We start from the raw sequence: 61,128 nt of genomic DNA, 5'->3' as shown, positions 1-61,128 counted from the left end.
CCCCCCCCATCCACACACACACACACACAAAGGAAAAAAATATATAATATACATATATATATATATATATGTAAATAAATAAATAAATAAATAATTAAATAAATAAATAAATAAATAAATAAATAAATAAATAAATAAATAAATATATATATATATATATATATATATATATATATATATATATATATATATATATATATTGATAGCTTTAAAGTAAATAGCAAACATGTTTATCTATAGTCGATTATTAATATAGCTGGATGTAGCTCTATTTTCTATTTAGTTAGTAGGTTTATATCATGGTGTCCTCCCTTCCACCCCCCCCCCCCCCCTCCACCCACTCACCCTCCCCAGCCCCTTGTCAGGACCGTCAGTCTGTACAAAAAATACTTTATAACTCTAATTAATCAATCATTGAACACGCAAAAAGCATATTTCTTCTACACACTTTTCAATATTTTCTTTCTTGGTCACCCACCCCCCCCTAAATGGTGTCACCCTGTGCGCTCCGCACCTCCTCCCCCGCCTTGTGACGCCTCTGCCTAATACAAACATCTGATAATCTTTGCCTAGCACGACGACAGGGTAGACAACTAGAAAGAAAAGAAATGTGCAAACAATTTGGTACATTTCTATTTTTATCAGACAGTTTACCTGCGTCGTCTGCAAGTTAATCCTATAATTCCCGGTCCTAATTTTTGTATCAAGCTTTTATTAAAGAAAACAAGTTTGTTTCATTTTCTTTTCTCGGTGTATTTTATATTTATTCTATTGTTCTTTTGTTCGTTCGTTCATTCGTGAGACGAGAAAAACCTAACTTGTAACTATTGACCCAATTCGAGTGCGGCGATTCTGTTGAAGCTTGCTAGACATGTTCGTCTGGTCGGTGATAAGAATAATAAAACAATTTTTAAAAGTCAAATTTTCACAATACAGACGTGTTAAACGTTTTCGAATGTACATGAATTATAATTTCTTTGATTGCCTTTACATTTTATTTGGATTATCAGTAAAATATAGAGAAACTTTTTTTGGTCCGATATTTCAGGCGCTAATAATGTATCTATTGAACTAAAAAGCAAATTTTCTCTGCCGATATAATATATATATACAGGGGCGTGGCGATAGGGGTGGGGGCGGGGGTGCGGACCACTGGTTAGATTTAGTCACTGGTGATGGGTGCAACCACTGGTTAGATTTAGTCACTGGTGATGGTGCAACCACTGGTTAGATTTAGTCACTGGTGATGGGTGCAACCACTGGTTAGATTTAGTCACTGGTGATGGGTGCAACCACTGGTTAGATTTAGTCACTGGTGATGGGTGCAACCACTGGTTAGATTTAGTCACTGGTGATGGGTGCAACCACTGGTTAGATTTAGTCACTGGTGATGGGTGCAACCACTGGTTAGATTTAGTCACTGGTGATGGGTGCAACCACTGGTTAGATTTAGTCACTGGTGATGGGTGCAACCACTGGTTAGATTTAGTCAGTGGTGATGGGTGCAACCACTGGTTAGATTTAGTCACTGGTGATGGGTGCAACCACTGGTTGGATTCAAGTAGTAACCCTACCTCCTATGCAGCACACACAATAAGTGGAGCCCAGGTGCTAAGATAGCCACTGGGGATCTCGGGCGCTAAATCACATAAATGCCGTGGGGCGCCGCCACTCCAATATGTAAACAAATGTTTGGCCTATGACAGAAACCTTTGCGGGGCTATACTCAACAGCTTGCCAACTTTTCATGGCAATCAGATGAATGATGCAGTAATGCATAAAAGACAGAAACATTTTTTTCACAAGTACAACTCTAAGTGGCCAGCTCACGCGTCGGATAACCTTCTGATTTAGGGGCTGACAAGTGGATTTAACATTGGCGGAGATTTCGATAGGTGAACATTCGCTGGCCACATATTGTGAGGGAATGTGTGGACATTTGGTGGTCTTACATTGTGAGGGACATGCATTCGCTTGCCACACATTGTGAGGGAGTGTGTGAACATTCGGTGGTCTCACATTGTGAGGGAGTGTGAACATTCGGTGGTCTCACATTGTGAGGGAGTGTGAACATTCGGTGGTCTCACATTGTGAGGGAGTGTGAACATTTGGTGGTCTCACATTGTGAGGGAGTGTGAACATTCGGTGGTCTCACATTGTGAGGGAGTGTGAACATTCGGTGGTCTCACATTGTGAGGGAGTGTGAACATTTGGTGGTCTCACATTGTGTGGGAGTGTGAACATTCGGTGGTCTCACATTGTGAGGGAGTATGAACATTCGGTGGTCTCACATTGTGAGGGAGTATGAACATTCGGTGGTCTCACATTGTGAGGGAGTATGAACATTTGGTGGTCTCACATTGTGAGGGAGTGTGAACATTCGGTGGTCTCACATTGTGAGGGAGTGTGTGGACATTGTGGTCTCACATTGTGAGGGACAAGCATTCGGTGGTACACAGTCAACATCACCACATAACATTGTCACCTCAACACTATAAAAAATATCACAATACCGCAACATAACATCATCGCACTTAGTCATCACAACATATTCACAATACTTTTGTACTTCACACTAGAACGACATGAGAACTAAACAAGACAATGTTAACACCCTAACGACATGAGAACTAAACAAGACAATGTTAACACCCTAACGACATGAGAACTAAATAAGACAATGTTAACACCCTAACGACATGAGAACTAAATAAGACAATGTTAACACACTAACGACATGAGAACTAAACAACCCAACGTTAACACCCTAACGACATGAGAACTAAACAAGACAATGTTAACACCCTAACGACATGAGAACTAAACAAGACAATGTTAACACCCTAACGACATGAGAACTAAACAACCCAATGTTAACACCCTAACGACATGAGAACTAAACAACCCAATGTTAACACCCTAACGACATGAGAACTAAACAACCCAATGTTAACACCCTAACGACGTGAGAACTAAATAAGACAATGTTAACACCCTAACGACATCAGAACTAAACAACCCAACGTTAACACCCTAACGACATGAGAACTAAACAAGACAATGTTAACACCCTAACGACGTGAGAACTAAATAAGACAATGTTAACACCCTAACGACATGAGAACTAAACAACCCAACGTTAACACCCTAACGACATGAGAACTAAACAAGACAATGTTAACACCCTAACGACATGAGAACTAAACAAGACAATGTTAACACCCTAACGACATGAGAACTAAACAACCCAATGTTAACACCCTAACGACATGAGAACTAAACAAGACAATGATAACACCCTAACGACATGAGAACTAAATAAGACAATGTTAACACCCTAACGACGTGAGAACTAAATAAGACAATGTTAACACCCTAACGACATGAGAACTAAATAAGACAATGTTAACACCCTAACGACATGAGAACTAAATAAGACAATGTTAACACCCTAACGACATGAGAACTAAATAAGACAATGTTAACACCCTAACGACATGAGAACTAAATAAGACAATGTTAACACCCTAACGACATGAGAACTAAACAAGACAATGTTAACACCTTAACGACATGAGAACTAAACAAGACAATGTTAACACCCTAACGACATGAGAACTAAACAAGACAATGTTAACACCCTAACATCTCAAATGTATGACCGTAGGCCTATTGTGTCATGTTGACATATCATATGATACACTAGAAAGGATGACATTAGACTGTAAAGTTGAGTCCATGACACAATGACATTTGCTCTATGTAAGGCTTACAAGCAACTTATACAAAATAAATTATCGACTACCGATCATAGTTCACCTGCATAGGTCGTTAACAAAAAAACCCTGAACAATTGATCATCAATGTGTAGTTAATGTTCCGTGTCAGTGAACATTTGTGTTTTATGGCTCACCATGACGTCACGCATTGGTGTGTCGAACTTGTGTGTCGAAATCGGGGGTGGGGGGGGGGGGTGGGGGGGGGGGTGAGATCTTCTTGGCTTATCGCAAAGCAAAAAACTTATTGGTAAACCTATTGACGTAACGGTCAATATCGGCTTATTTTTTCTAACCTAAACCAACATATTACCTGCTGTATGTCTGTGTACACTAGAACAGTCTATCTAAGACTTATAGCAGACTGAACATGAAGCCTACTTTCTAATATTTATAACAGACTAAATATGAAGCCTACTTTTTCAGTAAAAACAGCTCACATCAACATTTAAAATCATAGTAAATACGTTTTTTAATTATTTACATTCAGTTCACATCAAGACTTGTAAAAATATATGAATTATTATTTTAGTTAATAAATGAACATAATCACACACATCAAATCTACTTCCCCTACACTAGTAGAGACAAAGGCATACGACGAGTTCCTACTTGAAGATGGTCCTGACACTCAGACAGGCGACATCAAACAGCAGCAATGACAACCTTACCTCCCCTACACAACCTTACCTCCCCTACACAACCTTACCTCCCCTATATAATCTTACCTCCCCCTACACAACCTTACCTCCCCTACACAACCTTACCTCCCCTACACAAACTTACCTCCCCTACACAACCTTACCTCCCCTACACAACCTTACCTCCCCTACACAACCTTACCTCCCCTACACAACCTTACCTCCCCTACACAACCCTACCTCACCTACACAATCTTACCTCCCCTACACAACCTTACCTCCCCTACACAACCTTACCTCCCTTACACAACCTTACCTCCCGTACAAAACCTTACCTCCCCTACACAACATTACCTTCCCTACACAACCTTACCTCCCCTACACAACCTTCTCCCCTACACACCCCATGACAACCCTACACCCCCACCCCATGACAACCCTACACCCCCACCCAATGACAACCCTACACCCCCACCCCATGACAACCCTACACCCCCACCCCATAACAACCCTACACCCCCACCCCATAACAACCCTACACCCACCCTATGACAACCCTACACCCCCACCCCATGACAACCCTACACCCCCACCCCATAACAACCCTACACCCCCACCCCATAACAACCCTACACCCCCACCCCATAACAAACCTACACCCCCACCCCATAACAACCCTACACCCCCACCCCATAACAACCCTACACCCCCACCCCATAACAACCCTACACCCCCACCCCATGACAACCCTACACCCACCCCATAACAACCCTACACCCCCACCCCATAACAACCCTACACCCCCACCCCATAACAACCCTACACCCCCACCCCATAACAACCCTACACCCACCCAATGACAACCCTACACCCCACCCCATAACAACCCTACACCCCCACCCCATAACAACCCTACACTCCCACCCATGACAACCCTACACCCCCACCCCATAACAATCCTACACTCCCACCCTATGACAACCCTACACCCCCACCCCATAACAACCCTACACCCCCACCCCATAACAACCCTACACCCCCACCTCATGACAACCCTACACCCCCACCCCATAACAACCCTACACCCCCACCCCATGACAACCCTACACCCCCACCCCATGACAACCCTACACCCCCACCCCATGACAACCCTACACCCCCACCCCATGACAACCCTACACCCCCATCCCATGACAACCCTACACCCCCACCCCATGACAACCCTACACCCCCACCCCATAACAACCCTACACCCCCACCCCATAACATCTCTACACGCCCACCCCATGACAACCCTACACCCCCACCCCATGACAACCCTACACCCCCACCCCATGACAACCCTACACCCCCACCCCATGACAACCCTACACCCCCATCCCATGACAACCCTACACCCCCACCCCATGACAACCCTACACCCCCACCCCATAACAACCCTACACCCCCACCCCATAACATCTCTACACGCCCACCCCATGACAACCCTACACCCCCACCCCATGACAACCCCCTCCCCCTAGTCTGGCTGTTCTACTGCTGCAAGCGGCAACTCAGGTGGTTACGTCATCGTGTGACGTCATGACTACATTTTGAAGGATTTCAACGCATATTTTCGTAAAAAATTGCTTTTTATTCCATTCTTACACAAGTTTTGTTTTTTCATGCCAGCCTCAAAGTGAATCTTGACAACTGAACACGTGTGTTGGTGTTGGCAGCCGTGTGTGCACGTGGTGTGTAGTGTGTTGATACTAGGACTGTGATACAACGACAAGTCCAGATAGATTAATGAACATATTTTTAATGACTAAATAATGAACTAAAGTCGATTATTGAACATATCTATACATCAGAGGGTTGGAATAACATCAACAGTGCCATTGGAAGAACAGAATCTAACAGAATATGATGCGTGTACACAATTTATTCCATAACTCTGCCCTCTCTTCACAGATACCTAAATCTCATTACGGTAATCACGTGATGAGGCCGGTGCTTGCAAGTTTGGATGTAAACAAAGATCGGGGTTTTCATGACTTGACGGGTTCGGGTTCGGGTTGGTTCATCTTCTGGATCTAAAGCACAAGAATGGCGGATGTGTCACAAAGTGAACTTGAGTAAAAAAAAAAAAAAAAAAAAAAAAACTAGTCAGGTAAGGCTTCAGTATGTAAATCATAAAGTGTCATTTATACAAAAACTTAAGACATATATTGTCTACTTCATAAAGTGTATAAAATCAAACAAAGTATGTATAATCAATAAGTCAACATAATTATACGGGAAGTATGGTAATTATGGTAGGCGACACTTTTTGTTGGCATATTTGAGTTGACGTTGGTCGAATCACAGGTGGAATTTTTTTGTAGACCTTTGTTGAATTTCTGTTGATATTTTATTTGCTGACCTTTGTTGAATCTCTGTTGATATGTTATTTGCTGACATTGCTGAATCTCTGTTGATATTTTATTTGTTGATCTTTGTTGAATTTCTGTTGATATTTTATTTGTTGACCGTGGTTGAATTTCTGTTGATTTAGTGCATGTTGTCAAATCTCAGTTGATTTTTATTTGTTGACATTAAATCTCGGTTGATATTTCGTGTGTTGAGATGACATCTCATATAATTTGTGACAGTTGTTGACAGTTTAGTTAATAGATGAAACGGTTGGATAGCAAACACAATTTTTGTCATATCGACTTAGTACACTGCTTGATTAGATTTCTTTGATTAAAGAAAGTTTAGCATAGATGGAAACCAGCTAGAACTTCAAGCACAAGACGTTAGCACAAGACGTTAGCACAAGACGTTAGCACAAGACGTTAGCACAAGACGTTAGCACAAGACGTTAGCACAAGACGTTAGCACAAGACGTTAGCACAAGACGTTAGCACAAGACGTTAAGACTTTAGCACAAGACTTTAGCACAAGACGTTAGCACAAGACGTTAGCACAAGACGTTAGCACAAGACGTTAAGACTTTAGCACAAGACGTTAGCACAAGACGTTAGCACAAGACGTTAGCACAAGACGTTAGCACAAGACGTTAGCACAAGACGTTAGCACAAGACGTTAGCACAAGACGTTAGCACAAGACGTTAGCACAAGACGTTAGCACAAGACGTTAAGACTTTAGCACAAGACGTTAGCACAAGACGTTAAGACGTTAGCACAAGACGTTAAGACTTTAGCACAAGACGTTAGCACAAGACGTTGGCAAAAGACGTTAGCACAAGACGTTAGCACAAGACGTTAAGACTTTAGCACAAGATGTTAGCACAAGACGTTAGCACAAGACTTTAGCACAAGACGTTAAGACGTTAGCACAAGACGTTAGCACAAGACGTTAGCACAAGACGTTAGCACAAGACGTTATCACAAGACGTTAGCACAAGACGTTAGCATAAGAAGCTTCTGAACTTCCCGAGCGGTCAAGTCATCCCATTCAGTCATCTGACTGTCAGTTCTGTTAAACAGTCATCTAATCGGCACGTCTCTATAACAGTCATCTGACCGTTGATATAAAAAAGTCATATCAAATAACAAGAGTAGAAAACCGCTGACATAATGTAGGAGGCGATGAGTTCAACAACAATAGGATACAAGACTCATCTACGTCACGGTGGTCAAAGCTAACGGCGTGGGAAAATACTGGCTGATGAACTAACTACCCGGGGAACTAAGCGGGGAACTAACGCAACTAATACCAGAAAAATTACCTGGAAATCAACCTGCTGAGCTACCTGCACAACTACCTTTAAAACTACCTGGTGAACTACCTGGTGGACTACCTGGTGAACTAACTGGTGAACTACCTGGTGAACTACCTATCTACCTGGTGAACTACCTGATGAACTACCTGGTGAACTACCTGGTGAACTACCTGGTGAACTACCTGGTGAACTACCTGGTGAACTACCTGGTGAACTACATGGTGAACTACCTGGTGAACTACCTGGTGAACTACCTGGTGAACTACCTATCTACCTGGTGAACTACCTGGTGAACTACCTGGTGAACTACCTGGTGAACTACATGGTGAACTACCTGGTGAACTACCTGGTGAACTACCTGGTGAACTACCTATCTACCTGGTGAACTACCTGGTGAACTACCTGGTGAACTACCTGATGAACTACCTATCTACCTGGTGAGCTACCTGGTGAACTACCTATCTACCTGGTGAACTACCTGGTGAACTACCAGGTGAACTACCTGGTGAACTGCGTGGTGAACTAACTGGTGAACTAACTTGTGAACTAACTTGTGAACTACCTGTCTAATTACCTCGTGAGCTACCTGATCAACTACCTGGTGAACTACATGGTGAACTACCTGTACAACTACCTTTACAACTACCTTTACAACTACCTTTACAACTACCTGGCGAGCTACCTGTCTAACTACCTGTCTAACTACCTAGCTACCTGTCTAACTATCTGTCTAACTACCTGTCTAACTACCTAGCTACCTGTCTAACTACCTGTCTAACTACTTGTCTAACTACCTTGTTAGGTCCCAGCTACTGCGCTGGCATGGGGTTCCCCGCTGCTGGTGCCTGTTTCTCCACCATACAACTACCTGTACAACTACCTGTACAACTACCTGTCTAACTACCTGCCTAACAACTTGTCTAACTACCTAACTACCTGCCTAACTACCTGTCTAACTACCTTGTTAGGTCCCAGCTACTGCGCTGGCATGGGGTTCCCCTCTGCTGGTGCCTGTTTCTCCACCATACAACTACCTGTACAACTACCTGTACAACTACCTGTCTAACTACCTTGTTAGGTCCCAGCTACTGCGCTGGCATGGGGTTCCCCGCTGCTGGTGCTTGTTTCTCCACCATACAACTACCTGTCTAACTACCTGTCTAACTACCTGTCTAACTACATAACTACCTGTCTAACTACCTTGTTAGGTCCCAGCTACTGCGCTGGCATGGGGTTCCCCGCTGCTGGTGCTTGTTTCTCCACCATACAACTACCTGTCTAACTACCTGTCTAACTACCTAGCTACCTGTCTAACTACCTGTCTAACTACCTTGTTAGGTCCCAGCTACTGCGCTGGCATGGGGTTCCCCGCTGCTGGTGCTTGTTTCTCCACCGTTGGCTTGTCTCCTCCCTTATCACGCGAGTGGTGACGATGGTGTGGGTGATGGTGATGGTGATGGTGATGATGGTGATGGCTGTGGTGATTGTTTTTTCCTTCATTCGCTAAATCACCTAGAAATAAACAATTCATTTTTACTGTATTAACATTTCAACTGTTTATTCTTTCACTGCCAGCCACCTTCGCTCCAACTGGCAACCAAGCCAAGAAAATCTGGCCAGGCGTCAATAGTTGCCAGAGCTTGAGACGTTGGTCACGTGACCGTCCAGCTGTCTCCTACATTACTCGCATCTAGCTCTGCTGCAGATACTGCACTGTCCGCTGTAGGCAACAGAACTGAACTCAGCACAGTTAAACACTGAGCTATAGGGAGTTAAATACTAGGCTAAACGCAGCTTCATACTAAGCTAAAGAGAGTTAAATACAAGACTAAACACAGCTAAACACTGAGCTAAGGAGAGTTAAATACTAGGTTAAACACAGCTAAACACTGAGCTAAAGAGACTTCAATACAAGGCACATCCCTTAACACTGAGTTAAAATTTCATCATAACGCATCAAGTGTCTGAGGTATGAACTGAGCTAAATAGAGCTCACCAGTGACCTGAGCTCTGAGCTAAACAGAGATCTGTGTGGTGGTGTGGTGTGGCTGGAATAGAAACAGCTAAAGTACCTAACTTGCCCTCCAGTGGGCTAGCTGGCTGGCTGGAATAGAAATAGCTAAAGTACCTAACTTGCCCTCCAGCTGGCTAGCTGGCTGGCTGGAATAGAAACAGCTAAAGTACCTAACTTTCCCTCCAGATAGCTGGCTGGCTAGAATAGAAACAGATAAAGTACCTAACTTGCCCTCCAGTGGGCTAGCTGGCTGGCTGGAATAGAAATAGCTAAAGTACCTAACTTGCCCTCCAGCTGGCTAGCTGGCTGGCTGGAATAGAAACAGCTAAAGTACCTAACTTGCCCTCCCTCTGGCTGGCTGGCTGGAATAGAAACAGCTAAAGTACCTAACTTGCCCTCCCTCTGGCTGGCTGGCTGGCTGGAATAGAAACAGCTAAAGTACCTAACTTGCCCTCCCTCTGGCTGGCTGGCTGGAATAAAAACAGCTCAAGTACCTAACGTGCCCTCCAGATAGCTGGCTGGCTGGAATAGAAACAGCTAAAGTACCTAACTTGGCCTCCAGCAGGCTGGCTAGCTGGCTGGCTGGCTGGAATAGAAACAGCTAAAGTACCTAACTTGCCCTCCAGCTGGCTAGCTGGCTGGCTGGCTGGAATAGAAACAGCTAAAGTACCTAACTTGCCCTCCAGCAGGCTGGCTAGCTGGAATAGAAAGAGCTAAAGTACCTAACTTGCCCTCTGGCTGGCTGGCTAGCTGGAATAGAAAGAGCTAAAGTACCTAACTTGCCCTCTGGCTGGCTGGCTGGAATAGAAACAGCTAAAGTACCTAACTTGCCCTCCAGATAGCTGGCTGGCTAGCTGGAATAGAAACAGCTAAAGTACCTAACTTGCCCTCCAGTTGGCTAGCTGGCTGGCTGGCTGGAATAGAAACAGCTAAAGTACCTAACTTGCCCTCCAGCAGGCTGGCTAGCTGGAATAGAAACAGCTAAAGTACCTAACTTGCCCTCCAGCAGGCTGGCAGGCTGGAATAGAAAGAGCTAAAGTACCTAACTTGCCCTCCAGCTGGCTAGCTGGCTGGCTGGCTGGAATAGAAACAGCTAAAGTACCTAACTTGCCCTCCCTCTGGCTGGCTGGCTGGAATAGAAACAGCTAAAGTACCTAACTTGCCCTCCCTCTGGCTGGCTGGCTGGCTGGAATAGAAACAGCTAAAGTACCTAACTTGCCCTCCCTCTGGCTGGCTGGCTGGAATAGAAAGAGCTAAAGTACCTAACTTGCCCTCTGGCTGGCTGGCTGGCTGGAATAGAAACAGCTAAAGTACCTAACTTGGCCTCCAGTGGGCTAGCTGGCTGGCTGGAATAGAAACAGCTAAAGTACCTAACTTGCCCTCCAGCTGGCTAGCTGGCTGGCTGGCTGGAATAGAAACAGCTAAAGTACCTAACTTGCCCTCCAGCAGGCTGGCTAGCTGGAATAGAAAGAGCTAAAGTACCTAACTTGCCCTCTGGCTGGCTGGCTAGCTGGAATAGAAAGAGCTAAAGTACCTAACTTGCCCTCTGGCTGGCTGGCAGGCTGGAATAGAAAGAGCTAAAGTACCTAACTTGCCCTCCAGATAGCTGGCTGGCTAGCTGGAATAGAAAGAGCTAAAGTACCTAACTTGCCCTCCAGCTGGCTGGAATAGAAACAGCTAAAGTACCTAACTTGCCCTCCAGCAGGCTGGCTGGCTGGCTGGAATAGAAACAGCTAAAGTACCTAACTTGCCCTCCAGCTGGCTAGCTGGCTGGCTGGCTGGAATAGAAACAGCTAAAGTACCTAACTTGCCCTCCAGCTGGCTGGAATAGAAACAGCTAAAGTACCTAACTTGCCCTCTAGCAGGCTGGCTGACTGGAATAGAAACAGCTAAAGTACCTAACTTGCCCTCCAGCTGGCTGGAATAGAAACAGCTAAAGTACCTAACTTGCCCTCCAGCAGGCTGGCTGGCTGGCTGGAATAGAAACAGATAAAGTACCTAACTTGCCCTCCAGCTGGCTGGAATAGAAACAGCTAAAGTACCTAACTTGCCCTCCAGCAGGCTGGCTGGCTGGCTGGAATAGAAACAGATAAAGTACCTAACTTGCCCTCCAGCTGGCTGGAATAGAAACAGCTAAAGTACCTAACTTGCCCTCCAGCTGGCTGGAATAGAAACAGCTAAAGTACCTAACTTGCCCTCCAGCAGGCTGGCTGGCTGGCTGGAATAGAAACAGCTAAAGTACCTAACTTGCCCTCCAGCTGGCTGGAATAGAAACAACTAAAGTACCTAACTTGCCCTCCAGCTGGCTGGAATAGAAACAGCTAAAGTACCTAACTTGCCCTCCAGCTGGCTGGAATAGAAACAGCTAAAGTACTTAACTTGCCCTCCAGCAGGCTGGCTGGCTAGCTGGAACAGAAACAGCTAAAGTACCTAACTTGCCCTCCAGCAGGCTGGCTGGCTAGCTGGAACAGAAACAGCTAAAGTACCTAACTTGCCCTCCAGCTGGCTGGAATAGAAACAGCTAAAGTACCTAACTTGCCCTCCAGCTGGCTGGAATAGAAACAGCTAAAGTACCTAACTTGCCCTCCAGCAGGCTGGCTGGCTGGCTGGAACAGAAACAGCTAAAGTACCTAACTTGCCCTCCAGCTGGCTGGAATAGAAACAGCTAAAGTACCTAACTTGCCCTCCAGCAGGCTGGCTGGCTGGAATAGAAACAGCTAAAGTACCTAACTTGCCCTCCAGCAGGCTGGCTGATTCCATCCACCTGTTCCTCAGCACCCTGTGGATGTCGGGCCTCAACTGGAAGTCGTGTGTGAACAGCTTCAGCACCAGACTTCGTTCCTCGCTCGTCACCTGCACGGGAACATACATGGAACTGTCGTATTATGTGATATCATACGGGAACATACATGGAACTGTCACACACTGTGATAGCAACACAGTGAACATTCATGAAACTGTCGTATTATGTGATAGCATCATACGGGAATATACATGGAACTGTCACACACTGTGATAGCAACACACGGAACATTCATTGAACTGTCACATTATGTAGGAGCAACTTCAATACAGTTATAAAACAATGACCCAACATTGTAACAATACAACACACAATGGTGACCTAATATAACGGAAACCTTTGAATTACAGAATGGTGACCTAAAATAATGGAAACATTTGAGTTACATAATGTTGACCATAAAAGAGTAAGCTATAAATTACAGAATAGTGACAGAACACAGGAGTACAGATGTTTGTGGTATGTACAAAGTACCAAACGCTACCTGCTTCAAAGGGTATGGTGTGTATAAAGTTATGAGGTCAGTTCAATGGCAATTTGAGTTAGTCAAGCTAGTTGATATTGTAAACATGCCTCTGGCTAGTTCATATTGTAAACATGCATCTAGCTAGTTCATATTGTAAACATGCCTCTAGCTAGTTCATATTGTAAACACGTCTCTAGCTAGTTCATATCGTAAACATGTATCAACGTAAACATGTATCTAGCTAGTTGATATTGTAAACATGTCTAGCTAGTTCATATTGTAATTAAACATGCCATTAGCTAGCACAACTGGTTATTTTTAGCTGTGAAGCTCACGTGAATGGGTCGTTATGTAATTTAAGGAATCACTACGTTTGTATAGTATCGGATACAATCTCATAATGGCGCTGTTATAGTTATAGACATCTTACCCTGCTGTAATGTTAGGGTTAGGGTTATAGTTAGGGCATGTGACCAGAGGCGTAGCGACTCTTCCCGGCGCCCGGGGACATACTCTCAATTTGGCGCCCCCTTGGGAGCAAATTTTCGATTTGCACCCCCCCCCTCGAACTTTTCATTTGCAACCCCCCCCCCTCAAACTTTCGATTTGCACCCCCCCCTCGAACTTTTCATTTGCACCCCCCCCCCCTCAAACTTTCAATTTGGCGCCCCCCCTAAGGTCGGCGCCCGGGGACATATGTCCCCCCCCGCCCCCCCCTCGCTACGCTACTGCATGTGACCCTGAGGTAATGTTAGGGTAAGGCTTATAGTTAGGGCATGTGGTAATGTTAGATTAAGGCTTATAGTTAGGGCATATGGCCCTGGGATAATGTTAGGGTAAGGTTTATAGTTAGGGCATGTGGCCTTGAGGTAATGTTAGGGTAAGGCTTATAGTTAGGGCATGTGGTAATGTTAGGGTAAGGCTTATAGTTAGGGCATGTGACCCTGGGGTAATGTTAGGGTAGAAGCCCTGTAGGCGAACATAGGCTGTGGCTATTTTTAGAAATAGTTCAACCCGGAAGTGATGACTTAAAAATGTGTGAAAACTACATCAAGTAAAACATCGACAGAAATATTGCTAGGGGAGATATGATACATGAATAAGGACTGTAGTGGTTTTTCTAAAAACTCCATCTGTAAGCCTACCCCCCCCCCACCACTACCCCCCCTAGCCCTGACCCTAGCCCTGACCCCAGCCCAGACGGTGCTATTACAAGTACCTTGGTAACTCAGGCAAAGGTCCCAACATAAAAACTTAGAACTAGCAGACGACAGCTCTTACCTTCTTATACTTCTGCCACGGAAATTCCAGCTTCTTCTGCTCCTCTAGCACCCCACTGTTCCCTCGACTCTCATCAAATGGCATCTTGCCGGTGACGAAGATGTAGAGGATGACACCGATGGCCCACATATCCGCTTTCTTTGGGTCGTACGGCTCCCCCTTCAGTATCTCCGGCGCGGCGTACGACTTGGAGCCGCAGTAGGTCTGGCTCATACTTAGCGTGCAGTCCCCTTTGACGAAGCCGAAGTCGCAGAGTTTGATATTAAAGGACTTGTCCAAGAGAAGGTTCTCCAGCTTGAGGTCCCTGTGGGTGATGTTCAGGTCGTGCAGGTATCTGACGGCGTCACAAAGCTGCCACGTCCAGCCTTTGGCCAGGTTCTCCACCAGAGCCCCCACCTTCTGGATGTACCGTAAAACGTCACCATTTTCCGCGTACTCAAGAATCATATAGACACGTCGCCCATCATCGAAAGCGTCCAGTACTTTGATAATATTGGGATGCCGGAGGCCCGGCCAAATATCTAATTCCCGGGGAAGAAATTTTGTCTGAAAGTCTTTGGGGGCTTTGTTTCTATCCACAATTTTAACTGCCACTAGAGATTTCGATTTATTTAGCGATATGGCTAACTTTACCTTTGAGTAGCTCCCGTTACCCAGGGTTTTTCTCACAAGGTATCCATTTTTAGCGAGGACAGCTCGGTACGTGGGCCTGTAGGTCACCGACTCTGTCCTGGAGGTGCTTGAACGCTTGACTTCAATGGGCTCCACTTCTGCTTGAATGACCTGCAGCTCATCTTCAAGCAGACGCAGCCGCCCCCCGTCGTCTTCCATGTCAAGCTTTGCTCTTTTGGCTGGAAACATAAATTTTGAGTTTCCCCAGCAACATTTACACAGAAAATGATTAAATAATTTAGAATACCGTCAGCTGTCTGGCGCCTACACGGATGATTAGAACCGGTGTGTGTCCAGTGGACATCTAGGACTGTGCATCCTTTAGTTTTAGTGCCACCATGTAAATCTCAGCAATCGGTTCAATGGCAAAACGTGCGCTCCTGTGTACATTGGATGACGTCATGTTTTCTCCATGACGCACATCCGCCAATTTTGAGTTGCTATATTTATTTTGAAAGCGTCAAACCGCACCGAAGAAAAATGAATAGAAAACGCTTGCGACATTTTACAAATTAAAACTTTCTTACAAGGTGTATGTATAAATATCTTTAATTATTTAATTCCCTACGTTAGTTTAATTAATTAGCTAAGCAGCCAGCTCGTGCAGGTCTGACATGACTGGCTCAGTCGTCAAAGAATTCGCCACTTCCGACGATGAGGTGTATCTAAAAAAGTTGGGCTACAGTATAGGGACGACCATTGGCGAAGGATCGTATGCTAAAGTCAAAAGTGCTTACAGCGAGAAGCTTCAGAAAAGGGTAGCTATGAAAATTATAAACAGACGCAGCGCGCCAAAAGATTTCAAAGAGAAGTTCCTGCCCCGGGAGCTGAAATGCATGAAGGCTGTCAATCACATAAACGTCATCAAACTGTATGAGATCATCGAGTTTGAACAGAAGGTGAGTCAAAGGTGTCTTGAACTCAGGTGTGCCACACAGTGGGTTCAGTGGTAGTTAGGATTTTAGAATCTCGCTATGCAGGGAGCTAATAAGGGGACGCAACTTAGTTAAACATATTTCCTTAAAGAATTTCACGGTTCTCTACCTTTGCCCGTGTTATTTAAACTAGCTATTAAACTTGTTCTGTTTACACTAGTTTACAGTCTACAGTAAGGGTAGGTGTGTTGAAAAGGTAATCAATATAAGTATGTCCAATAGACCTAGAATAAATCATTGTAATAGAAGAGTGCTTATTACAATAATAATTATAATATATTTATAATGTGTTGTTATTTAATAAGATATATAAGTACTCGCGAGATGGTATTTGGCGAACATAAGGCCTACACTCAATCTTCGCCAGACTAGACATAAGGCCTACAATGTTCGCCAGTCTGGACATAAGGCCTACAATGTTCGCCAGACTGGATATAAGGCCTACACTTAATGTTCGCCAGAATAGACATAAGGCCTACACTCAATGTTCGCCAGACTAGACATAAGGCCTACAATGTTCGCCAGACTAAACATTAGGCCTACACTCAATGTTCGCAAGACTAGACATAAGGCCTACACTCAATGTTCGCCAGACTAGACATAAGGCCTACAATGTTCGCCAGACTAAACATTAGGCCTACACTCAATGTTCGCCAGACAGGACATAAGGCCTACAATGTTCGCCAGACTAAGCATAAGGCCTACACTCAATGTTCGCCAGACTAGACATAAGGCCTACACTCAATGTTCGCCAGACTAGACATAAGGCCTACACTCAATGTTCGCCAGACTAAGCATAAGGCCTACACTCAATGTTCGCCAGACTAGACATAAGGCCTACACTCAATGTTCGCCAGACTAGACATAAGGCCTACAATGTTTGCCAGACTAGACATAAGGCCTACACTCAATGTTCGCCAGACTAAGCATAAGGCCTACACTCAATGTTCGCCAGACTAGACATAAGGCCTACACTCAATGTTCGCCAGACTAGACATAAGGCCTACATTCAATGTTCGCCAGACTAGACATAAGGCCTACACTCAATGTTCGCCAGACTAAGCATAAGGCCTACACTCAATGTTCGCCAGACTAGACATAAGGCCTACACTCAATGTTCGCCAGACTAGACATAAGGCCTACAATGTTTGCCAGACTAGACATAAGGCCTACACTCAATAGTCGCCAGACTAGACATAAGGCCTACAATGTTCGCCAGACTAAACATAAGGCCTACACTCAATGTTCGCCAGACTAGACATAAGGCCTACACTCAATGTTCGCCAGACTGGATATAAGGCCTACACTTAATGTTCGCCAGACTAGACATAAGGCCTACACTCAATGTTCGCCAGACTAGACATAAGGCCTACACTCAATGTTCGCCAGTCTGGACATAAGGCCTACACTCAATGTTCGCCAGAATAGACATAAGGCCTACACTCAATGTTCGCCCTGGACATAAAGCCTACACTCAATGTTCGCCAGAATAGACATAAAGCCTACACTCAATGTTCGCCAGACTGGACATAAGGCCTACACTCAATGTTCGCCAGACTGGACATAAGGCCTACACTCAATGTTCGCCAGACTGGATATAAGGCCTACACTTAATGTTCGCCAGACTAGACATAAGGCCTACACTCAATGTTCGCCAGACTGGATATAAGGCCTACACTTAATGTTCGCCAGAATAGACATAAGGCCTACACTCAATGTTCGCCAGACTAGACATAAGGCCTACAATGTTCGCCAGTCTAGACATAAGGCCTACGCTCAATGTTCGCCAGACTGGATATAAGGCCTACACTTAATGTTCGCCAGACTAAACATAAGGCCTACACTCAATGTTCGCCAGACTAGACATAAGGCCTACACTCAATGTTCGCCAGACTAGACATAAGGCCTACATTCAATGTTCGCCAGTCTGGACATAAGGCCTACACTCAATGTTCGCCAGACTGGATATAAGGCCTACACTCAATGTTCGCCAGACTGGACATAAGGCCTACAATGTTCGCCAGAATAAACATAAGGCCTGCACCTAACCCTTTTTCTGATCATACACTCGGCTTAGTCCATAAAGGGACAGTATCACCCAGACTAGGTGAGAATGATACACAAAATAACCGATGAGACACATTTCTCTCACATTTTTACAGTGGTAAATCATGATCCTAGAGTTGAATGTCAGTATTATAGCCCTAACTATCACCTTCTATATGTGGAAAAATATATTTGAAAAATTGATAACGCATATTTTGTATTTTTCACAATTTTACAAGTTGACCAAATCATTTTAAATTTAGCACCAAGTTTTCTACTAAAATTAACCTTGTACCCAACTAATAACGATTTATCTGGTACGGTTTGAATTTTTTTTAAAAACAAAGAATTAGCTTTAAGAAATTAATAAAAACGAGCCGACCCGCTGCGTATCATACGCCGCTATTTAGTTGTTTTTTTTTCTACTTTTCAGTAATTTATAATTTGTGAATTCGACAGTACCAATGCTGCCATTGAAAATATTTGCTTAAAAACACTACCCCCCCCCCCCCCCCCACGTGAAAGCAGCCTTCTCTTAGTTACCTCCTCTAAGTTTAAAATCGTTTCAAACTAAATTATCTGCCCCTAATAGCCGTCACCAAACCCGTCCCTGTGATTGTAAAATGTAAACAGCGTGAACCACAGCTCACCAGATCATGTGGGGGTGGGGTGGGGGTGGTAGTGATAGAGAGGAAGAGAGGGGACTGCAAAGGCGCGCTTGCAGCTTGTTTTCTAACTGATCCCAGAAGAGAATTATATATATAGATGGTAGTGCCGATTGTCTAGACTTTCGTTAGAACAAAATTTCTAGGAGTAACTTCAGTAATTTCAAGTAACTTGACAAAGTTCTACTCAAATAACTTCACAAAGTTCTACTTATAGTTCCGGTAATCGAACTGTCAGCTCGCTTTATGATCATTTTCAGTAAAGTTGGTTTGTATTGTATTTTATATGCCTAATCTTGGGATATGTGGTGCACTAGTTTACCCATCTAGTCTAGAGATAACTGGTGCACTAGTCTACTCATCTAGAGATAACTTGTGCACTAGTCTACTCATCTACAGATAAGTGGTGAACTAGCCAACCCATCTAGAGATAAGTGGTGCACTAGTCTACTCATCTAGAGATAAGTGGTGCACTAGTCTACTTATCTAGAGATAACTGGTGCACTAGTCTACTCATCTAGAGATAACTGGTGCACTAGTCTACTCATCTACAGATAAGTGGTGAACTAGCCAACCCATCTAGAGATAAGTGGTGCACTAGTCTACCCATCTAGAGATAACTGGTGCACTAGTCTACTTATCTAGAGATAAGTGGTGCACTAGTCTACTCATCTAGAGATAACTGGTGCACTAGTCAACCAATGTAGAGATAAGTGATGCACTAGTCTACCCATCTAGAGATAACTGGTGCACTAGCCAACCCATCTAGAGATAAGTGATGCACTTGTCTACCCATCCATATACAGCACTTGTGTATATTTTCAACAACGATATCACCCATTCTTTAAATATCAAAGCTACCCACTTTATCAACATCAGTTTTGGTCACCCTTCCCCCCACCCCCCCCCCCCACCCCCACCGTCCCCCTGTCGGCCAGGTGTACATCGTGATGGAGCACGCAGGTCACGGTGACCTACTGGAATACATCAAACTTCGTGGTGCCATCCCCGAGGACAGGAGCCGTGTGATGTTCAGACAAATTGTTGACGCCGTCTCGTACCTGCACGGTATACAGATAGCCCACAGGTAGGTAGCAGGCGACAGGTAGGTGACAGGCAATAGGTAGGTGACAGCCCACAGGCAGGTGACAGGCAACAGGTAGGTGGCAGGCGACAGGTAGGTGACAGGCGACAGGTAGGTGACAGCCCGCAGGTAGGTGACAGTGACAGGCCACAGGCCACAGGCCACAGGTAAGTGACAGTGACAGGCCACAGGTAGGTGACAGTGACAGCCCACAGGTAGGTGACAGTGACAGGCAACAGGTAGGTGACAGTGACAGGCCACAGGTAAGTGACAGTGACAGGCCACAGGTAGATGACAGCCCGCAGGTAGGTGACAGTGACAGGCCACAGGTAGATGACAGCCCGCAGGTAGGTGACAGTGACAGGCCACAGGTAGGTGACAGTGACAGGCAGGTGACAGTGACAGCCCACAGGTAGGTGACAGTGACAGGCCACAGGTAGGTGACAGTGACAGCCCACAGGTAAGTGACAGTGACAGGCAACAGGTAGGTGACAGTGACAGGCCACAGGTAAGTGACAGTGACAGGCCACAGGTAGATGACAGCCCGCAGGTAGGTGACAGTGACAGGCCACAGGTAGATGACAGCCCGCAGGTAGGTGACAGTGACAGGCCACAGGTAGGTGACAGTGACAGGCAGGTGACAGTGACAGGCCACAGGTAGGTGACAGTGACAGCCCACAGGTAGGTGACAGTGACAGGCAACAGGTAGGTGACAGTGACAGGCCACAGGTAGGTGACAGTGACAGGCCACAGGTAGGTGACAGTGACAGGCAGGTGACAGTGACAGGCCACAGGTAGGTGACAGTGACAGCCCACAGGTAGGTGACAGTGACAGGCAACAGGTAGGTGACAGTGACAGGCCACAGGTAGGTGACAGTGACAGGCCACAGGTAGGTGACAGTGACAGGCAGGTGACAGTGACAGGCCACAGGTAGGTGACAGTGACAGCCCACAGGTAGGTGACAGTGACAGGCAGGTGACAGTGACAGGCCACAGGTAGGTGACCGAATATACATGCAGGTTATTTATTAAAGGTATTGTATATCAATTAATATGATAAAGCTGCACTTAGACAGTGCATGTTGATGGTGTATGTTGATGGTGTATGTTGATGGTGTATGTTGATGGTGTATGTTGCTGGTGTATGTTGCTGGTGTATGTTGATGGTGTATGTTGCTGGTGTATGTTGATGGTGTATGTTGCTGGTGTATGTTGCTGGTGTATGTTGATGGTGTATGTTGATGGTGTATGTTGATGGTGTATGCTGCTGGTGTATGTTGATGGTGTATGTTGCTGGTGTATGTTGATGGTGTATGTTGCTGGTGTATGTTGACACATGTTGCTGGTGTATCTTGATGGTGTATGTTGCTGGTGTATGTTGATGGTGTATGTTGCTGGTGTATGTTGATGGTGTATGCTGATGGTGTATCTTGATGGTGTTTCTTGATGGTGTATGTTGATGGTGTATGTTGGTGTTGTATGTTGATGGTGTATGTTGCTGGTGTATGTTGACACATGTTGCTGGTGTATGTTGCTGGTGTATGTTGATGGTGTATGCTGATGGTGTATCTTGATGGTGTATCTTGATGGTGTATGTTGATGGTGTATGTTGGTGGTGTATGTTGATGGTGTATGTTGCTGGTGTAAGTTGATGGTGTATGTTGATGGTGTATGTTGCTGGTGTATGTTGATGGTGTATGTTGATGCTGTATGTTGATGGTATATGTTGATGGTGTATGTTGATGTTGTATGTTGCTGGTGTATGTTGATGGTGTATGTTGATGGTGTATGTTGATGGTATATATTGATGGTGTATGTTGATGGTATATATTGATGGTGTATGTTGATGTTGTATGTTGAGACATGTTGGTGTTGTATGTTGAGACATGTTGGTGTTGTATGTTGAGACATGTTGGTGTTGTATGTTGAGACATGTTGATGGTGTATGTTGATGTTGTATGTTGGGACATGTTGGTGTTGTATGTTGAGACATGTTGGTGTTGTATGTTGAGACATGTTGGTGTTGTATGTTGAGACATGTTGGTGTTGTATGTTGAGACATGTTGGTGTTGTATGTTGAGACATGTTGGTGTTGTATGTTGAGACATGTTGATGGTGTATGTTGATGTTGTATGTTGAGACATGTTGGTGTTGTATGTTGAGACATGTTGGTGTTGTATGTTGAGACATGTTGGTGTTGTATGTTGAGACATGTTGGTGTTGTATGTTGAGACATGTTGGTGTTGTATGTTGAGACATGTTGGTGTTGTATGTTGAGACATGTTGATGGTGTATGTTGATGTTGTATGTTGGGACATGTTGGTGTTGTATGTTGAGACATGTTGATGGTGTATGTTGATGTTGTATGTTGAGACATGTTGGTGTTGTATGTTGAGACATGTTGATGGTGTATGTTGATGTTGTATGTTGGGACATGTTGGTGTTGTATGTTGAGACATGTTGATGGTGTATGTTGATGTTGTATGTTGGGACATGTTGGTGTTGTATGTTGAGACATGTTGGTGTTGTATGTTGAGACATGTTGATGGTGTATGTTGATGTTGTATGTTGAGACATGTTGGTGTTGTATGTTGAGACATGTTGGTGTTGTATGTTGAGACATGTTGGTGTTGTATGTTGAGACATGTTGATGGTGTATGTTGATGTTGTATGTTGAGACATGTTGGTGTTGTATGTTGAGACATGCTGGTGTTGTATGTTGAGATATGGTGATGTATGTTGTATGTTGAGACATGTTGGTGTTGTAGGTTGAGACATGTTGGTGTTGTATGTTAAGACATGCTGGTGTATGTTGAGACATGCTGATGTATGTTGTATGTTGAGACATGCTGGTATATGTTGTAACTCCCTGTTCCAGAGATCTGAAGTGTGAGAACCTGCTGCTAGACTACCAGAACAACATCAAGGTCTCAGACTTTGGCTTCTCGCGCTACTTCGAGGAGCCAGCCATCAGCAAGACCTTTTGTGGCAGCGCCGCCTACGCCGCCCCTGAGATCCTACAGGGGATCCCCTACTACATCCCTCTACATGACATCTGGGCTATGGGGGTCATACTCTACATCATGGTAGGTCATGACATCTGGGCTATGGGGGTCATACTCTACATCATGGTAGGTCATGACATCTGGGCTATGGGGGTCATATTGTACATCATGGTAGGTCATGACATCTGGGCCATGGGGATCATACTCTACATCATGGTAGGTCATGACATCTGGGCTATGGGGGTCATACTCTACATCATGGTAGGTCATGACATCTGGGCCATGGGGGTCATACTCTACATCATGGTAGGTCATGACATCTGGGTTATGGGGGTCATACTCTACATCATGGTAGGTCATGACATCTGGGCTATGGGGGTCATACTCTACATCATGGTAGGTCATGACATCTGGGTTATGGGGGTCATACTCTACATCATGGTAGGTCATGACATCTGGGTTATGGGGGTCATACTCTACATCATGGTAGGTCATGACATCTGGTCCATGGTTGTCATACTCTACATCATGGTAGGTAATGACATCTGGGCTATGGGGGTCATACTCTACATCATGGTAGGTCATGACATCTGGGCCATGGGAGTCATACTCTACATCATGGTAGGCCATGACATCTAGGCTATGGGGGTCATACTCTACATCATGGTAGGTCATGACATCTGGGCTATGGGGGTTATACTCTACATCATGGTAGGTCATGACATCTGGGCTATGGGGGTCATACTCTACATCATGGTAGGTCATGACATATGGGCCATGGGGGTCATACTCTACATCATGGTAGGTCATGACATCTGGGCTATGGGGGTCATACTCTACATCATGGTAGGTCATGACATCTGGGTTATGGGGGTCATACTCTACATCATGGTAGGTCATGACATCTGGGCCATGGGGGTCATACTCTACATCATGGTAGGTCATGACATCTGGGTTATGGGGGTCATACTCTACATCATGGTAGGTCATGACATATGGGCCATGGGGGTCATACTCTACATCATGGTAGGTCATGACATCTGGGCTATGGGGGTCATACTTAACCTACCTCGCCTTATTTCGTGTGTGTGTCTCGTCTGCTCCCAGGTGATGTTTTATCTATTGCCCCCACCCCTAGGTATGTGCCTCTACCTCCCCCACCCCTAGGTTTGTGCCTCTACCTCCCCCACCCCCAGGTCTGTGCCTCTATGTTTACCTCCCCCACCCCCACGTCTGTGCCTCCCCCACCCCCAGATCTGTGCCTCTATGTTAACCTCCCCCACCCCCAGGTCAGTGCCTCTACGTTTACCTCCCCCACCATCCAGGTCTGTGCCTCTATGTTTACCTCCCCCACCCCCAGGTCTGTGCCTCTATGTTTACCTCCCCCACCCCCAGGTCTGTGCCTCTACCTCCCCCACCCCTCAGGTCTGTGCCTCTATGTTTACCTCCCCCACCCCCCAGGTCTGTGCCTCTATGTTTACCTCCCCCACCCCCAGGTCTGTGCCTCTATGTTTACCTCCCCCACCCCCAGGTCTGTGCCTCTAAGTTTACCTCCCCCACCCCCCAGGTCTGTGCCTCTATGTTTACCTCCCCCACCCCCCAGGTCTGTGCCTCTATGTTTACCTCCCCCACCCCTAGGTCTGTGCCTCCCCCACCCCCTGGTTTGTACCTCTACCTCCCCCACCCCAGGTCTGTACCTCTATGTTTACCTCCCCCACCCCTAGGTCTGTGCCTCTACCTCCCCCACCCCAGGTCTGTACCTCTATGTTTACCTCCCCCACCCCTAGGTCTGTGCCTCTACCTCCCCCACCCCCAGGTCTGTGCCTCTATGTTTACCTCCCCCACCCCCAGGTCTGTGCCTCTATGTTTACCTCCCCCACCCCCCAGGTCTGTGCCTCTATGTTTACCTCCCCCACCCCCCAGGTATGTGCCTCTATGCCATACGACGACTCCAATGTCAAAAAGATGATTCGCGACCAGCTTGAGAAAAAAGTTTCGTTTTCCAAGTCAAAACCCGTGTCCAGGGAAGCAAAAGATCTAATATGTCACATCTTGGAGGTAAACTTAGATTACTTGTCCTCGTATTGCCTTTTTCAATCATTTCAGACGTCACTCGTCACATAACACATTATTCCAACTGTCATGTCACCCAGTCATGTCACCCATAATGTCATGTCACCCTTAATGTCATGTCACCCATAATGTCATGTCACCCATAATGTCATGTCACCAATAATGTCATGTCACCCATAATGTCATGTCACCAATAATGTCATGTTACCCGTGTTTCCATAGTATCGCTCATGCCATGCCATCTGTCAAGTCATCTGTTATGTCATCTGTCTTGAAGTGCTATGTCATCTGTCATGTCATACCATCTGTCAACTCATCCCATCTGTCATATATTACATGTCATCCCATCTGTCATATCATACCATCTGTCATGTCATACCATCTGTCATGTCATACCATCTGTCATGTCATCCCATCGGTCATGTCATCTGTCATGTCATTTGTCATGTCATCTGTCATTTCATCTGTCATGTCATCTGTCATGTCATCTGTCATGTCATGCCACTGGCTGCCAGGTGAATGTCAAGAGGCGGTACACCCTCGCCAATATCCTGGCCCACCCCTGGATGAACCCTGACGCCCCGCCCCTCCCCAACGAGGACTCCGCTGGTCAATGACAGTCCTATCTGTTGACCGTGTGACGTCACTGGTAGGTCCAACATCCATCTAGATATACGTCTCATACATCGTCTCATAGCTGCAGGTTCTGGTAGTATAGCTGCAGGTTCTGGTAGTATAGCTGCAGGTTCTGGTAGTATAGCTGCAGGTTCTGGTAGTATAGCTGCAGGTTCTGGTAGTATAGCTGCAGGTTCTGGTAGTATAGCTGCAGGTTCTGGTAGTATAGCTGCAGGTTTAGGTAGTTTAGCTGTCAGTTAATATTTACAACCTACAGATTTCTGTCTTCTAGCTGCAGGTATAGATCTCCTAGCTACAGTTTTATAATGTCTAGCTGTGTGTTTAGATCTTCTAGCTACAGTTTTACAATGTCTAACTGTGTGTTTAGATCTTCTAGCTACAGTTTTACAATGTCTAGCTGTGTGTTTAGATCTTCTAGCTACAGTTTTACAATGTCTAACTGTGTGTTTAGATCTTCTAGCTACAGTTTTACAATGTCTAGCTGTGTGTTTAGATCTTCTAGCTACAGTTTTACAATGTCTAGCTGTGTGTTTAGATCTTCTAGCTACAGTTTTATAATGTCTAGCTGTGTGTTTAGATCTTCTAGCTGCAGTATTACAATGTCTAGCTGTGTGTTTAGTTCTTCTAGCTACAGATTTACAATATCTAGCTGTTTTTAGTTCAGTGTGTTGTGTTTAGGTCAGTGTGTTGTGTTTAGTTCAGTGTGTTGTGTTTAGTTCAGTGTCTTGTGTTTAGTTCAGTGTGTTGTGTTTAGGTCAGTGTGTTGTGCCCAGGTCAGTGTGTTGTGTTTAGTTCAGTGTGTTGTGTTTAGTTCAGTGTGTTGTGTTTAGGTCAGTGTGTTGTGCTAAGGTCAGTGTGTTGTGTTTAGGTCAGTGTGTTGTGTTTAGGTCAGTGTGTTGTGTTTAGGTCAGTGTGTTGTGTTTAGGTCAGTGTGTTGTGTTTAGTTCAGTGTGTTGTGTTTAGTTCAGTGTGTTGCCCTTCTGACCTTGACTTTAATTAACTGACCTTGTCTTACAGATGTATTTTGCCGAGCTGATGGCCACACCTGGAGTTGCTGTATGACAGATGCCTGACATGATGTATGACAGATGCCTGACATTTATATGACAGATGCCTGATATGTGTATGACAGATGCCTGACATGATGTATGACAGATGCATGACATGATGTATGGCAGATGCCTGACATTTATATGACAGATACCTGGCATGCGGTATGCCAGATGCCTGACATGATGTTTGACAGATGCCTGACTAAAGCGGATGCCTTTCATCCGCCATGCATGAGAGAAGCGTGTATGTAGTGTTATTGAATGGGGGTAATCTGTTTTCATGGTTTTCCCGACTTATAACCAATTATGTAATCAAAGATTATGTCATTATTTTTGAATTGTAAGATCCGTTTTTGAGGTTCCTTATTTCGTGATGTAATTACAAATGCTAATTATTTGGATGGCGAGAGACAAAGGGAAATAAATGTCTGTTAAAACACCATGTTCGTCTCGCTGTTACCTAACTTGTGTTTGACCTTGTGCTCATCACGTGACCTTTCGGGGTCAGGTTTTGGGATTGGGTCGAATGGTGGTTTTAAGGGTGGCTGAAATAAATGGTGGTTTTAATGGTGGCTGAAATAAATGGTGGTTTTAACCGTAACTGAAATAAGTAATTGTAGCAATCGGCTAAAATAAATGATTAGAACAGTAGCTGAAATGAGGGCCAAACTTTTTTTGAAAGAAAGCGTCAAACAGGACCCCGATTGTATGGATGGGGTCCACGGGAACGGATAAAAAACCTTTTATGTGTCGTGACGCCCCCACGGGGAAAGTTTTGAGATTTCTGCCCCAGCAGACAAGAGCCCTCACCCCGCCGCTTCACCCCGGGGCTGCTGATCATGATGGGACTGGAGTGCCATCCCCCGCTCACCGCCCCAGGCCCAGCCCCAGGCGGGGCGTTGGTTTGAAACGTTCAACTAATGAACGCGCTGTTCTCCAAATCTTCTTTGTCAATTTGTCGCCCTCTGATCGCAGCTCGGTCTGGTGTTTGCATTTCATCACAGATTGTTATCGCGTTGGTGGCCGCTTTCTGGTGTAATGGTGTCTGGTGTCATGGTGTTATCTACATGGACACCATATTCTGGTGTAATGGTGTCATGGTGTTATCTACATGGATACCATATTCTGGTTTAATGGTGTTTGGTGTTATCTAGATGGACACCATATTCTGGTTTAATGGTGTCTGGTGTCATCTAAATGGACACCATATTCTGGTGTAATGGTGTCTGGTGTCAGGGGTGTCATCTAGATGGATACCATATTCTGGTGTAATGGTGTCTGGTGTCATCTAAATGGACACCATATTCTGGTGTAATGGTGTCATGTTGTCATCTAGATGGACACCATATTCTGGTGTAATGGTGTCTGGTGTCATCTAGATGGATACCATATTCTGGTGTAATGGTGTCTGGTGTCAGGGGTGTCATCTAGATGGATACCATATTCTGGTGACCTTTGTTACCCAGTCAATGGGTCACTACTGACCCCATTACTGACCCCAGTCATTTGTGTCACTAGGTCACTACTGACCCAGTCAATGGGTCACTACTGACCCCATTACTGACCCCAGTTATTGGGTCACTACTGACCCCAGTCATTTTTTCACTACTGACGCCAGTCATTGGGTCACTACTGACCCCATTACTGACCCCAGTCATTGGGTCACCACTGACGCAATGACGGGTCACTGTTGACCCAGGCGTCCAGAGCCGCACAAAGAGCCCTTTTCTTTGATGCCAGATTCATGCCCCGCCCACAGAAGCAGTGCCGCTCCCCTGGGGCCGGCCCGACTCTGGCATTATTGTTTTAATAACTGGCTGTCACATGCGTACAAATGGGCAATTAAAAGGATGCGTCCTGCGCCGTCCCGTCCCCCCAGCCAACTCTGGCCTCACTGGCTCGTCAGCTTACCACCCTCACCCCACCCCACCCTACCGCCCCTCCCCGGGTGAGATCTGGATTGACCTCTGGGACATGCGGGGCCCTGTCTGCCGCTAATGCCGCTAATCACGTGCTGTTATGGGGATGAAGGACGCCCGTGGGGTGGGGATCCCCCCGGGGCCATATTTCTCCGTGCATGTTTCCCTGGCCCCCACCCCTGAAGTGCTGGGTCAGCCAGAACCGTCCCGGCCGGTGGGGCACGAAGAATCCCTGTAAACGAAATGATTTGAAGGGTTGTTGGGCCATCTCAAGACCCCGACGGATGATCCAACGACCACTCTTCTCCCTCGAGTGGCTGCTCCACCCACGCTCGACCCAGGCTTTGTTTCAGCTCCTCTAGACGTGGGGGGGGGGCGGATTTTTAAAAACTGTTTCAGTTTGTTTTTATTGTGAATTACCTCCCTGCTTGCGATGAGCCATTTGTAGGCCTGTTTAGTCTTACAGTAAAAAAATTGTAATACTTTTATTTTTTATTGAAACAAATCACAAAAACTCTGTAGTAACAATTAAAAGTTTTACAGTAACAAACTTACCATAAAAATTGTGCATACCAGAGTGGCCATTTACAAAATACTGTGTGGGGGGGGGGGGGGGAGCTAATAGTGATATGTACACGTGCAACAGGGTAAAGGGAAGATTGAAGTTAAGTAGAGAAAAAGGTTTGAATCTGGTTGAGGGGGTGGGGGGGGGGGAATGATTCTTAAAATGCTTTTTTAAATTATTTTAAAAAATTTATTCATAAGGTCATAAATCAGCTCAAAATGTTATTAAATAAACATATTGAAGAAGGATTTACAAATATACACATAAAAACACAAATATGCTGTTTAGACAATTTTAACAACATGTAAATACAATGTGAATAAAGGGAGGTAATAAATAGTAAGTACGTGGTATTGAAAAACTTCAAAAAAACGAGCGAGGCGAAGGGGTCAGGGGGACAAACACGGATTCTGTGTCTCTATATGTGGCGGACGGAATGGGGGCAAACACGGATTCTGTGTCTCTATATGTGGCGGACGGAATGGGGGCAAACACGGATTCTGTGTCTCTATATGTGGCGGACGGAATGGGGGCAAACACGGATTCTGTGTCTCTATATGTGGCGGACGGAATGGGGGCAAACACGGATTCTGTGTCTCTATATGTGGCGGACGGAATGGGGGCAAACACGGATTATGTGTCTCTATATGTGGCGGACGGAATGGGGGCAAACACGGATTCTGTGTCTCTATATGTTGCGGACGGAATGGGGGCAAACACGGATTATGTGTCTCTATATGTGGCGGACGGAATGGGGGCAAACACGGATTCTGTGTCTCTATATGTGGCGGACGGAATGGGGGCAAACACGGATTCTGTGTCTCTATATGTTGCGGACGGAATGGGGGCAAACACGGATTCTGTGTCTCTATATGTTGCGGACGGAATGGGGGCAAACACGGATTCTGTGTCTCTATATGTGGCGGACGGAATGGGGGCAAACACGGATTCTATGTCTCTATATGTGGCGGACGGAATGGGGAAAGGCAAGAGTCAAAAGACTAGACTTTATCGCCATAGTGTAATATCCTTAAAGCATTTATTATCATTGGTTGCCTACAAGCATTGGTTGCCTACAAGCATTGGTTGCCTACAAATATTGGTTGCCTACAAGCATTGGTTGCCTACAAGCATTGGTTGTCTACAAGTATTGGTTGCCTACAAGTATTGGTTGCCTACAAGCATTGGTTGCTTACAAGCATTGGTTGCCTACAAGTATTGGTTGCCTACAAGCATTGGTTGCCTACAAGCATTGGTTGCCTACAAGCATTGGTTGCCTACAAGCATTGGTTGCCTTCAAGCATTGGTTGCCTACAAGCATTGGTTGCCTACAAGCATTGGTTGCCTACAAGCATTGGTTGCTTACAAGTCATCATACATAAAAATTATTAAAAACAGAATGGTTGTTTTATTTTCTTTATTTTAGTGCTATTAAAAATCTGTTAATAGGTTTTTAATTAATTTTTATTTTTATTTTTTTTCCGTTGTTGAATGTGGTAATCTTTTAATTTATTTTAACGACTAACTTAATAGCTACCAAAGTTTGACAATTAGGTCTTCTATTTCTGTATTTGCCGAACAGATCTGATTCTGTTGCATGGACATATCTTACTTGACCATCTATCAGATATGTGCGACTCTATATACGCAAGAAATTAAAGTCAAGTGATATGACTTTAATCGTAACTGTCAACAAAGTCAAGTGCTGTGACTTTAAACTTGGACTGTCAACAAAGTCAAGTGCTATGACTTTAAACTTGGACTGTCAACGAAGTCAAGTGCTATGACTTTAAACTTGACTGTAAACAAAGTCAAGTGATATGACTTTGAACTTGGACTGTAAACAAAGTCAAGTGCTATGACTTTAAACTTGGACTGTAAACAAAGTCAAGTGATATGACTTTAAACTTGGACTGTAAATAAAGTCAAGTGATGATACTTTAAACTTGGCCTGTAAACAAAGTCAAGTGCTATGACTTTAAACTTGACTGTAAACAAAGTCAAGTGATATGACTTTGAACTTGGACTGTAAACAAAGTCAAGTGCTATGACTTTAAACTTGACTGTAAACGAAGTCAAGTGATATGACTTTAAACTTGACTGTAAACAAAGTCAACTCAAATCCCCACGTGCCGGTCACACCTGTCTCCGTTTGAAATTAGTGGCCTGTGATACGATTGGCTGGTATCTTGACCTAGATACAGCGACGCGTGCCAGACGACAGCTGATCAGCTGTTTCAAGCCCAGGTGAGATGTACGCCCCCCCCCCCCACACACACACACCCAGTGACGTGAGCCCAGCTGTACACGAATCTTTTTGTTAACGCCGACGGCATCAGACTCCCCTCCCCTCCCCTCCCCGCACCCAGCCACCCCCCCCCCTCTCCAGCCCCACGGACTTTTTGGTACATTTCAATTTCAGACGATATGTTATAGTAAAATCATGTTCTTTGTGGAGTTGGTTCTTCGACTCACTTGGGCCTTAACTCGTGTTCTTTGTGGGCCTTACTCGGGAATTGTGTGGGCATCATGTTTTTTGTGGGCCTTAACTCATGTTTTGTGTGGGCCTTACTCAGGAATTGTGTGGGCATTAAATCATGTTTTTAAATCATGAAAGTTTATTTGCATTCGTGGTAACTGTCTCCCAAGCTGCCTATTCCCCTCTCCATAAATAATAAAAACCAATAAGTTGGTTGAAATCTTTGTACGGCGATAATTTGTTGTTAATCGTGGCAGAATAGCAAGTCAAAAATAGAAATCAATCAGCCGACGTATTTAATGAGCACCAATTATGGCGTAAATCTCAACCATTTCAACCAACGACAACACCCACCTTCTTACCCCTGCCCTTCAGCAAAAACTGCCGATGTGTTTGTCACCCACCTCCCACTTACCCCCCCCCCCCCCCCTCCCCCCCATGAGTTAAATGCCCCAGTATTTATCAGCACGTGAAATACATCAAGATAACCCGGGTTTTAACCCCCCCCCCCCCTTGTAGCTAAGGCCGGTTCAAAGGCCGGCGTCAGATTGAAATGATTTCATCGTTAGTTAAATGTCCCATAGCGGCCGTCCATTGTCTGGCCGTCCATTGTTTGGCCGTCCATTGATTTCATCGCTAGTTAAATGTCCCATAGCGGCCGTCCATTGTCTGGCCGTCCATTGTTTGGCCGTCCATTAAAAGATCGCGTTAGATTGGCCGTCAAGCTGGGGACAAATTTGACGTAATCAAATATTCAAGTCTTTACTTAGTGGTCTCGCGCGGTCGTTACGCTCTGCTGAACGCGGGGATAGCCGCGTTTGTTGGGACAGTCGCGCTGGCTGACAGGGGGGGGGGGGGAATAGGGAAATAAACGGGGCTGTAATAGGGGTGCAAGGTGTATCACAGGGGTGCGGACAGGAATGTCACCGGGGTGTGGGGGTCGGTGTAGAAGGGGTGTGAGCTTAAGTGTTCAATGGATGGGGTGTGGGGGTCGGTGTAAAAGGGATGTGAGCTTATGTATTCAATGGATAGGGTGTGGGGGTCGGTGTAAAAGGGGTGTGAGCTTATGTGTTCAATGGATGTGGTTTGGGGGTCGGTGTAAAAGCGGTGTGAGCTTATGTATTCAATGGATGGGGTGTGGGGGTCGGTGTAAAAGGGATGTGAGCTTATGTGTTCAATGGATGGGGTGTGGGGGTCGGTGTAAAAGGGATGTGAGCTTATGTATTCAATGGATAGGGTGTGGGGGTCGGTGTAAAAGGGATGTGAGCTTATGTGTTCAATGGATAGGGTGTGGGGATCGGTGTAAAAGGGGTGTGAGCTTATGTGTTCAATGGATAGGGTGTGGGGATCGGTGTAAAAGGGGTGTGAGCTTATGTGTTCAATGGATGGGGTGTGGGGGTCGGTGTAAAAGGGGGGTGAGCTTATGTGTTCAATGGATGGAGTGTGGGGGTCGGTGTAAAAGGGGTGTGAGCTTATGTGTTCAATGGATGGGGTGTGGGGGTCGGTGTAAAAGGGGTGTGAGCTTAAGTGTTCAATGGGTGGGGTGTGGGGGTCGGTGTAAAAGGGGTGTGAGCTTATGTGTTCAATGGATGGGGTGTGGGGGTCGGTGTAAAAGGGGTGTGAGCTTATGTGTTCAATGGATGGGGTGTGGGGGTCGGTGTAAAAAGGGGTGGGAGTGTATCACGGAGGTTTGGGGGTCGGTGTAAAAGGGGTGTCAGCTTATGTGTTCAATGGATGGGTGTGGGGGTTGTTGTATGTCATGTGGGTTGTTGGATGTCATGTGGGTTGGATGTCATGTGGGCTGTTGTATGTCATGTGGGTTGTTGTATGTCATGTGGGTTGTTGTATGTCATGTGGGTTGTCGTATGTCATGTGGGTTGTTGGATGTCATGTGGGTTGTTGGATGTCATGTGGGTTGTATGTCATGTGGGTTGTTGGATGTCATGTGGGCTGTAGGATGTCATGTGGGCTGTAGGATGTCATGTGGGTTGTTGTATGTCATGTGGGTTGTTGTATGTCATGTGGGCTGTAGGTGTCATGTGGGCTGTAGGATGTCATGTGGGATGTATGATGTCATGTGGGTTGTTTTATGTCATGTGGGTTGATGGATGTCATGTGGGTTGTTGGATGTCATGTGGGTTGTCGTGTAATGTCGGCCATATGTCATGTTGATTGTATGTCATGTTGGTTCTATGTCAAGTTGATTGTTGTATGTCGTGCTGGATGTTTATCGAGTCGATTTGGTTGGCTGGTTGTTGGACGGGGGAGTTTATGGAGTCGTGTCTCAGCTAACATAAACATAAAATTTGTAAGTCATCTATCAAGGGAGGTAATTGGTACAAAGGGGCGTAATTTTTTTTATCTCAGGTAGGAGGAGTTTGACATCCGTATGCTAATGGTCAGAGGAGTCTCGTGTCTTTATGGTGATGGTGTCAGATAGTGCGCTGAAGACCTCTACATGACTACCAACAACGACCTCTGACCGCCACCAATGACCTCTGACTGCCACCAATGACCTCTACATGACTGCCACCAACGACCTCTGACTGCCACCAACGACCTCTACATGACTGCCACCAATGACCTCTACATGACTGCCACCAATGACCTCTACATGACCGCCACCAATGACCTCTACATGACTGCCACCAATGACCTCTACATGACTGCCACCAACGACCTCTACATGACTGCCACCAATGACCTCTACATGACTGCCACCAACGACCTCTGACTGCCACCAACGACCTCTACATGACTGCCACCAATGACCTCTACATGACCGCCACCAATGACCTCTACATGACTGCCACCAATGACCTCTACATGACTGCCACCAACGACCTCTACATTACAGCCACCAATGTCCTCTACATGACTGCCACCAAAGACCTCTACATGACCGCCACCAACGACCTCTGACTGCCACCAATGACCTCTACATGACTGCCACCAACGACCTCTACATTACAGCCACCAATGTCCTATACATGACTGCCACCAAAGACCTCTACATGACCGCCACCAACGACCTCTGACTGCCACCAATGACCTCTACATGACTGCCACCAATGACCTCTGACTGCCACCAATGACCGCTACATGACTGCCACCAATGACCTCTACATGACTGCCACCAACGACCTCTACATGACTGCCACCAACGACCTCTACATGACTGCCACCAACGACCTCTACATGACTGCCACCAACGACCTCTACATGACTGCCACCAATGACCTCTGACTGCCACCAACGACCTCTACATGACTGCCACCAATGACCTCTGACTGCCACCAACGACCTCTACATGACTGCCCCCAATGACCTCTACATGACTGCCACCAACGACCTCTGACTACCACCAATGACCTCTACATGACCGCCACAAATTACCTCTGACCGCCACCAACGACCTCTGACTGCCACCAATGACCTCTACATGACTGCCACCAATGACCTCTGACTGCCACCAACGACCTCTACATGACTGCCACCAACGACCTCTACATGACTGCCCCCAATGACCTCTACATGACTGCCACCAATGACCTCTGACTGCCACCAACGACCTCTATATGACTGCCACCAATGACCTCTACATGACTGCCACCAATGACCTCTACATGACTGCCACCAACGACCTCTACATGACTGCCACCAACGACCTCTACATAACTGCCACCAAAGACCTCTACATGACTGCGATCAATGACCTCTGACCGCCACCAATGACCTCTATATGACCTCGCCACCAATGACCTCTACATGACTGCCACCAAAGACCTCTACATGACTGCGATCAATGACCTCTGACCGCCACCAATGACCTCTATATGACCTCGCCACCAATGACCTCTACATGACTGCCACCAAAGACCTCTACATGACTGCCACCAACGACCTTTACATGACTGCCACCAATGACCTCTACAAAACTGCCACCAATGACCTCTGACTGCCACCAATGACCTCTGACTGCCACCAACGACCTCTGACTGCCACCAATGACCTCTACATGACTGCCACCAACGACCTCTATATGACCGCCACCAATGACCTCTATATGACCTCGCCACGATTGAATGTCCATTGTTTGAGCTAGCGTGGCCATGTCACTAAGATTACAGCCTGTAATTTCATGATTACCATTGATTACATTCACACAAGCCAACGACAAAACAATAAATGTTTGAAGTAACAATTTTTTCATGTCAGACGGAGACATTATGGCGGTACATGCACGCATTTCTCACGCGACAACCCGGGGCAACCCGCTGGGAGGTAGAGGCCAACCACCGACACTAAACCCACACAAAGCGGCCAGTCGTAAAACAAAGATGTGACGTCATTTCCTGTACGCGCGTCGGCTGCGGGGTTTCTGTAATAAATCTTTACGCTTAGCCTGTCGGGAAAATCAATAGTTTACATAACAAACACGTAGCCGTAGTTTACATAAAACATGAAGCTATCATTTACACCGTCAATATGCAGCTATCATTTACACAGTAAAGATGGAGAAATAACATACAGTAAATTGAGCAGACATTCTGAAGAATGTACCTTTACTGTTTGTTAACAATGTGGAATTAATTCTTGGTTTTAAATAGCAGCAATTACGTCCCTTTAATCTCATTGGTTGGTTAGATCACGTGACCAAGTTGTCACTCCTCTCTCGGGCAAATAAAGTTTGATAACAGTAATGTCCGCTTGTTAAACTTTAGTGGTCGATGGTAAATGGTCAGTGGTAAATAGTCAGTGGTAAATGGTCAGTGGTTAGTGGTCAGTGGCTAAATTGGACTAAATGTATACCGATTATAGACCAAGCCGCCTATGAGAATTGAAACATGTTCCTATGTTTGAACTAGCTGCGATATTTTCTTACAAACCCATCTCGTCGGTTCTGCACTGTTAAGTTATTTCTCTGTTTTTAGCTGTAAACAAATGTAGTACCTTAATTTCTCTGTTTTTAGCTGTAAACAAATGTAGTACCTTAATTGTCTGGCCCAGATAAAAAACGATTTTGGTCATTCCAAAAATTTTTTGGGCCATTCCAAAATGTTTGGTCATTCTATAATGTTTTTGGTCAATCCAAAAAATTGGTGGTCATTCTATAATGTTTTTGGTCATTCCAAAATGTGTTGAACTGCTATTATGACTGCAGCTGTCTGAACTACCATGCGGATAAATTATACACACACAAAGAAATATTTCGAACACATACACTAACTAACATATATAAAAACACAAACAAAAATCAACACGGGCAAACAAACGAAACAAAAAAAAACCAACACTGAGAAAATATTTCTTTGAGTCTTTTAATGTTTCCAGTATAAGTTTTAGAGGCTGGTACAAAATCTGGCTGGTAACATTTGTAAAATCTGGACATGTAGACTTGCACATTGTGCTGGGTAAACCTGCTGGTTGGCTCACGGGTTGGCCCAGAGGTTGGCCCACGGGTTGGCCCAGAGGTTGGCCCAACATTACATGCAATGCTGGCCCATTCATTAAATGTAAAATATATCATGTCCTTTATCAAGATATAAGAATGCATATTTGTAAACAGGCGAGTACATTAGCTGTAAATATTGCATCAAAGTTCAATTTTGGATAATATTTATTTTGTATTACCTCTTTGGTGGTCTAATAAAATCAAAGCAAGTCATTGTTAGTGCACATTTAAATATTGTTTAATACATGTATTGGGCCAAAATATTGCACAATATACGTAATGGTAAAAAATGTTGAACAATATATGTATTAGTCCAAAATATTACACAATATATATTGGTAAAAATTATTGCAAAATAGGGCCTTTAGGTATTGTTCAAAATATTGCACATTGTACGTACTGGTCAAAATATTGCACATTGTACGTTATGGTCAAAATATTAAACAATGTACGGTATGGTCAAAATATTACACAATATACGGTATGGTCAAAATATTGCACAATTTACGTACTGGTCAAAATATTGCACAATATAAGTATTTGTCCAACGTTTACACGATATATGTTTTGGTCCAAAATATTGCACAACAATGTAGTGGTCCAAAATATTGCACAACAATGTAGTGGTCCAAAATATTGCACAACAATGTAGTGGTCCAAAATATTGCACAACAATGTAGTGGTCCAAAATATTGCACAACAATGTAGTTGCCCAAAATATTGCACAACAATGTAGTGGCCCAAAATATTGCACAACAATGTAGTGGTCCAAAATATTGCACAACAATGTAGTGGCCCAAAATATTGCACAACAATGTAGTGGTCCAAAATATTGCACAACAATGTAGTGGTCCAAAATATTGCACAACAATGTAGTGGTCCAAAATATTGCACAACAATGTAGTTGCCCAAAATATTGCTTATAAAAAGAATGATACAGTTAACAGTTCTATAGATTATTTAAAACTTTCAGGATTTTATCAAATTTAATCTGTCTGAGATGGTGTCACATGTGGACCACATGTTGACCACACGTTGACCACATGTTGACCACATGTTGACCACAGGCTGACCACATGTTGACCACACGTTGACCACATGTTGACCACACGTTGACCACATGTTGACCACATGTTGACCACATGTTGACCACATGTTGACCACATGGTGACCGCATGTTGACTACATGTTGACCACATGTTGACCACATGTTGACCACATGTTGACCATAAGTTGACCAACTCAACAGATTCTATTCACTTACTCAAACATTGCACTTGGGCGTAACATTTTACGAACTTTCTTTATTTCAGCATACATATACGTCATACAACTGACACGCTTGTAACACATATACGTCATACAGCTGACACGCTTGTTAACACGCACAACAATCTGACCCTGACATCTATAGCATTTGACCCTGACCTTCATTGTGAGAAAGATCTGTTGGTGTTTTAAACAGGCATTCCAACAACAGCGTAGAAAAAAATATAACATTATATCACTTGTGCTCTCAACACTCATCAAATTCAACATATATTCACCCTGACACAACTAATCCAAACTACAATTTCCAGTATTATTTGAATTGTTTTGGTATCAGTAGCACGGCAGCTGATTGGCTGGCTATTTTTAGCATCACTAGACAGCGAGATGTGTCCCAGTTGAGCTGGTCAGCTTGATGACGTGGCAGCTGGTCAGCTTGATGACGTGGCAGCTGGTCAGCTAGCAGGTCCTGGATGACGTAGGCAGCTGCAGCAGGATGACCTGCCGGTTCTCCGTGGGGTGGCACTTGTTGATGTGCCGCGTGAGTCCGGGCGAGCTGTGGAACATGCTGGTGCAGTACTTGCAGGAGAAGGTCTCGCTCGAGTGGGAGCTCCGGCTGTGGCGGTCTGCTGCCGCCTTGCTGCTGAAGGCGGTGCCGCACGTGCTGCAGGAGAACTGAAGGTGAAGGCCGTGGGAGGACGCCTCGTGCTTCAGTCTAGAGGAGTCGCTGGGGAACGTCTTGCAGCAGATACTGCACGTGACGCCCGATCGGCGCGAGATGGCCGCCTTGGTGTCAGGCACTAAGTCAGCTTGGCCGCTTTGATTCTCTGTTGGATGGCCAGTTTTAGTCTTTGTAAGATGAGATGTCTGATTTTTTATAAAATGGCCAGTATGATTTTCTATAGAATGGTCGATTTGATTATCTTTAAGCTGGCTGTTTTCAGTCTTTATGTGATGGGCCGTTTGATTTTCTGTAGGATGGCCCGTTTGATTATCTGTAGGATGGCCCGTTTGATCATTTGTAGGATGGCCGTGTGTGTTTTGCGCCGGATGGCCATGCTGACTCAGCACGTGCTTGCGGAGATACGCCTGTCTCTGGAACTTTTTTCCACATGCCGGGCATTCAACCTGCTGGCTGACCGGAAGTTGCTGGCTGACCGGAAGTTGCTGGCTGACCGGAAGTTGTTGGCTGACCGGAAGTTGTTGGCTGACCGGAAGTTGTTGGCTGACCGGAAGTTGTTGGCTGACCGGAAGTTGTTGGCTGACCGGAAGTTGTTGGCTGACCGGAAGTTGTTGGCTGACCGGAAGTTGTTGGCTGACCGGAAGTTGTTGGCTGACCGGAAGTTGTTGGCTAACCGGAAGTTGTTGGCTGACCGGAAGTTGAGTCAAGGCCACGTCTGTGTGCAGACGTCCAGCGGTCAAACCTTGAACGGGGCTGCTAACAGCTGCAGCCCTCGCGTCGCTGTCGGCCCTGACGCTGCTCGACTCGTGACTCCGCTGCTCGGGTCTCTGAGAGTCACCACGACTCTCCGACACTGACGGCGTCATTATGGTGCTGGTCGCTGTGATGGTCGTGGTCTGTTGCTGGCGACTGTGTGCGTTCAAAACTTGTAGCACCAGAGAACGTTCTTCGGGGGTCAGACTGCTCCCTAACGTGGCGGGGGTCAGACTGCTGCCTAATGTGCCGGGGGTCAGACTGGTGCCTAACGTGCCGGGGGTCTGACTGCTCCCTAATGTGCCGGGGGTCAGACTGCTCCCTAACGTGGCGGGGGTCAGACTGCTGCCTAATGTGCCGGGGGTCACACAGTCTAAGGTGCTGGTGACGTCAGAGCTGCCCCTTGATATAACTCTAACGGTGTACAGCGGATGTGACGTAGCTTGTGATACACACGACGTCACTTCCTGTTCTGTGACATCCCTCTCAGATTCAGGCTCAGATTTGAAACCTTCAGACTCGGGCAGACTTTTATCTGTCGTTGGCTCGGGCAGACTTTTGTCTGCAATTTGCTCAGAACTAAGGAGCGTGATCGTCAGTGGTTCACCCTTGACCCTGCCCTGATGAAGGTCTTTCACCTTGAGTATTTGTACAGGAAGTGCTGACCCAGCTTCCCTGAAGCTTCCTGCTCCCACCTGTCCTGCTCCCACCTGTCCTGCTCCCACCTGTCCTGCTCCCACCTGTCCTGCTGCAGGCAGACGACTGTCCTGTGGTTCCACTGAGTCTGGTCTGGTCAGCGTGCCGGACAGGTTCTTGATCTCCGGCCTCGGGGCGATCTTGTAGCCGGCTGGCTCAAGCTTGGAACTTCCGGTCTGGGCGACCTTGCTGCTGACCCTCGGCTTGTGCCAGCGTCTGTGGCTCGCTAGGTTGGCCGGACAGTTGAAGACCTTCTCGCACTCAGGACAGCGGTACTCCACGTGGACGATACGCGAGCACCTGCAGGCAAGGGTAGGACAATGGTCAGTAGATGTAGGCAAGGGTAGGACATGGTCAGCACATGTAGGCAAGGGTAGGACATGGTCAGCACATGTAGGCAAGGTAGGACAATGGTCAGTAGATGTAGGCAAGGGTAGGACATGGTCAGCACATGTAGGCAAGGTAGGACATGGTCAGCACATGTAGGCAATGGTAGGACAATGGTCAGCACATGTAGGCAAGGGTAGGACAATGGTCAGGACATGTAGGCAATAGTAGGAAAATGGTCAGGACATGTAGGCAAGGGTAGGACATGGTCAGGACATGTAGGCAAGGGTAGGACATGGTCAGCACATGTAGGCAAGGGTAGGACATGGTCACGACATGTAGGCAAGGGTAGGACAAGGTCAGGACATGTAGGCAAGGGTAGGACATGGTCAGCACATGTAGGCAAGGGTAGGACATGGTCACGACATTTATGCAAGGGTAGGACATGGTCAGCACATGTAGGCAAGGGTAGGACATGGTCAGCACATGTAGGCAAGGGTAGGACAATGGTCAGTAGATGTACGCAAGGGCAGGACATGGTCAGTAGATGCAGGCAAGGGCAGGACAATGGTCAGTAGATGTAGGCAAGGGCAGGACATGGTCAGTACATGTAGGCAAGGTAGGACATGGACAGCACATGTAGGCATGGGTAGGACAATGGTCATCACTTGTAGGCAAGGGCAGGACAATGGTCAGCACATGTAGGCAAGGGTAGGACAATGGTCAGTAGATGTAGGCAAGGGTAGGACAATGGTCAGTGGATGTAGGCAAGGGTAGGACAATGGTCAGCACATGTAGGCAAGGGTAGGACAATGGTCAGTGGATGTAGGCAAGGGTAGGACAATGGTCAGCACATGTAGGCAAGGGTAGGACAATGGTCAGTGGATGTAGGCAAGGGTAGGACAATGGTCAGCACATGTAGGCAAGGGTAGGACAATGGTCAGCACATGTAGGCAATGGTAGGACAATGGTCAGCACATGTAGGCAAGGGTAGGACATGGTCAGCACATGTAGGCAAGGGTAGGACAATGGTCAGTGGATGTAGGCAAGGGTAGGACAATGGTCAGCACATGTAGGCAAGGGTAGGACAATGGTCAGTGGATGTAGGCAAGGGTAGGACAATGGTCAGCACATGTAGGCAAGGGTAGGACAATGGTCAGCACATGTAGGCAAGGGTAGGACAATGGTCAGTGGATGTAGGCAAGGGTAGGACAATGGTCAGCACATGTAGGCAAGGGTAGGACAATGGTCAGCACATGTAGGCAAGGGTAGGACAATGGTCAGTAGATGTAGGCAAGGGTAGGACATGGTCAGCACATGTAGGCAAGGGTAGGACAATGGTCAGTGGATGTAGGCAAGGGTAGGACAATGGTCAGCACATGTAGGCAAGGGTAGGACAATGGTCAGCACATGTAGGCAAGGGTAGGACAATGGTCAGTAGATGTAGGCAAGGGTAGGACATGGTCAGGACATGTAGGCAAGGGTAGGACAATGGTCAGTGGATGTAGGCAAGGGTAGGACAATGGTCAGTGGATGTAGGTTTAAATAGAAGCTTAAATTCAGGTTTGGCATACACGTGTTTGGTTGCGGCCTTTTGTTTGTCTTTTTTTTTTTTTTATTTGGCATGAAGTCAAACTCCAAAACAAATGGACGACAAAAAAACTAACATGAATCATGTTTTTAATCAGGTAAAGTTTAGTTTGCGTTATGTTTGAATCAATGATTGTGGCATTAATTTTTGACAGCTTTTGTTCGCAGTTTTTAAGGTTAGAAAACACGTTTTATTGTGCTAGAGGGTGAGTCATGTGCTAGTGATGTGTCGTGATGTGCTAGTGATGTGCTAGTGATGTGCTAGTGATGTGCTAGTGATGTGCTAGTGATGTGCTAGTGATGTGCTAGTGATGTGCTAGTGATGTGCTAGTGATGTGGCGTAATGTGCTAGTGATGTGTCGTGATGTGCTAGTGATGTGGCGTAATGTGCTAGTGATGTGGCGTGATGTGCTAGTGATGTGGCGTGATGTGCTTGTGGTGTGCTAGTGATGTGGCGTGATGTGCTAGTGATGTGGCGTAATGTGCTAGTGATGTGCTAGTGATGTGGCGTGATGTGCTAGTGATGTGGCGTGATGTGCTAGCAATGTGTCGTGATGTGGCGTGATGTGCTAGTGATGTGCTAGTGATGTGCTAGTGATGTGGCGTGTTGTGCTAGTGATGTGGCGTGATGTGCTAGTGATGTGCTAGTGATGTGGCGTAATGTGGCGTGATGTGCGAGTGATGTGCTAGTGATGTGCTAGTGATGTGCTAGTGATGTGCTAGTGATGTGCTAGTGATGTGCTAGTGATGTGGCGTAATGTGGCGTGATGTGCTAGCAATGTGCTAGTGATGTGCTAGTGATGTGCTAGTGATGTGGCGTAATGTGCTGTGATGTACTAGTGATGTGCTGTAATGTGGCGTAATGTGGCGTGATGTGCGAGTGATGTGCTAGTGATGTGCTAGTGATGTGCTAGTGATGTGCTAGTGATGTGGCGTAATGTGGCGTGATGTGCTAGCAATGTGTCGTGATGTGGCGTGATGTGCTAGTGATGTGCTAGTGATGTGCTAGTGATGTGGCGTGATGTGCTAGTGATGTGGATTGATGTGCTAGTGATGTGGCGTGATGTGTCGTGATGTGCTAGTGATGTGGCGTGATGTGCTAGTGATGTGGCGTGATGAGCTAGTGATGTGCTAGTGATGTGCTAGTGATGTGGCGTGATGTTTCGTGATGTGCTAGTGATGTGCTAGTGATGTGGCGTGATGTGCTAGTGATGAGACTTAATGTGCTAGTGATGTGCTAGTGATGTGCTAGTGATGTGCTAGTGATGTGTCGTGATGTGCTGTGATGTGCTAGTGATGTGCTAGTGATGTGCTAGTGATGTGCTAGTGATGTGGCGTAATGTGCTAGTGATGTGGCGTGATGTGCTAGTGATGTGGCGTAATGTGCTAGTGATGTGGCGTGATGTGCTAGTGATGTGGCGTGATGTGCTTGTGGTGTGCCAGCGATGTGGCGTGATGTGCTAGTGATGTGGCGTAATGTGCTAGTGATGTGGCGTGATGTGCTAGTGATGTGGCGTGATGTGCTAGCAATGTGTCGTGATGTGGCGTGATGTGCGAGTGATGTGCGAGTGATGTGCTAGTGATGTGCTAGTGATGTGCTAGTGATGTGCTAGTGATGTGCTAGTGATGTGCTAGTGATGTGGCGTAATGTGGCGTGATGTGCTAGCAATGTGCTAGTGATGTGCTAGTGATGTGCTAGTGATGTGCTAGTGATGTGGCGTAATGTGCTGTGATGTGCTAGTGATGTGCTGTAATGTGGCGTGATGTGCGAGTGATGTGCTAGTGATGTGCTAGTGATGTGCTAGTGATGTGGCGTAATGTGGCGTGATGTGCTAGCAATGTGTCGTGATGTGGCGTGATGTGCTAGTGATGTGCTAGTGATGTGCTAGTGATGTGGCGTGATGTGCTAGTGATGTGGATTGATGTGCTAGTGATGTGGCGTGATGTGTCGTGATGTGCTAGTGATGTGGCGTGATGTGCTAGTGATGTGGCGTGATGTGCTAGTGATGTGCTAGTGATGTGGCGTGATGTTTTGTGATGTGCTAGTGATGTGCTAGTGATGTGGCGTGATGTGCTAGTGATGAGGCGTGATGTGCTAGTGATGTGCTAGTGATGTGCTAGTGATGTGCTAGTGATGTGGCGTGATGTGCTAGTGATGTGCTAGTGATGTGGCGTGATGTTTCGTGATGTGCTAGTGATGTGCTAGTGATGTGGCGTGATGTGCTAGTGATGAGACGTGATGTGCTAGTGATGTGCTAGTGATGTGCTAGTGATGTGCTAGTGATGTGGAGTGATGTGCTAGTGATGTGCTAGTGATGTGCTAGTGATGTGCTAGTGATGTGCTAGTGATGTGCTAGTGATGTGCTAGTGATGTGGCGTGATATGCTAGTGATGTGGCGTGATGTGCTAGTGATGTGCTAGTGATGTGCTAGTGATGTGCTAGTGATGTGCTAGTGATGTGCTAGTGATGTGCTAGTGATGTGGCGTGATATGCTAGTGATGTGGCGTGATGTGCTAGTGATGTGCTAGTGATGTGCTAGTGATGTGCTAGTGATGTGCTAGTAATGTGCTAGTGATGTGCTAGTGATGTGCTAGTGATGTGCTAGTGATATGCTAGTGATGTGGCGTGATGTGCTAGTGATGTGCTAGTGATGTGCTAGTGATGTGCTAGTGATGTGCTAGTGATGTGCTAGTGATGTGCTAGTGATGTGCTAGTGATGTGCTAGTGATGTGCTAGTGGCTACCTGTGCTGGGCCAACTGAAAGGCGTCCTCGTACAACTCCTTACACAGCTGGCAGATGTGCTAGTGATGTGCTAGTGATGTGCTAGTGATGTGATGTGCTAGTGATGTGCTAGTGGCTACCTGTGCTGGGCCAACTGAAAGGCGTCCTCGTACAACTCCTTACACAGCTGGCAGATGTGCTAGTGATGTGCTAGTGATGTGCTAGTGATGTGATGTGCTAGTGATGTGCTAGTGGCTACCTGTGCTGGGCCAACTGAAAGGCGTCCTCGTACAACTCCTTACACAGCTGGCAGATGTAGTCCCCGATCTTGTTCTCGATCTTCTCCAGCTCGGCCCGGGCCTCGGGCGTCACCTCCACAAAGTTGTAGCTGGGCTCGATGTCTCCGTACACCACACGACCCTCCTCCTGCAAGGACATGCCTCTGTTAGTCACGTGCTCGACTCGTTGAACGTCACGTGCTCGACTCGTTGAACGTCATGCCGTCAGCGAGTCAGTGTCACATTGAATCAGTCAGTCAAATCATTCGTGTCAGTCAAGTCAGTCAAGTCAGTCAAGTCGGTCAAGTTTAACATTAGGTCCAAAATGTTGAGACATTTCTTGTGTGCGGGGGTAGTCTGTTTACTTGAGGGGACATTATGTTTGAATGGGACGGGATCTGAACCTGTGTGGATAAATATTTTACACGCGACAGAGATTGTGTGTAGCGGAGATTTACGCCACGGTAAAACAAAAAAATAAACATAAAATTTTAATGTCCATTTTCCATCTCCGTGTGTGTGTGTGTGTGTGTGTGTGTGTGTGTGTGTGTGTGTGTGTGTGTGTGTGTGTGTGTGTGTGCGCGTGTTATAACTTGACATGTAAACGGGACAAAAGGCTTTTGTGTGGACGGGACAATATGGTTCGTGTGTGGACGTGACAATGTGATTTGTGTGTGGACGTGACAATGTGATTTGTGTGTGGACGTGACAATGTGATTTGTGTGTGGACGTGACAATGTGGTTTGTGTGTGGACGTGACAATGTGATTTGTGTGTGGACGTGACAATGTGATTTGTGTGTGGACGTGACAATGTGATTTGTGTGTGGACGTGACAATGTGGTTCGTGTGTGGACGTGACAATGTGGTTTATGTGTGGACGTGACAATGTGGTTTGTGTGTGGACGTGACAATGTGGTTTGTGTGTGGACGTGACGATGTGGTTTGTGTGCGGACGATGCATGTGATTTTGTAATTGCCTTTACATGTGTGCAATCACCTAACTTTTGCGCTAATTAAGAAAACCAAGCAACGATTGCACTAATTAATAAAAGCAATCAACGATTGCTTCTACCACTTAGCTAAACTAACCTCTGGGTGGTTTTAATTACCTTTTGTCAAGCTTCATTAGACTTGTGACAATCTATGACTCGGTGTTTGATTTATTGATTCATTGACAAACTTGGCTAGGCCAAGTGATAGATATTTTAGACAGGCTCTAGTGAGTGATAGATATTTTAGACAGACTCTAGTGGGTGATAGATATTTTAGACAGACTCTAGTGGGTGATAGATATTTTAGACAGGCTCTAGTGGGTGATAGATATTTTAGACAGACTCTAGTGGGTGATAGATATTTTAGACAGGCTCTAGTGGGTGATAGATATTTTAGACAGGCTCTAGTGGGTGATAGATATTTTAGACAGGCTCTAGTGGGTGATAGATATTTTAGACAGGCTCTAGTGGGTGATAGATATTTTAGACAGGCTTTAGTGGGTGATAGATATTTTAGACAGGCTCTAGTGGGTGATAGATATTTTAGACAGGCTCTAGTGGGTGATAGATATTTTAGACAGACTCTAGTGGGTGATAGATATTTTAGACAGGCTCTAGTGGGTGATAGATATTTTAGACAGACTCTAGTGGGTGATAGATATTTTAGACAGGCTCTAGTGAGTGATAGATATTTTAGACAGGCTCTAGTGGGTGATAGATATTTTAGACAGGCTCTAGTGGGTGATAGATATTTTAGACAGACTCTAGTGGGTGATAGATATTTTAGACAGGCTCTAGTGGGTGATAGATATTTTAGACAGGCTCTAGTGGGTGATAGATATTTTAGACAGACTCTAGTGGGTGATAGATATTTTAGACAGGCTCTAGTGAGTGATAGATATTTTAGGCAGGCTTTAGTGGGTGATAGATATTTTAGACAGGCTCTAGTGGGTGATAGATATTTTAGACAGGCTCTAGTGGGTGATAGATATTTTAGACTGACATGGCGCGGCTATAAAAATCTGGAACAATCTATCAACCGGTCAGTTAAATTGACCGGATCAGTTCCGTCAGCCGGTCAGTCCGAGACTTACCGGATGAAAGTCCGCCGCCTCCTTGATGATGGTGCCAGACACGGGTGACGTGGTGTCGATGTCAAAGTTCAGCTTGCGGACAGCCTTCAGCCGCCGCCCGCTGCTTGACGCCTGCTGCTTCTTGCCCGGCGCCCCAGTTGTCTTAGACACGAGAGCCGCGGCCTCCTTGGGGTGGGGCGTCCTGAGGGTGGGGATGGAGTTGCCGATGGACTTGAGCGGAGGGGCGCTCCTGGACAGGTCCTGCACGTCCAGACTGTCGTCCTCAGACATGAGCCGCTTCCTGCTGGGGCTGACCAAAGTCTGGTGGGGCTGGGCGAGCTGGGGGTGGTAGGGCGAGGCGGGGTGGGGGTAGGGCGAGGCGGAGTGGGGGTAGGGCGAGGCGGAGTGGGGGTAGGGCGAGGCTGGGTGGGGGTAGGGCGAGGTGGGGTGGGGGTAGGGTGAAGCAGATCTTTGTTCATGCTGCGGTGGTGGGGAGGTGTGCCCGTGGGGGTGGGGGTGGTTGAGTGAGTACAGCTGGGGGCAGTCGGCCGTGTCGGCGTGCACGATGTAGGGGCTGACAGTCCTCGGGCACACCAGAACCGGAAGTGACCTCAGACTGGCCTGGGTCAGGTAGACGCTGTTACACGTGTCCGCACACATGTCCCGTCCCTCGCGCTGCGGGGACACGACCCTGGGGTAGCCGAGTTGAAGGTGGGGGGGCTTCTCAAAGTCACACCCCGGGCTCCGTCTTCTGCTGGGCATGCTCAGGTCGATGGGTGCGTCTAATGGCTCATACATGACGCTGTTGCCACTACCAGTGGTATGGTTGTTGTTGTCCACGCGAAACTGGCGGTTGCTGATGTAGCTGATGGTGCTGGCGTGGTGGTGCATGAGGCTGTTGTTGTTGACTTTGTTCCTGTTGTTGTTGCTCTCGTTGGCCGCCATGTTTTCCTTCTCCCGACCCAGAGAGTTGGGGCTGGCGGCGTACCCGGAGTCAGGCGACCCGTAGGCCACGTACTCCCCCTCCCCGTCCCGCAGGTGTTTCTCCGTGTCGGCGTCCGGCCCGTCCAGCGCCGGATCACGGTAGGAGAAGGCCGGACAGTGCTTGTGACGTTTGACCAGGAAGTGACGTGGCATGATGACACTCTCGCCACTCCGCTTCTTCCCACGTGACCAGGGTAGAGTCGAAATTTTAAAAAGTTGGACACACGACACACAACGAAATAAAAATATATCACTTGTAAAAATCGGGTCGCGTTTTACGCAAATGAAATAAGAATGCGTCTCATAAAAATGAAATTTTACGACAGACAAAATGTCGAACCAAAGGATTGGGCTATTGCACAGATGACGGTATAAAATTGGTTAAAGGCACGAGTTCATTTGGTTGAAAATTGTGGCTCAATAGTTGATTTCAAACAATACGCACATTAAAAAAATGGAAAATATGTAAAATATTGCACTTGTAAAAGAAACGAATGTAAAATTGTAAAGAAGAAGATAGCACTTGGGATCTAAACCAGCCTAGCGAAGTCCGTCGGTGACCGGATATGGCTGGGCGTGGTCATCTAAGGCAGCGGGAATGGCAGCAGCTTGGTGGTCAAGGTATGTACAGGTGCTAGACTAGCTCTGGTTGGTAGCACGGTGCTAAAGCTTTCAATTAGAGAGATAAACTTAATTATTTTAATTAGTGAACTAACTTATTTCAATAAGTGAACTAAATTTGATTTCAATTTGAGTTAACTTAAGTATTTCAATTAGTGACTTAAACGTTTTTCAATTAGTGAGTTAAGTATTTCAATTAGTGAGCTAAATTTATTTCAATTAGTTAATTTAATTTTATTTCAATTAATGAGCTAAACTTAAGAGTTTCCACGACAATTAATTAGCATGAATTCAAGGCACGGGCATGAGAATGTAAGGCACACATACACACAAAAAAAAACTATGTTACAAAATATTGCACGGATTAGGCCTGGTCGGTTAATTATTTACATAGTATATACAGGTGTCAGTGTCACGTGGTCACGGAGTGACGAGTGTCACATGGCAGTCACAACCTGGTGACGTCAGCCAACAGTGTCAGTCCCAAGACGTGATCGTGTCGCCCCGGGGTGGGGTCATGTACATGGTGGTAGTCCAGTAGGAAATAGTTGCAGCTCTCACTGGGGCAGAAAACACAAAGTCCAGCACGACACGCCAGCACTGGCAGCAAGCACACAGATCCGATGAGAGAATTCGAAAGTCCACAGAAATGTTTGGTAGTGGCAGACGCTAGCTCGGTGCCAGACCAATCTTCCCTTTTATAGTGGCGTGGTCTGGCCAAGACTGAAGCACGTGCTTCGCTCACCCGACATTCCTTGGCTCATCAATATGCATGCATTCGCGTGCCCTGTAAGCCCCTCCCACCAGCTCTGGCGTGCCTTCCTGCGACACCTCCCCGTGTGACGGTCGCCGGCGAATTTCTCCGGTCTGCCGGCACGAGCAGCCGGCCCACGTGATACGTCACGTGGTCGACCCTAGCACGCCGGCACAGCCGTGAGCTCAGCTGTCAGACTCAGCCAATATGGAACACCGGCATTCAATCACGTCCTGGTGTGGCAGCGTGGGTCACGGTACACACAGCCACACCGTACACAGCCACACCGTACACAGCCACACCGTACACAGTCACACCGTACACAGCTACACCGTACACAGCCACACCGTACACAGCCACACCGTACACAGCCACACGGTACACACAGCCACACCGTACACAGTCACACCGTACACACAGTCACACCGTACACAGCCACACCGTACACAGTCACACCGTACACAGTCACACCGTACACACAGTCACACCGTACACAGTCACACCGTACACAGTCACACCGTACACAGTCACACCGTACACACAGTCACACCGTACACAGTCACACCGTACACAGTCACACCGTACACAGTCACACCGTACACACAGTCACACCGTACACAGTCACACCGTACACAGTCACACCGTACACACAGTCACACCGTACACAGCCACACAGTCACACCGTACACAGTCACACCGAACACACAGCCACACCGTACACAGTCACACCGTACACACAGTCACACCGTACACAGTCACACCGTACACAGTCACACCGTACACACAGCCACACCGTACACAGCCACACCGTACACAGTCACACCGTACACAGTCACACTGAACACACAGTCACACCGTACACAGTCACACCGTACACAGTCACACCGTACACACAGCCACACCGTACACAGCCACACCGTACACCGTCACACCGTACACCGTACACACAGTCACACCGTACACACAGCCACACCGTACACAGTCACACCGTACACACAGCCACACCGTACACAGTCACACCGTACACAGTCACACCGAACACACAGTCACACCGTACACAGTCACACCGTACACACAGTCACACCGTACACACAGCCACACCGTACACAGTCACACCGTACACAGCCACACCGTACACACAGTCACACCGTACACAGTCACACCGTACACAGTCACACCGTACACACAGCCACACCGTACACAGCCACACCGTACACCGTCACACCGTACACCGTACACACAGTCACACCGTACACAGTCACACCGTACACAGCCACACCGTACACACAGTCACACCGTACACACAGCCACACCGTACACAGTCACACCGTACACACAGCCACACCGTACACAGTCACACCGTACACAGTCACACCGTACACAGTCACACCGTACACACAGTCACACCGTACACAGCCACACCGTACACAGCCACACCGTACACAGCCACACAGTCACACCGTACACAGTCACACCGTACACAGTCACACCGTACACACAGTCACACCGTACACACAGCCACACCGTACACACAGCCACACCGTACACACAGCCACACCGTACACAGTCACACCGTACACACAGCCACACCGTACACAGCCACACCGTACACACAGCCACACCGTACACAGTCACACCGTACACAGTCACATCGTACACAGTCACACCGTACACCGCCACACCGTACACAGTCACACCGTACACACAGCCACACCGTACACAGTCACACCGTACACCGTACACAGTCACACCGTACACCGCCACACCGTACACACAGCCACACCGTACACAGTCACACCGTACACAGTCACACCGTACACCGCCACACCGTACACCGCCACACCGTACACAGACTGTACACAGAAGTAGGCCTAAACTTAAGTACAACCAGTACACACACACACACAGAGAAGTTAGCTGACATACACAAGTACACTGTTACACACAAGACGCACATACATTCACACACACTCACAGAATTGTATGCTCACACGCAGAAATAGTGACACACACCTATATAAACACACAAACACACACACCTACATAAACATACCAACACACACACACACCTATATGAGCATACAAACACACACACACACCTACATAAACATACCAACACACACACCTATATGAACATACAAACACACACACACACCTACATAAACATACCAACACACACACCTATATGAACATACAAACACACGTCCACTGAATACCGTCAGTGCAGAAGCTTGCAATAAATTGTTGATGGTGATGTAATCTCACAGAAATAATTAACTAATTAGTTAAGTGTGCAAATAAGGGTCATCCATGTTTAATGAGACACTGTTGGTTCAACCAACAAATATGTAGGTCACCTAACTCTACTGCGGCCTTGTGTGTGTGTATGGGGGGGGGGGCTGTTTACTTGAGAGGAGATTTCGTTTGAATGTTTGAATGGGGGGGGGGGGGGGGAGGGGGTCTGAATCTGTGTGGATAGATATTTTAGACGCGAGAGAGATTCTGTGTAGCGGGGATGGAAAATGGACATTAAAATTTTATGTTTATTTTTTTGTTCTGTCGTGACGTAAAAATGTGTGTGTGTGTGTGTGTCTGTGTGTGTGTATGTTATTACTTGACATGTGAATGTCAGGTTCATCGACTGATGACACCCCAGGATCGTGGTGGTGGAGATACTCCCCACTCCCCAGTGATGGAGAGATGACATCATGCCACCCTGCACGGATTCGTCTTTAACTAAGCTACATCTGACTTCACCGTATTTCTACTGGATATAGATCAACAGCTCTACAAATTTGTTCTACAAATTATTGTTTTCTACTGTACCCCCCCCCCCCCCCCCTCCAGCCTACGCATTTTACGGGAATAAAACTGGTGTTACTTATATTCAGATCACACTATTACATACAGTATGTAAGCTGTATGTAAAGTTATGTTTTTAAAAGTTCCAAAAAAACTTTTAATCAAACTTTGCTCAATGTTTCTACCGACTGTAATGGCCCGAGTTTCTGCTTTGTTTGTCGTAGTGGCCCGAGTTTCTGCTTTGTTTGTCTGGCTGTCAAGTTCTTTGTGGCGGAGGTCGTTCCAGCCAGTGGCCACATTTCAAATTCTGCACTCGACCAATCAAAATTCCCATAGCCCACAACAAGGCGAATCCCACCAATGGCGTGCCAGCAGTCTTGAGCTGCGCGAGGCAACGTTCTCACGACCGTCAACAGCTGACCAGGGGGGGCGGGGGAGGGGGGAGGCGTGCGTGTGCGTTATCGATCCCCGGCCCGTCTCGCACGCGACCGCTCATTGTCTCCCCCGGGTCGCGTGCCTTGCCTCATTAGCATACAGCTGCTCACCCAAAAATATACCCTGGCTCTAGGACAGTACAGCCCCTCCCCCGTCCCCCTCCCCCCTCCCGTCTCCTAAACCAAAAATAGATTGAATCAGAGCTTCTGCCACTTTTACAACTAAAGAAATATTTCATACATCACACAAACTTCTCTAATACATCATCACACAAACTTCTCTAATACATCATCACACAAACTTCTCTCATACATCACACAAACTTCTCTCATACATCACACAAACTTCTCTCATACATCACACAAACTTCTCTCATACATCACACAAACTTCTCTCTTACATCATCACACAAACTTCTCTCATACATAATCACACAAACTTCTCTCTTACATCACACAAACTTCTCTCATACATCACACAAACTTCTCTCTTACATCATCACACAAACTTCTCTCATACATCATCACACAAACTTCTCTCATACATCACACAAACTTCTCTCATACATCACACAAACTTCTCTCATACATCACACAAACTTCTCTCATACATCACACAAACTTCTCTCATACATCACACAAACTTCTCTCATACATCACACAAACTTCTCTCTTACATCATCACACAAACTTCTCTCATACATCACACAAACTTCTCTCATACATCACACAAACTTCTCTCATACATCACACAAACTTCTCTCATACATCACACAAACTTCTCTCATACATCACACAAACTTCTCTCATACATCACACAAACTTCTCTCATACATCACACAAACTTCTCTCATACATCACACAAACTTCTCTCATACATCACACAAACTTCTCTGTTACATCATCACACAAACTTCTCTCATACATCACACAAACTTCTCTCATACATCACACAAACTTCTCTCATACATCACACAAACTTCTCTCATACATCACACAAACTTCTCTCATACATCACACAAACTTCTCTTATACATCACACAAACTTCTCTCATACATCACACAAACGTCTCTCATACATCACACAAACTTCTCTCTTACATAATCACACAAACTTCTCTCATACATCACACAAACTTCTCTCATACATCACACACACTTCTCTCATACATCATCACACAAACGTCTCTCATACATCACACAAACTTCTCTCATACATCACACAAACGTCTCTCATACATCACACAAACTTCTCTCATACATCACACAAACTTCTCTCATACATCACACAAACGTCTCTCATACATCACACAAACTTCTCTCATACATCAAACAAACTTCTTTCATACATCACACAAACTTCTCTCTTACATCATCACACAAACTTCTCTCATACATCACACAAACTTCTCTCTTACATCATCACACAAACTTCTCTCATACATCACACAAACTTCTCTCATACATCACACAAACTTCTCTCATACATCATCACACAAACGTCTCTCATACATCACACAAACTTCTCTCATACATCACACAAACGTCTCTCATACATCACACAAACTTCTCTCATACATCACACAAACTTCTCTCATACATCACACAAACGTCTCTCATACATCACACGAACTTCTCTCATACATCATCACACAAACTTCTCTCATACATCATCACACAAACTTCTCTCTTACATCATCACACAAACTTCTCTCATACATCACACAAACTTCTCTCATACATCACACAAACTTCTCTCATACATCACACAAACTTCTCTCATACATCACACAAACTTCTCTCATACATCACACAAACTTCTCTCATACATCACACAAACGTCTCTCATACATCACACAAACTTCTCTCATACATCACACAAACTTCTCTCATACATCACACAAACGTCTCTCATACATCACACAAACTTCTCTCATACATCACACAAACTTCTCTCATACATCACACAAACTTCTCTCATACATCACACAATCTTCTCTCATACATCACACAAACGTCTCTCATACATCACACAAACTTCTCTCATACATCACACAAACTTCTCTCATACATCACACAAACTTCTCTCATACATCACACAAACTTCTCTCATACATCACACAAACTTCTCTTATACATCACACAAACTTCTCTCATACATCACACAAACGTCTCTCATACATCACACAAACTTCTCTCATACATCACACAAACTTCTCTCATACATCACACAAACTTCTCTCATACATCACACAAACTTCTCTCATACATCACACAAACTTCTCTCATACATCACACAAACTTCTCGCATACATCACACAAACTTCTCTCATACATCACACAAACGTCTCTCATACATCACACAAACTTCTCTCATACATCACACAAACTTCTCTCATAAATCACACAAACTTCTCTCATACATCACACAAACTTCTCTCATACATCACACAAACTTCTCTCATACATCATACAAACTTCTCTCATACATCACACAAACTTCTCTCATACATCACACAAACTTCTCTCATACATCACACAAACTTCTCTCATACATCTAACAAACTTCTCTCATACATCACACAAACTTCTCTCATACATCACTCAAACTTCTCTCATACATCACACAAACGTCTCTCATACATCACACAAACTTCTCTCATACATCACACAAACTTCTCTCATACATCACACAAACTTCTCTCATACATCACACAAACTTCTCTCATACATCACACAAACTTCTCTCATACATCACACAAACTTCTCTCATACATCACACAAACTTCTCTAATACATCACACAAACTTCTCTCATACATCATCACACAAACTTCTCTCATACATCACACAAACTTCTCTCATACATCAAACAAACTTCTCTCATACATCATCACACAAACTTCTCTCATACATCATCACACAAACTTCTCTCATACATCACACAAACGTCTCTCATACATCACACAAACTTCTCTCATACATCACACAAACTTCTCTCATACATCACACAAACTTCTCTCATACATCACACAAACTTCTCTCATACATCACACAAACTTCTCTTATAAATCACACAAACTTATCTCATACATCACACAAACGTCTCTCATACATCACACAAACTTCTCTCATACATCACACAAACTTCTCTCATACATCACACAAACTTCTCTCATACATCACACAAACTTCTCTCATACATCACACAAACTTCTCTCATACATCACACAAACTTCTATCATACATCACACAAACTTCTCTCATACATCACACAAACTTCTCTCATACATCACACAAACGTCTCTCATACATCACACAAACTTCTCTCATACATCACACAAACTTCTCTCATAAATCACACAAACTTCTCTCATACATCACACAAACTTCTCTCATACATCACACAAACTTCTCTCATACATCATACAAACTTCTCTCATACATCACACAAACTTCTCTCATACATCACACAAACTTCTCTCATACATCACACAAACTTCTCTCATACATCACACAAACTTCTCTCATACATCACACAAACTTCTCTCATACATCACACAAACTTCTCTCATACATCATCAAACAAACTTCTCTCATACATCACACAAACTTCTCTCATACATCAAACAAACTTCTCTCATACATCATCACACAAACTTCTCTCATACATCACACAAACTTCTCTCATACATCACACAAACTTCTCTCATACATAAAACAAACTTCTTTCATACATCACACAAACTTCTCTCTTACATCATCACACAAACTTCTCTCATACATCACACAAACTTCTCTCTTACATCATCACACAAACGTCTCTCATACATCACACAAACTTCTCTCATACATCACACAAACTTCTCACATACATCACACAAACTTCTCGTATACATCACACAAACTTCTCTCATACATCATCACACAAACTTCTCTCATACATCATCACACAAACTTCTCTCATACATCACACAAACTTCTCTCATACATGACACAAACTTCTCTCACACATCATCACACAAACTTCTCTCATACATCACACAAACTTCTCTCATACATCACACAAACTTCTCTCATACATCACACAAACTTCTCTCATACATCACACACACTTCTCTCATACATCATCACACAAACGTCTCTCATACATCACACAAACTTCTCTCATACATCACACAAACTTCTCTCATACATCACACAAACTTCTCTCATACATCACACAAACTTCTCTCATACATCATCACACAAACTTCTCTCATACATCACACAAACTTCTCTCATACATCACACAAACTTCTCTCATACATCATCACACAAACTTCTCTCATACATCATCACACAAACTTCTCTCATACATCACACAAACGTCTCTCATACATCACACAAACGTCTCTCATACATCACACAAACTTCTCTCATACATCACACAAACTTCTCTCATACATCACACAAACTTCTCTCATACATCACACACACTTCTCTCATACATCATCACACAAACGTCTCTCATACATCACACAAACTTCTCTCATACATCACACAAACTTCTCTCATACATCACACAAACTTCTCTCATACATCACACAAACTTCTCTCATACATCATCACACAAACTTCTCTCATACATCACACAAACTTCTCTCATACATCACACAAACTTCTCTCATACATCATCACACAAACTTCTCTCATACATCATCACACAAACTTCTCTCATACATCACACAAACTTCTCTCATACATCACACAAACTTCTCTTATACATCACACAAACTTCTCTCATACATCACACAAACTTCTCTCATACATCACACAAACTTCTCTCATACATCACACAAACTTCTCTCATACATCACACAAACTTCTCTCATACATCACACAAACTTCTCTCATACATCACACAAACTTCTCTCATACATCACACAAACTTCTCTCATACATCACACAAACTTCTCTCATACATCATCACACAAACTTCTCTAATACATCACATAAACTTCTCTCATACATCATCACACAAACTTCTCTCATACATCATCACACAAACTTCTCTCATACATCATCACACAAACTTCTCTCATACATCACACAAACTTCTCTCATACATCACACAAACTTCTCTCATACATCACACAAACTTCTCTCATACATAATCACAAACTTCTCTCATACATCACACAAACTTCTCTCATACATCACACAAACTTCTCTCATACATCACACAAACTTCTCTCATACATCACACAAACTTCTCTCATACATCACACAAACTTCTCTCATACATCACACAAACTTCTCTCATACATCACACAAACTTCTCTAATACATCACACAAACTTCTCTCATACATCACACAAACTTCTCTCATACATCACACAAACTTCTCTCATACATCACACAAACTTCTCTCATACATCACACAAACTTCTCTCATACATCATCACAAACTTCTCTCATACATCACACAAACTTCTCTCATACATCACACAAACTTCTCTCATACATCACACAAACTTCTCTCATACATCACACACACTTCTCTCATACATCATCACACAAACTTCTCTCATACATCACACAAACTTCTCTCATACATCACACAAACTTCTCTCATACATCACACAAACTTCTCTCATACATCATCACAAACTTCTCTCATACATCACACAAACTTCTCTCATACATCCCACAAACTTCTCTCATACATCACACAAACTTCTCTCATACATCACACAAACTTCTCTCATATATCACACAACATAAAATTCAACATTTTAAAAAGTTAAAACAAACATTATTTGTTGTGGTATCTGTTATCGCCGATATTTTCTAACCGTGTTATCTCCTGCCGATGATCTTACAGGGTGACTAATCTTTCTTTGAAGACCCGACCTTCCTCATTCCTCCCCCCCCCCCCACCCCTGTCTTGCACCAGGGGCCACTCTGGACCCCACTCTCCTAAAATCGGAAAATTCCGTTAATTAACACACCAAGAAGCACACACGGGCTGGGATCAAAGAAATGTTAATTGTAGATTGGCGGATGTTAGGCAACCCCTCACCCCCGGGTCCTAGGCAACCCCCCACCCCGGGTCCACGTCTGCCGCGGGACGACAATAGCAGACGACCGCCATTATCCCCCCGACCAAATCAATGTAACGGCGCTCTAAAGCTCCACGCCATCTGCAATGAGATTCGCCGGCCGGCAGATCGCACTGTCTCAAATTAAATCATTCTTATAATCGCCCCTCCCCCCGCCGCTCCAGAACATCAAAGAGAAGCGGCAACATTTCTGGAATGTGGACGGGCTTCTGGGGTGGCAGCATGTCCACCCCGGTGCCAGACGGGAGAGGTTTAATGAGGGATAATGGACATGCAATCAGACGACGGCCGCCGCTTTGGTGACCATCACGTGACACGTGAGCCCCGCAAGATCAAAGAGAGACATCAAGTGCAACACTCCTTGGATATCTCAGCTCAATCTAAATTTGGGGGTTGGTCAACTTTTACATGCTGTCAGCTATTGGGGGTTGGTCAACTTTTACATGCTGACAGATATTGGGGGTTGGTCAACTTTTACATGCTGACAGCTATTGGGGGTTGGTCAACTTTTACATGCTGACAGATATTGGGGGTTGGTCAACTTTTACATGCTGACAGCTATTGGGGGTTGGTCAACTTTTACATGCTGACAGCTATTGGGGGTTGGTCAATTTTTACATGCTGACAGATATTGGGGGTTGGTCAACTTTTACATGCTGGCAGATATTGGTGGTTGGTCAACTTTTACATGCTGGCAGCTATTGGTGGTTGGTCAACTTTTACATGCTGACAACTATAGGTGGTTGGTCAACTTTTACATGCTGACAGCTATTGGGGGTTGGTCAACTTTTACATGCTGACAGATATTGGGGGTTGGTCAACTTTTACATGCTGGCAGATATTGGTGGTTGGTCAACTTTTACATGCTGGCAGCTATTGGTGGTTGGTCAACTTTTACATGCTGACAACTATAGGTGGTTGGTCAACTTTTACATGCTGACAGTTATTGTTGGTATCGTGTAAAGAAATGTTAGTGTTTACACCGAGCTTAATGCTACTGTAAACATGTACTTTAATGTCATTTTTAACATGTCATTCAATGTGATTTTAAAATGCAGTTTAAAAGTTATTGTTTCGCCTCGATGAACATATGTTGAGTACAGAAATGTTCATGGAAAAAACAAAAACCACAAATTGACCCTGCCATATGAATCCAATCAACACTATCAATCCAATCAACACAATCAATATGTCTAATCAAATCGTTGAATACGTCAATTAAAGCGGAAGTGATCTCCCCTAAGGTTACTCGTATATCACAAGTTTGTAATATAGAAGAGCACGAGGTGTAAAAAAGAAAAGCACACCTAGTGAACATAAACAATGAGTGTGTAATAGAGTGGAAATGTGTTCTTTATAAAGGAAACATTGATTAACTTTAACAAAGTTAATCAAACATCCAATTTAGCTGAATTTATTGTCACATTGAATTGTCGTCCAATCTAGACCTACGTGAAAAGTTTTGAAGAAATCGGTCTGTTAGAAATGTTCTTTTTTTCAGAAATCGGAAATAGCGTAAAATAATACTTTCGCTCATCGGAAATCACTCAATATTTTAGAGAACCGAGAGAACTCAAGTTGTCGGTATTTTATAAACCAGAAATAAAGCACCACTTCCGGTTATTAGAGGTCACTCAAAAATGGAAACTAATTTAAGCAGTAGAGTAAGTACCACTTCCGGTTACGGAAATCGCTTAAAAATACTCAGTTATCGTATTCACAGACACACACACACACACACACATATAGACACAATATTTAAACAGCAG

The 61,128-nt window shown here is 45.3% G+C and overlaps 4 protein-coding genes across 4 annotated transcripts; 2 read left to right on the top strand and 2 right to left on the bottom strand.

The window, feature by feature from the left end:
* Positions 1 to 6,200: 6,200 nt before the first annotated feature.
* Positions 6,201 to 15,783, bottom strand: LOC131935571 (testis-specific serine/threonine-protein kinase 3). The gene is made up of 4 exons (XM_059292047.1): positions 14,692 to 15,783; positions 12,868 to 12,994; positions 9,458 to 9,639; positions 6,201 to 6,492 (listed from the first exon to the last, which is right to left on the bottom strand). The coding sequence occupies exons 1-3, from the start codon at positions 15,550 to 15,552 to the stop codon at positions 9,473 to 9,475; spliced, it is 1,155 nt and encodes a 384-aa protein (XP_059148030.1). The 5' UTR covers positions 15,553 to 15,783; the 3' UTR covers positions 6,201 to 6,492; positions 9,458 to 9,472.
* On the top strand, positions 15,779 to 27,295 carry LOC131935572 (testis-specific serine/threonine-protein kinase 1). Its single transcript, XM_059292048.1, has 6 exons — positions 15,779 to 16,262; positions 19,948 to 20,096; positions 22,972 to 23,179; positions 25,022 to 25,156; positions 25,687 to 25,820; positions 26,825 to 27,295. The coding sequence occupies exons 1-5, from the start codon at positions 15,978 to 15,980 to the stop codon at positions 25,786 to 25,788; spliced, it is 879 nt and encodes a 292-aa protein (XP_059148031.1). The 5' UTR covers positions 15,779 to 15,977; the 3' UTR covers positions 25,789 to 25,820; positions 26,825 to 27,295.
* Positions 27,296 to 29,779: 2,484 nt separating this feature from the next.
* Positions 29,780 to 34,744, top strand: LOC131935532 (mucin-21-like). The gene is made up of 2 exons (XM_059291962.1): positions 29,780 to 30,329; positions 34,680 to 34,744. Exons 1-2 carry the CDS (start codon positions 29,780 to 29,782, stop codon positions 34,742 to 34,744), a joined length of 615 nt encoding a protein of 204 aa, XP_059147945.1.
* A 2,403-nt stretch (positions 34,745 to 37,147) lies between these two features.
* Positions 37,148 to 49,986, bottom strand: LOC131935531 (uncharacterized). Its single transcript, XM_059291961.1, has 3 exons — positions 47,683 to 49,986; positions 45,577 to 45,743; positions 37,148 to 40,977 (listed from the first exon to the last, which is right to left on the bottom strand). Exons 1-3 carry the CDS (start codon positions 48,796 to 48,798, stop codon positions 39,006 to 39,008), a joined length of 3,255 nt encoding a protein of 1,084 aa, XP_059147944.1. The 5' UTR covers positions 48,799 to 49,986; the 3' UTR covers positions 37,148 to 39,005.
* Between the last annotated feature and the right edge of the window lie 11,142 nt (positions 49,987 to 61,128).

Source organism: Physella acuta, unplaced genomic scaffold (genome assembly GCF_028476545.2).
Source record: "Physella acuta isolate Inbredline_101_S28 unplaced genomic scaffold, ASM2847654v3 ptg000148l, whole genome shotgun sequence".
NCBI classification, from domain to species: domain Eukaryota; kingdom Metazoa; phylum Mollusca; class Gastropoda; family Physidae; genus Physella; species Physella acuta.
This window is presented reverse-complemented; position numbering and strand designations above follow the sequence as displayed.

Excerpts from the sequence above, each read along its gene's own strand:
- LOC131935571 (XM_059292047.1), bottom strand. The coding sequence starts at position 15,552 with ATGTTTCCAGCCAAAAGAGCAAAGCTTGACATGGAAGACGACGGGGGG. Across the intron at positions 12,995-14,691 it reads CGTGGCAGAAGTATAAGAAG|GTGACGAGCGAGGAACGAAG; the intron begins GTAAGAGCTGTC and ends GTTCCCGTGCAG. Across the intron at positions 9,640-12,867 it reads CCTGCTGGAGGGCAAGTTAG|GTGATTTAGCGAATGAAGGA; the intron begins GTACTTTAGCTG and ends GTTTATTTCTAG.
- LOC131935572 (XM_059292048.1), top strand. The coding sequence starts at position 15,978 with ATGACTGGCTCAGTCGTCAAAGAATTCGCCACTTCCGACGATGAGGTG. Across the intron at positions 16,263-19,947 it reads TCATCGAGTTTGAACAGAAG|GTGTACATCGTGATGGAGCA; the intron begins GTGAGTCAAAGG and ends CCTGTCGGCCAG. Across the intron at positions 20,097-22,971 it reads GGTATACAGATAGCCCACAG|AGATCTGAAGTGTGAGAACC; the intron begins GTAGGTAGCAGG and ends TCCCTGTTCCAG.
- LOC131935532 (XM_059291962.1), top strand. The coding sequence starts at position 29,780 with ATGGGGGCAAACACGGATTCTGTGTCTCTATATGTGGCGGACGGAATG. Across the intron at positions 30,330-34,679 it reads GGCGGACGGAATGGGGAAAG|CCACCAATGTCCTCTACATG; the intron begins GCAAGAGTCAAA and ends TCTACATTACAG.
- LOC131935531 (XM_059291961.1), bottom strand. The coding sequence starts at position 48,798 with ATGCCACGTCACTTCCTGGTCAAACGTCACAAGCACTGTCCGGCCTTC. Across the intron at positions 45,744-47,682 it reads AGGCGGCGGACTTTCATCCG|GAGGAGGGTCGTGTGGTGTA; the intron begins GTAAGTCTCGGA and ends ATGTCCTTGCAG. Across the intron at positions 40,978-45,576 it reads TTTCAGTTGGCCCAGCACAG|GTGCTCGCGTATCGTCCACG; the intron begins GTAGCCACTAGC and ends CCTTGCCTGCAG.